Source organism: Coffea eugenioides, chromosome 3 (genome assembly GCF_003713205.1).
Source record: "Coffea eugenioides isolate CCC68of chromosome 3, Ceug_1.0, whole genome shotgun sequence".
Lineage (NCBI taxonomy): Eukaryota > Viridiplantae > Streptophyta > Magnoliopsida > Gentianales > Rubiaceae > Coffea > Coffea eugenioides.
In genome coordinates, this window is record NC_040037.1 from 18,775,971 (window position 1) to 18,829,122 (window position 53,152).

Sequence of the window (53,152 nt, forward strand, 5' to 3'; positions counted from 1 at the left end):
GAGCGAATTGCGCGAAATGTCACTAAACTATTTCAAAGTGCCGGTTTTGGTCACTAAACTTTTTTATTAGCGCGAAATGTCACTGAACTAGTAAATCTATACCGTTTTGGTCACTCCGTGTATTTGTGCCGTTAGGAGAGACGGAAATCAACTTTTTGAGGGGCAAATTTGTCTGCACAGCCTTTTCCTTGAAGCTTTTACATAATCAATGGTTCTGTATCCGGCAAAGACATAAAGGAGATGGCTGATCTGAATGGCGGCACCATCAAACTTCAACCAAAAAATGCAGGCACTATTTTTCAATTGGAAATTGATCTCTGACTCTCTGCCTCTTTTAGTTACCCACTACCCAGTCTTGATTTCTGTATTCTTTCACCATTTGTAACAAAACCACAGAGCACCAGCTCCAAACGGTAAAAATTGGAAATTGGGATCTAGGATGTGGGGACTGGCTTCTTTTAGATTTTAGATACTCTTGATGCCTTTTCATTTTTTTCCCCTTTTTAACGTTTCGGAAGGGGATTGCCTTCCTCTTGTCTTTATTTTCCCTTTTGTCATACACCAGAACTTATTCAACCTAATTGCTTCTTGGGAAATAATTTTTATCCCATTATGCAGAAAAGAAGAAAACCCTTTTTCTTATTTAAGGGTTTAACATGGTGGGTTTGAAGTTTAACTTTGGAATCTGCTTCTATGCGGAAGTACAAAAGCTCCCTAGATGCATTTGCTCAGATCTTGAAGAATGAGGGTGCAAGGTCTCTCTTCAAGGAAGCTGGTGCAAACATCTTACTGATTTTGAAGAATGAGGGTTCAAGAATTGGTTTTTTTCCTCAAGATTTCAAAGATTAGGCAATGAGAAAATCTCCCGTCTCAGAGAAGTTTCATCCACGTATACTCTCAGCTTTGGATTATCGGAATCCAAGTGTATACTCTCAGCTTTGGACCGTCCACGTGTCACGAAATTTACCCAAGGGCTTGTCCTGATTCAATTGCCCTCGTGGCTGATACTTAATCCTGAAACCATGCGCTCTCGGCCACAATTTAGATTTGCAGGCATGGCGTGCCAAGGAGATTGCCCGTGAGCAGCTTCAGGGATCTTATAAAGAGGCCTACTGCCAACTACCCTTCCTCTGTCAAAAGATAATGGAAACAAATCCAGGTAGTATTGCTACATTCGCGACAAAGGAGGACTCCAGCTTCCACAAGCTCTTTGTCTCGTTTCATGCATCAATATCTGGTTTTCAGCAAGGTTGTCGGCCTCTTATTTTTCTTGACAGCACTCTTCTGTACTCAAAGTATCAAGGCACATTGTTGGCTGCAACATTTGCAGATGAGAATAATAGTGTCTTTCTAGTAGCCTTTGCTGTTGTTGATGAAGAGACTGACGAAAATTGGCATTGGTTTCTGTCAGAACTCAAGTCTGCTGTCTCAACATCCAGGCAAATCACATTTATTGCTGATTCCCAGAAAGGAATAAGAGAGTCATTACGCGATATATTTGGTGAAGCCTGCTATCATGGTTATTGCCTATGCTATCTGGCTGAGAAACTGAATAGAGATTTGAAGGGGCAATTTTCACATAAAGCAAGACGACTCATGGTCTAGGATTTGTCTGCTACTGCCTATGCACCAAAACTTGAGGCATTGGAACGCTGTGCAGAAAACATAAAGGCCATCTACTTCTTGTATTCTTCATTTCACCTTCCTTTTCTGGTGACTCCTTTGGAGCCTCTTTAGCCACTTCTTTCTTATAGAGCTTGTTCCCCAAAATGGTTTCTTCCAGCTTCGATCTCAAATCATTCAAAGCCTTTTTCTCATAAATTTTTTAACTATTGTGTAGACGAAATTGCCCCTCAAAAAGTTGATTTCCGTCTCTCCTAACGGCACAAATACACGGAGTGACCAAAACGGTATACATTTACTAGTTCAGTGACATTTCGCGCTAATAAAAAAGTTTAATGACCAGAACCAGCACTTTGAAATAGTTTAGTGACATTTCGCGCAATTCGCTCTAAAAAGATTTAGGCTTTTCTTTGTTCATAGAGTTTCAAAACATAAAATTGTCTTAAAACATGATTCTGAAATAAAATCATAAATACCCCCAAGATCTAATTTAATCTGTAACAATATTAAGTAGCTGATACAAATTTCTCTTGATGAATTCTCAAATCCTTTCCTTTCTCCATTCCTCCTTATAAGACTTAAAATCTCACTTGAAACTTTTGGAAACATCTTTTTCATATCATAATGATATATTGTTGCATCACTTAAATTCGTATTCATAATTGGGTTCTTCTATTCTATACCCTTAAAGGTACATGATAAGATCAATGAATCTAGTGTTTTAGTTGTTTGTACAAGTTTAAATTTTGTAGGCAAAAATTTAAGCAAGAGGTGGATAATAATGTTTGAACTTTTTACTGAAATACACCTTATAGTTTGTGTGCTTATTTTGTGCCTCAAGGACACAAGTTAAGTTTTTTTTTGTCTAAACATGAGTGTATCAAACTAGATTTTCTCTACTAGTGTTTATATTCTGATGGAAATTTTTCTGGTTGTTTGGAAAAATAATCATAGTAAAGAAGAAAAATTCGAAAAAAAAGGAAAGCATAGTAAACAAATTTAATCACATACACAGTTCAACCCAAGAAAAGAAATAGGATTGAGGACTAGAGACCATGACTACTTGCCCATCAAAATCCAATTTGATATCTGAAGAACTAAGTAGCCACATTTAGAAATTTAAACGACTAAAGCAAACTGTTATTCAAAAGTTAAAAACTTCTAGTTCAATAAATCAAAGATTCATAGTTTTTTTTTTCCTTTTTTCCTTTTTGATGATATAATAATTCTTAAGTTCTGGCTAGATTTCGTAATCCTAAGGGGTCGTGTCATAGCAGATCAAAGGCATCACAACCATCACCGACTTTGACTTGTATCCTCTTCGATTCCCTTCTACACCAAGCAGTCAACAAATAGATCCCCATTGGTGTTTAAAGGGCATTGAGATATATGACCCCACAAAAAAAAGAATCCTTTGGGGAGACACTGAGGGCCCTTCATTGGGCGGACAGTGTCGTTTGTGGTGCATGCGTTAATCCTATCCTTACAGAGCCTGTCGTGGCGAGCTTCTCGCAAGAAGTTCGACTTGCGCGTTCATGGTTTACGGGTGCTTTCGGTGATGAGGAATTGGGGGCCTTCATCCCTCGGACCGGTAGGGGATTACGTTGGGTTGTTCAGAGGTTACCCTCGATGGTCCGATACCTCCCTCGTCAAGACAAAAAAAAAAAAAAAAGGGGAGACACTGAAGATTTTTTTAAAGAAAAGTTCATAATGTGGCCTAGGAGTCTAGGACATGGTTTGCAAGTCCAAAGAAGTTAAAGGATTCGGGTTTCGGGATGTAGAAATTGTTGGGGTGTTTTAATGATAAAAAATACAAATTTTTCATAATTATTTACTGATATTTCGGTCACAAGTTCTATGCATAAATGGAGCATTTTTGTAACGGCTATAAGGGCCATATTAATGGTAATTTGACAATTATAAAATTAATCTAAACCATTATATTTTGTAATTGAAATTGTCTAACGATTATTCTTACTTACCTATTTGTGATTCCTATAAAAATCTACCTATAAATAGAGCTTAAAGCAATATCTTTTTGAGGTTCTCTGTACTCGTCTTTCTAAATCTATATCCTTTGGTCGGATACTTGTAGTCTATTCTTTGCTACTAAAAAATAATGTTAGTAAAAAAAAAAATACTATCTTATATAGATCAAAGAATGGTGTTCAGTTAGGCTTTTGTCTAACTCGAATACTATAGATTGAAGCAGAAGATAATGAGAAAAGATTGAATTGTTATTGAGACCCCAAGAATTAGAGGTGAATTTTTATATGGTGTCTTATGTTTGTGACAGGCACGAGATTGCAAGTTTGGGGTTTACCAAATTCGTGAAAGGATCGTGGTGATATTCATGTGCTGTTCCTGCATCAAGATTTTTCATGAAGCTAGAAGACAAGCATTTTTTGAAGTGGAGGAGTCTGATGTGGAACGAAAAACTCCGAGTTGAAAACCCCATTGCCATCTCAATAAAGATACCCAATAAATCATCATAGGATTTCTAATTTAGGTCTTCGTCATAGTTTTATTCAGTACGTTTATTTACTTAGATGTATCATGTCATTAAAGAAAGATCGAAGAAAAGAGCTGTGGGGGAAGATTTCAATTGATCAAGCGCCAGATCCATGGCTCTCCAAGCCGGATCTACATCAGATAGTTGTGAGATTTCAGCAGTTTTGTCTTTTTTTTTTGTTTGCTTTCTATTTAAATGTTTTTAGTAGTTTCATGTTCGTTAATTAGTTTTCTTATTTTAATGTTTCATGTTCCTTATACATTTTTTTTTTACGTAAAAAGGGATTTTGTTGAATAGAACATAAATATACACAAGAGCAGAAGAATTTGCCACACAAAAGTACTGCTACAACCAATTAAGCTATACAGTAGTGCTGCTACAATCAACTAAACTATAGTTATGCTATCAACATTTAAGGAAAATGTCTTGGAGAAAATTCCAACTACGGCAAAGTAACCAGTTGTTTCTTGTACTCGATACATTCCTCCGTTCTACCACATAGCAGCGAACCGCCTTTAGCACTCTACGTACAATAGTTTCAGCATCAAAAGCTTTATATTGGAACACCCTATAATTTCTCCGCTTCCATATATAATATACGGTTGCTCCTAGTGCTAGCTTCTTTACTGTGTTTATCAACGACAACATGAATGTTCCTTGTACATTTTTACTAGCTTAGAGCCTATAAATAGCCCTAGTCTTAATAGCTTATTATTATATCTTTGACATATTTATGACATTCTTACTTTGTATTGGTTGATTTATTCAACATTTCTCAAATGCCCTCCTCAAGGTTTAATTAAGGTGACCAAGTATCTGTATCTTAATTACGCTTCCGTGTCAAGTTTGCCCCTCACGCATTGGTTCCACAAACACAACTGTGCAAGTCATTCAGGATTGTCCTTTTTTGGTAGTAGATTTGGGCTAAACTTATCAAACTGAGGCACTGCCAGCATGCTTTGGAATGGATAACCATAATGACTGGAATCTCACTTTTGTGCGGATATTTATCAGATGTGGTCTTGAAAAAATTATGGAAATAGCCCCAAGCCACAGGTTTGGGACAGATATTGCTGGCATTAATCGCTGTTGGTGCAGTTCCTACACTTTTTACATGATGATAAATTTCGTTCGTGCGCACTAAGTTAATGCATGTATACAATTGCTTCTGTAAATATACACCATATCATATAAAAAATACAACAAATGCACCAACAGCACCAAACCAGCTGCCCCCAATCCCCATGCAATTATATTGCCATGTTAGTCAAATTAGGTTATTGAGATACAGAAGAGCTGTGCTAAAGTCAATCCCATCGTCCAGAAAGAGGTCGTTTTCCAATGAAATTTCCCATGGAGAAGCTGGGTTAAATTGAATTTGGATGCTTCATCACTGGCAAATCCATGACTAGCTGGTAGAGGTGGCTTGGTCCAAAATGAGAATGGACATTGGGTTTTTCATTTTGCCGTGAATATAGGTTCTGCCACCAGCCTAATTGCTGAATTATGGGCTTTGTTAGTCCCCAAATTGCTTGGGATCTTGGAATGCTGGAGTTGGGTTCGAAACTCGGCATTTGCCTCTTTTAAGGGGCACCATTTGATCACATAACCTAAATTGGATTATTATTGGAGAACTAAATAACTAATGAAGCGAAATTGAGAATGTTGGTTAAGTCATTTTCGACATGAAGGAAATTCTTGTATAGATGCATTGGACAAGGTAACTCTAGATCGGTCTTTTCCCGACTCTTTAGATACTGTCAAATTTTGCCTCTTTTCCCTATGCATATATATATATATATATATCAAGTTGTCTCTATTTCACTGTTTTTATATTGAACTGCATGGACTTTAAACCAAGAATCCATCTACCAAATGAGTTAAGGCGATATCAATCATATTACATTCTGGCGCCACGTGGGTTTCACATGTCATTTCAATTCCTTCTCTTAAAGCAAGCTGAATCGAAAGGCACTTGCTTACCTAAAAAGGGATTAGTAGCTACTAACTAGTAACTTGAAAAGGTGGAAAAATCCATCATACGGATATTTATAGGGATAATTTCAGAAATATCCCTGTGGTTAATTTCTAATAGGCTAATAATAGCTGCTGCCACCTCTCTTGAGATCTGAATAATTACACTAACCTCCCCCAAAAAGTACGTATTGGTAACGGTTGCCGTTGTAAGAACCAAAAGTCTGACGAATATCCTATATTGTCCGTATTTGATTTCTAAAACAAGTTAACTGACAAAAGAAGTCAAATGTTATCTTGACCTTTTGTAGGAAAATTTTCATGTATATCAAGAACAAGTTTCCTTTTTCCTCTTTTAAACACATTTTTCACTAAAGAATTTGTAGATTTTTCTGTTATAGTCTTTTCTTGATATCAAGGGAGATTAGAGGTAAATAAGAATAAAATCCCTAATTACAACAGCCTGCTAAAGATGTTTAAAGAGATGACGATGATTTTCACTAACACAGATATCCCTTACTCATGGCCGGAATTTCAATAGCATTATCCATTTTTAGGAAAGCGAAATGTGCTTGTGACCTTGGACAAAAATGCTTGCCATATAACTACTCTTCCAATGACATGACCTAATGCAACAAACCTTGCTAATTAATACAAAATCGGTTTATATAACGAGTGTCATAGGTAAAAGTGTACGACAGACATTCATTAAGAAGTACTTCGTATTTAAAATTTTAAAAATCGTGAAATTACATCGAAAAAGTGTTTAAATGCGGAGATTAATAAATTTGATTGCACGCATTTAAATGCTAAATCAGAAATAAATTAAGTGCATTCACCAGTGCACTTGGATCATCAGAAAATCCGTGAAAGAGATGGCTAATGAACATGTATGTACACGAGCAGCAGTACAGACAGATTAAACTTCCTATCTGCATCCTTTAAAAGTGGTGTGACTTAATAAACAAGGGAGCCAAATAGTAACTTGGACCCCAGTGCATAGAACTAACGTAATTAAGCAGAGATTTAGCCAGAAATAGAAGCCACCCTTTGTGGGCTCAAACCTTAAATCTCAACTCAAATCTACTTAATAAAAGTGCAATCAGCGTAAACAGTAGGTTGAGTTGCACTGTTAAACCAACTAACTACTCCAACCCACTCCCCATGATAATATTCCCTCTTTTTCTTTCTATCTCACCAAACCTGAATTTTCTTTCTTCACATCTCCATACAAAAAAATCATTCTAGCTTCTTTACAAAGATACTAACACAATATAACAAACCTACTTTGAAGGTACAGGTGGCACCAAATTTTCTTTTGCAACTTCATCTTTCTTTTCATCTAGATCTTTTGTTCTTTTTGTGTTTTATTAAAACTCTTTCTGGGCTTTCTTTCTTTCTTCTTTTTTTTCATATATTAATCAGAGAGAATCATGAGAGATCATAAGGAAAGGTTTGTACTGCTTCCATTTCCAATGGGATGTGGTACTGAGTCAAGCGTTGCAGTAGGCAAGTGTAATCAGCCCAAGAAGCAGAAACACTCATCACAGAAGATTCTTCTTCCTCCAACAACAACAAGTATGATCACATCTCAATCTCTTTCAGTTTTGTTTTAGTGTGTATAAGTTTGTGTGCTTTCTCTGTGTTTTTTGTGTGTGCTGTGTGTGAAAGCTGTGTTTGATTTTATGTTGCTTCCGATGTTTTGTGGTTGTCTTTTCTTTCTTTTTTTTAAATGTTATATTGTTCTTTCTAAATATAGGAAGCAACGAAGAAAAAGAGATTCTCCAAAACAAAGAAGAAAAAGAGACCAAATCAAGAGGAAAAGGGAAAAAGTTAAGGGCTTTCTTAGCTCTTCCAAAATCTGGCCTCTCGAAAGGAGTCAATAAATTGATGAAGCGGTTGGAAAATATTTCTAGGTTGCTTGGTAAGTTTCTTATGTTTTAATCTTGTTTGGTTTAGAGTTTTGTTTTTGTTAACTAAAAACAAATATGAATATCCACCAAAATGCAAGGGGATGAATCTAGGAATTCGATCCTATTCCTATTCTTTTAATTCCAAAAAATAAAATTAAAGAATCTCTTGATACATGTTAAATAGCAAATATATGCTGATTTTTGGCATGTTATTTTAATTATGTTATCGATAAGAGCTATTTTTTTGACGGTTTGCTAAAAATCCATAAAAAAAAAATTGAATGTTCATATCCAAGAATTTAGTAAGCTATTTTTTCCACAACATTTCATTCAATTGCTTGTCAAACTGAATTCCTTCGTTTGTTGCATAAAATCTCTAGAATTACCAGTCAATTTGCTGACTTTTGCCGCATCAATTTGATATGTTACAATTGCATTTGATTTTTGGAGTATCGATAAAAAATATTTATTACACATCAAATTTAATTCTTTTGTTTGTTGCACAAAATCTCTAGAATTAAAGGTCAAAGTCTTCCTGTAAATATTAAATATCCTGATTTTCGCAGCATGATATTTGTAACATTACAAATTGCATTGGATTATTGAGTTCCAACCAACCAATAAAAAATTCAACCAGAAAATATCTAAGATCATATTTAAACAATAAATATGCTAATTTTTACCACATTCTTATTCTCCCTCATCCTTCCCCCCCCCCCCCAAAAAAATAAAAAAGTACAATTGTCAAACTCTACAAGTACCAATTTTTAAGAAGTAAACTATTTGCCTCATGTTATTCATATAGTTAACTTGAAGGATTTAAACCCACAATTCTTTTAAAGTACATTTTAACAAAAGTCAAAAAGTATTCAATAAAGTTTGTTAAACTATGTGGCTAGCAAATAAAAATACAGCTGGAGAGTATGTATATCATTACTCCAACAACAAATAATGGACCATCTCCATCAAATATAAGAAGTCGAAGCTTTTACTTCTCATGTACTTAGTTTTGGTGAACCAATTACTACAAAAGAAATATAAATATAGAGTATAAAAGCCAAGAAAATTACCAGAAAGGGGGAAAAAGGCCAAAAGCTTTGCAAATTAATCCGACATTTTTAAAATCAAATTATCCAATTTTCAAGATCATATTTTTTTCATTTTCAAGAATGGAAGCTTTAATATCTAACAATTGGCATCTAAAGTCTTAAAATGTTATTTGTGTTAAAGTTTCCATAAAAATTGATGAACTACGAAAAAAATGAAGAAAACTACCCATGTGCTGCTCACTTTTTCTATGATTTTTCAAAGCATGGATTAACTAATCTTCACATGAAAAAGTATGCATACGTGATCACGAGAATGAATTGCAACTTGAAAGCTCTTTAAACAAATTTTCTTGTTTTGTTTCTTTCGGGTTGGATGTTTCGTGTATTGGTTGATTGATTGCAATGAGAAAGACAACATATTGTTACTGCTTCAATTGGCAAAAATTTTTAATGGTTTTTAGTGTTTGGATTTCCAAATAACAAAAATGTCATGTACTTCTATCCAGATTAAGGATTCAATAAAACTTTAATCGAAAAGCACCAAAAATTAAAAAAAGAAATTCCATAAGTCGTGTGCTAGTCCAATGTTCCATATATAAAACCTACTGGTTTTGGAAAAAAAAGAATCCCACTTCAAGATATGGGAAAAATGCGAAAATTGCACTTTGAACACGTAAACTATAAATAAACTGTCACTTTGGTTCTTAAATTTTAATTTTTGACATTTTACTCTTAAAGTATGAAATTCGTCCCGCTTTAGTCCTTAAACGTAAGCTGTGGATACTTTACCTACTAAAGTATGAAATCATCCCACTTTAGTTCTTAAACTATGAGTATCACTTGTGTGTGAGTATTCCAATAATTTGATAAATCGATGGAATGGATTGGGGTAAATTGTTTAAAATTAAAATTTAAGGACTTAAGGGAGATAATTTCCTAAAGTGTCCAAATTTGAAATTTAAGGACTAAAGTAGGAACTTCAATAATTTATGGGTTCAAAGTGAAATTAGTCAAAGAAATATAGATTATCTTTTTGTAGCTAACTCTTTGTATGTCACTATTAAATTAAGAGTAAATCTTATATATATTGATCAATTTCTTTATTTGTGCAAACTAAACTAGCGCAATTTTTATTTTAAGGTTTTTTTGCTTCAAAGTTCATATTTTGTTCTCATGGGATGTCTTAATTCATTTCTGAAGAATGCGAAAACTATAGATGAACTGGAGATGGTAACACGTACACAGAATTTCTGAATGCATGAATGAATATCGTTAATGTCTTGCTTTAATGAGGGTTATTTTTGGGGGGGTTAATTAATTTCTATATTATTAGCAGCAGAGATGTCCTTTCAATTGATATAAAACCAATGTGATAGAGAAAAAGGAAGAGGCAAATGTGGGAGAATTCGGCATTAACCCTTGTAGGATCTTGATTCCTCAGTGTCTTGAATCGTGGGTTTTCCTCATGATGCGAGCCAACTATATTTTTGTAAGCAATTAAATGATTTCCAAGTCAAAATTTTTTGTTTAATTTTATAACCCAAACTTTTTTTAAGAAAAGAAAGGCAATTAGTTGAAACTTTTAACTTTTTTTTTTAATCTTTGGGCATCAAAATGTTGAGTTGATTAATGGACTCAATGGTAACTGAATTCCTAGATGACAAAATTTTTTTTTTCAAAATCCTTATTTCAAATTAGAAGAATATAACTTTTAGTTCGTTTTTATGAGACTGAAAACTTAAAACTACATCTTAAAAGTTAAATTGATGACATTCCAAAATTGATAAAAAAAAAAAAAATTATTTGTGGTTGCCACTTTTCCATTTCAAAGCTCTTGTTTACGGTGATGTATTTAATTTAGTTTGGCATTGTGTAAACTGTAAATAGTCTAAATCTTCAATTATTTGGTGAGGTTGGAAGAATTATTTATACAAAGCAGAAGTTGTTAAGGTTTAATTACAAATATCATGTACATTTGGTATCATTAGAATCTACTTTGGCCACTTATTGCCAATACCTTGTTTAATGATGATTGTATCTAATTTAGTTTGATGATGTGTGAATGGTCTAAATCTTCAATTATTTGGTGGGGTTGGAAGAACTATTGATACAAAACAGAAGTTACAAAAGTTTAATTACAGGAATCATGAACTTTTAGTATGATTAGGACACAAAAAACAATTACTTTTTTTTTAACAAATCAAGGTACAACATATTAAATTGTTACAATACAAAATGTCTTCTTCATTGCATAGAATACCTGTCGGCACTGAAAATGATTGAAATCAAAAACCAATTCAAAAGGACTAAAAAATTTTGTATCAGTTAAACATAATATAAGCCTTGTGGTGGAGTAACTCTGACTATATTTACCAGTGATGCAGAATCATCAAATATCTTTTCTAATTGACTACTCATTGAAAGATTAATCTTTTCATCCAAGCTAATAATGAGGTACAATATAATACTTGAGATATTAGCATAATTGATGGAATGTTGCTGAGGAGGTCATTGTCTAGCAGATAAGGTTAAGACTCCGAGAATTAGATATTCTTGATTCAGATTTTCATGTCCCCTCACTACATCTTTTTCATTTACATTTTTACTATTCACATCCTTTTCTCATGATTTATACTTGGACATTTACCAGTTGACAATGATGAAGATGAGGAAATTGAAAAAGAAATGGAGATAGGGTTGCCAACAGATGTGAAGCATGTTACACACATAGGGTGGGATGGATCCACCACAATCAACCCTATCAAAGGATGGGAAAACAATCAACCCTATCAAAGGATGGGAAAATCTGGAAGCTCCTGAAATTCTATCTCTACCTTCTATTTCTCTAAAACAGTTTGAACTTGCTATGGAAGCCCAAGCTGGTGCACCTATTAGTACTGTTGGTAGCACAAACATGAAATAGAATATTATCAATTGCAAAAGAGATGGAGAAGAAAGAAGGATCCATTATGGTTGTTTGCTTATATTAGTTAGTGTTTTCATTCATGATTGTATGAAAGTTGGAGAAGAAGCAAACTTTATCAGTGATAGGAGAAAATGATGCTAGTCATAATGATGATGGTAGTTGATTCATTTCAGAGATGCTCAGGTTTTAAAGAATTTCTCAAGGATTTCAAATATTATCTCTCTCTCTCTCTCTCTCCCTCTGGTGGTGGATATCCTTTCTTAGAAGAAATTAGCTTGGAATCATTTTACATAATTCTTTGTTTCTATTGTTGTTTTCTGGAATTGATATTTTTTGTTTGATTATGAGGTCTATCAATTCTTGTGGAAGAAAGCACAACACTTTTGTTTTGCTGGAGAAAAATGTGGTAGTGCTCAAGATAGTACCAGAATAGTATTTGTACTAGAATCAAATTTTGCAATGCCCTAGAATAAGTGAAATTGTAAACATGCAAGATTTTAATGAGAATTGTAACCACATCAGCAGTTTGTCCCCCATTGCCCTTTGTTGTGCATAGTCTCCACCTTCACTGGAATTCAGTTGCATATTGCATCTCTTCACAATTCACAAACACAATGATAGCCCCTCTGATGGAAGCAATCAAAATCTATCATTCTAATTCTTTTATTTCTTCATTTGACTTGTAAAACACTCATCTACCAGATAAAGGTTGAAATTCCAAATATTAGAAGTTTTGAGTTCAAATTCTTGTTCATCCTTCCGCTCCTTAAATCTCACCCCTGTCCCACTAAAAACTAATAAAAATACTCGTCCACCATATAATCTAAATTTTCGTTTTAGCTTCATGTACTTACAAAAGTATCAGAAAGCGGCCTCCATATGTAAAAGGATGAGATTTTCATGGTATTGGAAATTCTATTACAATTCTATCCAAAACAACAAGCAACAAGATGAAAATTAAGCACAAAACAAGATTGTTTGCTAGAACCAATACAAGATATAGAAAAACGTACATTTGGAGATGTACAACTGTCATAAAAGTTACAATTTGCTCTTCCTAAAACTGGAAGATAGATTTTAATAAAGGAAAGGGTAATGCTTTGATGCATTTGATGATTTGTATCATTAACACAAATACAAGGTATTGATCTACAATGTTGTGATGTAAGTTTAGCATGAAGGATGTGGATTTTGCCCTTGCTTTTTTTTTTTTTTTTGATTAATAATGATAAATGATAAGGGTAAAGTGTGACACTTGTTGGTGGTAAACTTTTTCAAAGTCTTATTTCACCCACTATACTAATATTTTTTTTTAAAAAAATTTGTTTCAAATGAGTTAGTAAGCTCCTAATGAAAGAATTAGAATTCACTGCATGTAAGCTTCACCCTACATTATGTAGGGGCATATTCATCAATTTGCTCTCAAACAATAAATTAAGTGGACAAAAGGAGAAGTTGAAAAGTTCAGTTAATTGTTGTACACCTTTTTGGAAATTTTTTTGGAAACTAAGGAAGATATTTTTTAGAAACAGAAAGATGCAATATAGATGATTTGTGCATTCTTAAGTTTTTTAAACAAATAGTAGGAATATTTTAGCAAGAAAATCATTGGATTTATAGTTTGAAGAAAAAAAAAATAAGAGAATGAAATACCACAAAAATACACAGCAAACCCTTTAGGGATCTATATTGATGAACTAGAAAAGAAGAATAAATAAGAATCAAGCGAAAGAAGCTTCAAAGAAATTTATTTTATAAATCTTCTTTACCCACTCACCAATGTAGTATACAAAGGTTGTGCTGTGACTACTTTGTTGTACTTCTTTCTCTCTTTTAATATTTTGTTTTTTTCTTTTGACACCTTTGAATACTAAACGATCTGAAAACCTTTCAACCGGCAATTACTGCATTCCCATCACACAACAAATCGCTGGTTGTGTGGTGCAAAGTCAATTTTCATGAGTTTCTCCATCAAAATTTGTATATTGATAAGAATCTTGTAATTGAAAAATGGATAAGTGCTCAATCAATTTGTGAGATATATAATTTTCAATAACTCCTGTATATATTAAAATATTACAGTTTAGTTGATACCAAATTAATAATTAATAATTAAAATTACAATTTCCATATTAATAATTAAAAAAGATGAACTACACTCCTCTCCATTGCATTGAAGAGAATGTCTCTCCATTGCATCTCAATAAACTTAATTTGGAAATTATTTTTAAAAATTAACACCGTCTTAATATATTTGATCACTTGTATTGATAAATCATTACAAATCTCATTACAACTTTGACCCTCTTTCACCGTTCAAATGTTTGTTCAAATGTTTCGTGTAAGTTGAATGTCAAAATATTCTCAAAAGAATATCATTTTTTAATATATTAATCTAGAGATCAAAAGAAAAAATAATGACACTATTGGGTGATTTTATAAAGTCACGATAACTTAGGTATAAACAAATAGAGAGGATCCTAAGCCCAAAAAGATACTCTTTTGTACAAAGATTAGCTTTGAATGAATATCAAGCTGACCTACTTCAGTTTGCCAACTGAGGAAGAAATTCAAACACCCCCCCTTGATGCATGTTACCATAGTAGTAATGCTGCCATTGTAGCTACCACATAATACATACAATACAAAAGACAAAATATTATAGCTATTCCTGCTATCATACATACAATACTTTGTCTTATACCAAAACTAACATGTAAATAATTTCCTCTTCATGGGCAATAAGTCAAACACTCCTTAATTTCTGTTGAATACTGGAGTATACATACCGACAAAATCTTCATCTTCCAAGAAGACAGAAAAATTACACATGTATAATGGTACAATTATCTTAAGTAAATTAGGGATAGACTTCAGACTATATTTTCTTTCGCATATGGACTTGAAGTTTGACAGTTTGTTCCCAAGAGAACGGACTCCTCAAATTAGGGAATCCATTATCCTACTCATACTCTTAAATTAGCCTAGTTGGTAAGCCAAAATCCTAAAAGGATTAGTCAAGTGTTCCAACAAAGCAACAAGCAAGTCCTTGGCAATCCTCCAAATGATGATTTCAGGACTAGATTACACAAAATCCTGTGGAGGGCTCGTTCTAGGGGACTAGGGAGTAGCAGGTCGATATACTTGGAGGTAATAGCATTTCTATGGAACTAGCTCAACTTTAGGGGCCTGCATGAAGAGATACTGCAGAAGACAAATATTTAAGATATTTTCCAACTGAGAGAACTAGTAGTATCAGAAAATTATAATTCGTTCTTCTTACCTCAAAAGACTTGCCCAATTTTTCAAACTCAAGCATGCTGAGAGCTACTTCACAGCTTTGTGAAACAATAGGCTCGGGATCCTTAGCAAACTCCTCAAGAAGTGAAAGGCATTCATCATCTGTAAAGAGCAATGGAAAGGAAAGCTGAAATTTATAGAAAAAGAGAATAATACAGGACAAAAGGCCTAGAGATCATAAGGAGGCAATCAGATTACACAAAACCATTTCAAGCTTTATGTGAAACTAAACATAGTTCCATTCATTCTATCTTTGGCGACCTATGTTACCTGGACTCGGGTATGGGAGTCCCTCAACATGGCTATTCTTGGTGCAAAATGAAGACTGGGTAGGGCAAGGCAATGTGAAGATTCCAGCTAACATAGTTGCTAACTACTTAGGGCCTGTAATCAAATGATTCTAAATACCAGATTTTAGCTTTTGATTCCAAAAGAGGTTCCCCTTTCATTGAATTTTTTTTCCCTTAGATTTTTCTGTAAAGGATATTGAGAGGTACTCAATCGAAATAATGGTGCATAGGTTAATTGCTTAAAAAGTTAAGTATGATACTATGGTGGTAATCATTCCTTTTTGTGCAGGGGGGAAAGTTCTTGATCACAAAATGGAGGAAAGAAAGTAAGGAAAATGCTTCAAAGGCAAAACTAATAATAAAACTGGAACAAAGAAAATAAACAAGAAGAAAAGGTGACAAGCAATGGTCAAAATGTGTCTAAGAATATTCAATATTTATGAGAATATCCACCTTAGCTTTCATATCACCCAGCTTTGTTCATTGCTTTGCATTGCTACGTAAGAAGGAAAAAAAAAAAGAAAAAGGAAAAAAAGGCATTGCCCATTGCTTATGCACAAAGATCTGGTAGACAGCTAACAAAGTAGTGCAGCTCTGATCTTGTCAAGTGAAAGACACACAGTATTGGAGAAAGAAAATATGCTGTGTAAATGTCGAGTTATTGTTGGTATTCTTTTTCCCCGTCAGTTGACAGCAGAGGAAAACTAGGTCCACATTATGTAGAGGACAATATTGTCCTTTAAGAGGTAAAAGAGATCAACAATCAGATCAACAAATTCCAAGACAAATGGGTCTCCATACAGTTTGTGGCTAGGTTAACCTTTTCCTCAGTCTCATGAACAACTAGGTAAAATTGATGGAATTTATCGTCATCTACATGTATAATTCTGAAGATATAACATAATTTCAGTGTAATTGGTGCACTAAACACAACTTCAATATATCAAATACAAAAGTTTGAAAAGCATAAATAAACTAACTCATCTTCAAACAGACATTTTCTTCTTTAGAATGAATATTATGGATTTCCACATCTTTAATTCCTTTTCTTCTAGCTTTTTCCTTTTCTTTTTCTTTTCCCTTTTTGTGGTCATGGGTATGTTTAGGGACATCCTCAGCAAATGCATGAAGTGAAGCATAGACAATGAAAAAGTTCAGCAACAGTCCAGTTTCTATCACTACAATGATCTCACTAGCTGATGGATTAATCATTATCAAGTACCATCAATGCAAATGCATTTACTAATTTGAGCTTAAATTTCATTAAAAAAAAAACACGCATCACAAAGCCAGCTTCACTGCATTGAGAAAGATCAGCATGATTCTAGCAAATTTGGCCAACTAAAGGCTTTAAAAGTTTCAGGTGTACAGAGGTGGCTAAACCTGCAATAGAACCAAGAGCTTCAGCAGCTTCATGTCTAACCATTGGATGTTCATTTGTATCTCTAAGTGTTCTCAACAGTGCATCTGAAGCCCTTTTATTTTGTAATTGGCCCAAAACATAAGCAACCTACAGAACAAATCAAATAAAATTGACAGCCGAAATAGATTGACAAGAGACAAGAAAGCCATTTAAACATGAATTAAAGCCCAAATCAGTTAGTTAGATTGCTGAGGGAAGGTTGGATGACTTCCTTCTACGTCTTTCTTCTTTTTTATTAGAGAAAAAAAAAAAGAAAGAAAACTCACATTGTTCCACTATAGCAACAGCATCAATAAAATTGCTCAGATATATAATCTCATTCATTCACATTGTACCAATTATAGCAGATCATATCCTAGGATTCAAAATTCTAGATCAGTATCAGATACAATGTTGAAGATGACAACGAAGAAAATAATAAGGAACCACTAAGAAATTTAATAAATATATACATATGAAGTGATATCCATTCTTTTATGTTCCTGGTGGTACCTGTGTCAGACAGAACCTTCACCAGTGAAATATTTGTGTCAAGCACAAGATTGGGTTTCTTTTTGGCACGCTGCATTGGGTTTCTTTTTGGCACACTGCACAATTCCCTAATTAGTTGAAGGTACAATTCCTCTAATTTAGAGTAAAAGGTAACTCCTCCAATTCAAAGCTAAAAAAAATGAAACTGCTAGTAACTATATCTCTTGAGTCAGCTGACACTTCCGGCTTGCACAATTTGATTGTAGCCACATGATGCTTAAAAAAGTTGCTAAATTATATTAGGGCATATTTGTTGTATCAATCTTAGACTCTACCCAAACCCAAGTCTGTAGCTAGTATCATGCCAATTTTCAAAAACCCTGATGTTTTTGCAAAACATGGTGAGCACAATTTCTCTTTTAAGTAACAATCAGATTGTTATTTTCTTTTCCTTTATATTTGTGTGTGTGTGTGTGTGTGTGTGAGAGAGAGAGAGAGAGAGAGGGAGGGAGAGGGAGAGACACACAAAGGACAGATCAACAGCAGCCACCACTCTCATTCAAAAGTTGGACCAAGTTCTCTCACTACAAATAACTGCTTCAGGATATAAATAAAGAACACACTTGTAGCCTAGGTTACATATGTTTTAAGACCATATTCTTGGATAAGGATAAATACAAAAGTTATTAATCTGATAGACACATCTGAAATGGAAGATGAAATGAGTTTACAAAGGAAAAAATCAAAAGCAACCAAGCACCTCTAGAACGGTTGATACCATTCTAAATTCAGTTAAGTTAAACAAGCTGCATATTATAGCATTTTTTTATTTCAGAACTAAATTTACAAAGGGTAAGTTGCAAAAAAAAAAATTAAAGAGGATCTCATACAGTAGGAAATTGACATTCAACATAATCAGGAGATCACATACAGATGGCTTGATTAGTCATAAAGCTATGGCTTTCTTTCTACCGGACAAGGTCTATTTACCCCTCTACCGAGTTAAACTTTGGGGAAAGTATCCAAACAGACAACAGGAAAAATAATTTTCAGCACTTCAACTGCAAAAATGAACTGCAACTTGAGAGTACATAAAATACAACTAAACAAGAAAGTAGATTGCAGACACTAAGCTAAATGTTGAAGTCCAAATTATCATGGAAGTATCACAAATGATAGTTACCTAGATAAGACCAGCTGTCCCTAATATATATGAAATTCAGGATTGGAGTAAACAAGAAAGCAGATAAGGCCATAGTCACGTACTACAATTTAATTCCAGTTGTGTCTAGCATTGGAGGTAGAAATGAACAGAAACAAATCTATAGTTGTAGATGTATCAAATTGGAAAAAAGTTACTATAGATATTAAAATCGACCTCATGTCGTAGGAGAGCACTCCTCGAACCTAAGGATTCAATAATTGCCGTGACAGCTTCCTCTCCGCCATTGTTACGAAGAGCAAAAAGTGCAGCATACCGCTCATACATGCCCTTTTTTTCATCTAACAATGTATCCCTGGAAGGCAATGACAAAAATATCAAGCAACAAACTTCAAGAAAGCTAGCATCTTGTCATATTGATAAATGGCAGACCTCAGCTCCTGTACAGAAGAACAAGAAGCAGGAGCAGCTGGGTCAACTGATAAAAATGGTGATGGTTCTGCTGAAGATGGATCAACACTTCCATGGTCCCGCAGCTCTTCAATGCGGCTAAGAGCCAGTTCACATGTTTCCCGGACCTCTTGAGCTGGATCTGAAATCAGACTTTTCTTCAAAAGTGGGATGTTCCTTTCTAAAGCAATTGCGCCAAGGGCTTCTGCAGCCTTCAAATACATATTGGACAAGAACAAGTAAGAGTCACCAGCAATAACATCATCAAATTAAAAAGGTCTCATAGCTCTATACCTCATGCCGAACAATGGGATGCAGCGAAAGATCACTCAAAACTAATTCCAGGGCAGGAATTGCTTCACCATCTTGCATTTGCCCCAATGCGAAAGCAGCCTCGTGTGCCAAAAGATTAGAAGAGTCCCTTGTTGCTAAACAACAGTGAACAAGAATAGTCTTATATCAGATATTGCTAAGTCTAGTAACTCAAAAGATATCAGAACGAAATCCCCTAACTGAAATATGATACAAGGGAAAGCTACAGTCTTTTAGCACATTTTGGCCCAGAAAGAGGAAAAAAATCAAAGCAAAATGGAAGCGTAAATTCGGCATGGATATCAATTAAGACCTTGTCCGAAAAAAAAAGAAGTTTCTAAGCACAAGACTGCAAAATACCATGCAAAATGAAGAACTTAGACATGTAAATTCAAGGATAATTAAACCTGTATTCAGACCTTTAACATTCCAAATAAATTTTTAAAAAATTCAAATTTTACACCAAAATTGACCAAGCAGACAGGAAATTTAGGCAAGTACATGTCTTAAGAACCTGTCCCCCAAAAAAACAAATTAACTAACTTTTACCACTCAACAACCAAACTGAAGAAATAGCTATGTAAAGTCAAGGACAATTCAACTTTATTCAAACCCTTAATAGTATTTCACATCAAATTGAAAACAATTATGAAATTTACACCAAAATTCAGCAAGCAGCCAAGAAGTATAAAGACAGGGTACCAAGTATAAGAGCGTCGCGCGGTGTCGGGCCGCGGAGGTTGCGAAGAGAGAAGAGAGCTCTAAACCGCTCTGAAATGGGTTTGTTATGATCTAACAACAGGTCACATAGGAACTTCTCCATCTCGACAGAAACTTCCATGGATGGAGGGATTTGGGTGGAATTGGTATTCAAAAATCCTCAATCCAAACCCCCCCGGTGGTTGTTTGGGAAATTAAGGGGAGATTTGGATTTTCCGATTGAGATGTTGGCCACGGCCAGTACCTTCGCCGGAGAAAAGAAGAAGACAGAGACGGCGATATTAAACTATAGGGCTCTCCGAGGGATGAAGCTCGGAAAATTAAATGTCCAATTGTTGACCTCTAAACTTTGAGGTATTTAAATTTTTACCCCAGGAATTTGTTTTAATTGGTAATTACTACTTCATCTTAAGATAATTCTAAACTAAACATGTATTTGAAAAACAACCAATTTCAATTCTATTCATTCCAAGCGATGTGGCATGTATAGAGCGATGTAGTATGTATATAATAAATAGTTGTGATATTATTTGTGTCCAATATTTGTTTGTCATTTTAACATTTTTTTATTTGAAATAAAGAATTTTCATGTCGGATTGAGTTGTTTTTAAGCTACTGAAAATTTTCTAAGGATCTTATTGGATGCAGGACATTGGATTCTAGGAAAGATTCTAAATCAATGGATTTTAAAATGAGCTGATATGGAATCCACAATAAATCAAATAACTTATTTGATGACAACTTAGGCAAATAGAATTTGTAATTAGTCAAAAGTTTGAGGTAAAAAATTAAAAACACTAGCTTAATGACAACTTAGGGCCTTAGGCAAATAGAATTTGTAACTATCCAATTTTTTAGATTTTCCTTCTTTGTTATGTGTAAAGATTTTCCTTCTTAATTATGTGTAAACGATAATTTTGAGGTTTTATTTGATTAGTGGGAAAGTTACTTGCCCGAAGTAAACGAAAGCGAACTAAATGAAAAAAAAAAATTACTCACTTACGTGTGCTTCACTTTTTTTTGTTTTTTTAAAACAGGGGGTAGTAAGTGGTAGTCATTGAAAACTAGTAGGTGAGACACATTCTATGTATGTGCATATTTTTGAGAAAAAATAAATGATGCAAAAAAATATACAAATAGCAAATTAGTTGCACCAAAGAAATTAATTATGTGATTTTCTTTTTTTTTTTTTTTGGTCAAAGTTGGTAGGAAGATTTTGGATAAATATAATAATGGTAGACAAGTATAGTAGTATCAGTAATGTAAACATGTGAGCGTAGGGTATGAGATGATTGTATATTATTTTATCATTTAAGGATAAAATTGAAAAAAATAAATAATGACATTTTTTTTTTAACACTAAAGCTATTACTAATGCATTATATATAGAAAGATATTGCATGTAACTAACACTTTCCCTCCTGAATATAGAAAAGTGGAGTTTTGGATTAGCTGTAGAGAAAAAGGCTTCCTCCTCTTTCATTTTAAGTTCATCTAAAAAAAATGTATCTTCATTTTCAGAATCTGAATCTAAGCTCACTACACTAGTTGCATAGAATCCTAGGTCTAAATCAATGCTTCCATCATTAGAGTCTTTTATGTTTACAATATAATAGTTATATGTTTAGAATATCTCTTCATGTTGAATATTTATTGCATTCGCTAATGTCATTTTCTTCCTTGTATCTAGATCTCCAGTGTTCAATTATGTCCTTATATATTTGGTAATCTTTTATTCTTTTATCATCTTGAAGATCTATAGTTAGGACTTTATCATAACTTCTTCTAGCTCCTTTGAATAATTTCAGAATTTCTTCTTTTTATGTCATTCTATTATAGGCTTAAAATTGATATGACGGTACATAAAACCGTCAGTGTATACAATGATAATTTCTTCTTCTTCTAGCATTTTAAAATGATATGGCGGTACATAAAACCGTCAGTGTATACAATGATAATGTAGAAAAGATTAATCTTTCTTTTTTATGTTATAATTTTTTATTTTTTCTTTTTAGGTTCATTAAATTTCACATGAATATCAAGTTGAGTTAATCAAGTGATCTTCCAATTACACCCCCAAAATTTGTAATCAGGTTGATTGGTGGTGGTTTGATTCAGATTGAAATTTAGATTTAGGGATGTAATAATTTCAGTTTTTAAATGTCAAGGATGAAATTGCTTCATTTCAAAAGTGAGGGACGAAAAGAATATTTTTGTGAAATGTGAAGGATGAAACCGATCATTTACCCAATATTTAATCTTATTTGTTTGAATCAAAGTAAGAAAAGAATATGGAAGTTACTTTATATTGCAACAAAGAAGATTATTCACCCTAAAAACTCCTTTTTTTATGAGTAAAAAAGCTCACATGCAAAAAAAAAAAAAAAAAAAAAAAAAAAAACGTATCACTTATATGATATTTTCGAAAAAAATAAATATATTATATTTTTGAAACTCTAATACATTTAAATTTCATTTTATCTTTAAAAACTTTAATTTTTTTTCTAAAATTCTAAAAATCAAATACGGATTGGATATCCAATTGATCCGAGATCCAAATACAGATCACGAAATGATTGACCCGATTTTTGCAAGTCGGATCAATATTTTGGATCACAGGCACCCCTACTAGCAGTAGTCTATTGAGTTGTTTGATTCAAGAACGGAGAAAGAACCAAAAAAAAAAAAAAAGGAGTTTCCACCCGAGCGGAGCGGTGTGGGGCGGGGTTAGAGGAATTATTTGAAGGCAGGGTCCAAAACTGCCCACTGCCATCCCTAATGCCGTCCAACCTCATTCCCATTTACAGTAGTATGTTTCTTTAGACTACAATTCCTCCAGAGTAAAGCTTCCGTGAGAGAACCTGTTTAATAAGGAGATCAAGACATGATATCCTTTTATGATTGAACCTTAATCTTAACAACTGAAACTTATATGAGCATGAATATTCAATTCTCAAAAGAATGTAAAAGATACAGAAGCATTAGTCTGTTCGAATGGGGAGTTTTTAGAAAACAAATCTAAAACCAGCAGACTATTTTATTTTTTGAGTTTCTTGGGATGTTTTCAAAGATCACCTCCTTCCCTCTTCCCCTCCGCCTTCGCCATCCGGGAGGCCACCCACACCCCACTTTTCAGTCCGTTACCTCCACCCCCCCCCCCAACCCCCCACCCCCGGGGGGCAGCTCTTCGCCGCATTGCAGCAACTTACAGCCCCATCACTGTGTTTTTTGAGTGGTGTAGGCACCATAGCGAGCCAAGAGCTGATGGAGAAGAACAACAATTGGCTTTCTGAGATGCCCTTTTTGAGATTTGATTTCAGAGCCTCTGTGAATTTGACAGCTTTTCTGAGACCTTAGCAATCAAGAAAAATGGATAGACTACCAAGTAATAGTACTGATGGCACATCTTTCCCCTGCTGAGGTCTCGGCTGATTGTGCCGTCATTGGAGGATCTGTGGTTTAGGGATTTGTCCTGGATCTCTTTTACATTTATATAGACCTCTTCAAAAAACAAATAAATGGTTAATTGCTATATGCACCTTTTGCCTATCAACAATTTGTACTTTACACCTGTAATTACTTACTTAGTAGTTAGTACAATTACCTCTGCTTAATTTTTCTATCTTCGTTCAGATCATTTGAACAAGCACTATAATTTCTCTACTATCTGTATCTTTTAATGACAAGACAAGATGTCCATGGTTTGGATATGGTTAATAAATTTTTTTTTTAATCTGTTTATGCATATGAAAACTTGTTCATTGAAAAAATTGCAATCACAATTTGTTGGAATCTAAATGATTTAAACTATTTGTTACTATTATGTTTTGGCTGAAATGGAGTTTAAACTATCTATTGTTGAATTAAATTGTAAGGTGTTTAGTGACTCAATTGACAGTTTCGAATTAAAATTGTTAATCAATGAAAGTTTAGATATCCAAATTATAATTAGGAATAAGAAGCAATTTGTCCCACTACGAATACATTTCATGCACTTGAAAATTGCACAATTTTCTACCCTCGAAGTCAAGCTAGTAAAGTACTAATGGTGATTCAGGACACCAACTCTTAAAGAGTTTAACCCACAAAATGAAGCTAACAAGGTATTAGTAGTGATGCATGATACCAACTAAAAAAAAATATCTAATTATTTTACAAATTACGAGACTCGCAAGTTTCAATTCAAACCAATTGAGAATAAAATGGTCATTTTATATTTTTTTAATTCCACGATCTTACTTGTTTACTCCATGTCTAGATTCACTCCCTGGCCCCTATTTTACATGCACTCAAAATACAGGCAGTAAACTGACATCCTCGACTTGTATGCCTGCAAGTCTTCCGATAGTCTCCATTATTCGTGCGGGACAGATGAACTCTAACACTAAGCTGGCGTTGTGCTGTGGACCAAAAAAGGCAAAATATAGAACAACAGTTTCAGGGGTTAAGCTCGATATATATAGTAGGTGCTTTAATAATGAATCTTGTTTCTACCAACAACATACAAGCGTATCTAATCCCATCTTAGGGAAGAAAAAGTTACAAAATTGATCATCGCTATTGACTGTTATATCTCAAAAATCTTCAATACACTAACAGCTATCCTACAATCTCGAGAAATCCATGGCCAACCAATATTCCATTTAGTCTCCAAGCCTATGGCTGATAACAAGGATTTTACACTCACGGGTGAACTCACGAGCTAAACCTCTTCGCCCTCAAGACACTGCAAAACTCCCACAGATGACGGTCTCAGTGAAACTCACTCACTTGAAACTCACAGTGAACTGGCAACGCAGAATCATGATCCTGAGTTTCTCCGGATTTTCTTGTTTAATTTATCTTGTACCCGGTATCTGTCCCTCCGCTCTTCTCTCGTGCGCTTTTTTGACAGCTGCTCTTCTTTTGCCTTCTCAGCTTCATGTGCTTTTTTCTTTTCCTCTTCCTTAAGTTTTCGCTTTTTCATCTGTAAACAGTCATTGGCAGTTAGGGACTTTAAAATGCCAAGGACAATAGGTGACTTCCTCCATATAAGACAATTTGGCTGAGTAAAGATAATTTGCTGTAGTCATACAGCAATTATTGAGAAACCAACTTCACTCAAAATGATACGAAGAAAGGCGATAACTCATAACTTGTCCTTTTCTGAATCAAATTCAAAATCGAGCTATGAATTGTCAAGAATTTTCAAGGCCTAGAGTCCAAAATTTTGATCAGAAATGCCAGTTACGGAAAGTTTGATCAAGGAGAACATACATACCTTCTCATTCCTAATAAGCTGAAGGTGTTGAACAAGAGCATGCACTTTGCGCTCATGAGGCTCCATGACAACAGCTCTACGATTTTCGAGAAGTAACCGTCTTCGAGCAGGAATGTCCTTTGGCTTCGACGCAAAGGGTAGAGCAGCCTGTAGTGACTTTGGGATAACTAATGGATTGAATTTTCGCTGTTTCCTTTCAATTGGCTGTTATACACATCAAGAAAAGGAAATAAGAAACAGTAGCCCATTAATATAAGCTGATTCCATTTCTGGCTTATCTTCCAGTTACCTTGTATAAGGAATCCTTGTTTACAGGAACTGGAATATTTAGTTCTGTTCTTAACTCGGCAACCGTTTTCATTCCTTGCCATGTCTGATTTCGTGGCTGCAGGGCTGTAGTCAGGGGGTTGTAAAAGCAAGGAACCTCCACTTGAGTCCAAGCACGCAAGAAAACTATGTCACTCATGAGAATTCTATCTTCAAATGTGCACCGTGCAATCCCTTCTTTGGCAAATCCACCCATCTTTTTGGGTTGGTTGCCAATCTCCTCTTTTGCAGCCTAAAATACATAAGAAACAATTAATAAGAAGACTACATGGCCAATCTCTCCCCTCATACACTGACACATACATAAAGACATAAGAGGAAGAAACACCAGTTCATACAAACATAAATGGCCATAAACAACCAATTTACTATACTTTCAAAAATGAAAATCTGTATGCAAGAGAATGTCAATTATAGTGGAAAGTAATGCATAAAAATGCTAAAAGAACAAAGGTCATCTATACTAACACTGATCAATCAAGTCCCCCAGGTCAAACTTGAAGGATAAGCTAAACAACTAGTCATGAAACTTGGATTCTATTAAGAAATTCTGGATTAATAGCATCATCCCAATCAGACAGACAGATACTGCAATTCATGATGCAGCATCAAAATGCATGAGAATAAGTAGTCAAACAGGAAACATTGACCTAAAGTCAAGAGTCAAGGAATTACAGCCATAGCAATTCCTTCTCGTCATGTTGTAGTCATGAACAAGAAAATTACCTTCTTAACCTGACCGCGAATTCCACTCACGGTTTGGACAGCAGCACCTTCAAACCTGGCAATTTCAAGATCCGAAGTAAACATGTCCTTGATAAGTGCGGTCTTCTTGAAAATTTTACACGGGTGACCAACAAGCTTAATTTTCTTCACTATTCGTGAAGCATGGTTGAATTCTAGAACAGTAGCAGTGGCCGTAATCCTAAATGATGCCTGACAACCAATGTTAAGCAGTCAAAGTGTAGAACCATAGCTAAGCATCTGAAATACAAATTCTAAGCACAATCACAAGCTTAAACTTCAGCAGGAGAAAGAAGAAAACCAAGTGCATTTCTTTTATTCTTGAAACTGCATATATGTGCAGATCCAGAACACAATTGTGTGAACTCTAGAGCTTCTGAGAACCATGAGATGAAAGCTAACTAGTTGAGAAGCAAAATTTAGAAGACCTCATTTCTCCAGATCAATTTGTATGATCCATTAAAAAGCAAGTAATCGGTTGGCTTAAGAAACTGTACACTTGCATTAGATAGATGGCTTGAATATCCCACAATCCAAATTGAAAGTCACCGATAATATCAACTGTTTTCGAATGAAACTATAAAGCACAGAATATTTCTTCTTGTTCAACATCTTATGCAGAGAGTGCAGTAGCCCTGCATACTACCCACTATCTTCTGAAACTTAAATTAGCTAATTTGAAACTATTTCTTTTCCCTCAATACAAAGAAAAGTTTGATTTCCTTCACAAATACCAAGGTGTGTAAAGTGTGAAATAGCACTTGACGAGTAGTCTCATTCACTAACCCATAAAAAGCAGAAGTTTTCTTTCCAGACACAGATAAGAAAACTCCTTAACTTCTAACTGGATCATGATCTCACCAATGGCAACAAATGTAAAGGTCATTAACTGCGTGATGGCAGATATTGTAGTTTAATCAGTTAAAAGAAACTAAGTACAAGAAACGCATTGATACAAAGCAATGGATGAAATCTGCAAACATGCCCTCACATGTCTAACCATCCATTAAAAAAAATTAATTTTCTTGTCATAGTGGATTTTGCCATTAATTAATCAACTTCCCCCAAAGCTAAATCCGTTCACTGTATCAAATTTAGAGAATGTATTCCATAGTTCCATTAAGTAATGTCAAGTCATATCCTTCAAAATATACTCTTTCCATAACTAACCCTTAACATTGAACTCGAGATGGAGCTAACATACCTGATTGTTTGATAAGTTCTGGACAGCTACCACACCAGTATGTGGTGGTGCAAGAGGGCCCCAAAACATGGCAATGCAGTGCATGTGCTCTGGAGTGTACTTCAGCATACGATAGCGACCATTACTGTCCTCGATGACATATACTGGTGTAGTTTGGTAACGTCGCCATCCAATGGAGACAATTATGGGGTCTCTAGTCTTCAACACTTTCTTGTGCCATCTATGGCGCTTTAAGCGAACCTAGAAAATTACAAGCATGTCATGATTAAATAGATTGAGATAAAGGCAAAATAAAGGAATAGTATGCAACAACCAATTTACTGTTTCTCATGAAGGGGGTTACAACAGTGTTAGAGACTGCAGCATTAACAATTTTAACCATTGAAACAGGTATGAGGTACAAGGAAAAATGACCCAAGTCAACTATAACGGGTCAAAATGGGTATCTACTTTCCTTGAGCTTGTCAATAACTAGTTTTACCCAGCATCATCCGGAAATTCCCATTACACATTTAAGTACCCTGACCCTTTTCCTCTTTTCTACACCAAGAATTCCCTTGTTTAAAACTCGACAGATGCGGCAGAACCATGTTAGTTCATCTTCATCTAAGTGAACCCTCCTTCCCCTTCCCAAAAGAAAAGGTCTTTTGCTTGTCCATAAGGCCAAAGTTTCTTTGATTCTTACGTGATGCTACAACAAGAAGGCACAAAACAGACGAGAGGGAACACAGAAGAAAAACCAAAAATCATCTAAAGGGGAAGAAGAGGATCTCTGCTCTAGAACAACTGCATTGGCACTCAAAACTCATTTCATCTTATTTTACTGCAGATCCCTTACTGCCCTCTATAAACTTTCTGCACCAACAACCATGAGCAAGGCATCCTACAGCTGGCTTTCAAGCTCATGTATCTACCTCGTATCTGAGGCACAATTGTAGGCAACAGAGACAATATTGCAAAAGCAGCAACCCATCAGAGATAAGAAAGCAACACAGGAAAAATGAACATCAGTATTAACACAGTAACGATTTTTTTCCTTCTTTCTGCTAAACATCTAAGTGGCCTGCTGAAATCTAGAACCGAGGAATTCTATTTTGTTGAAAGGAGGGGGGGGGGGGGAAGGCATCATAGCTTGCCCAAATTATAAAGGGGCTTGGATATAGGACTTTTTTGGAAGGAACGGGGAATTATGCCCGATACCAAAATGATAAAAGTCAAACATGTGACTAACATGAGGCTTGCAGGAGCAGTAAAGGGGGTTGAAGAGGTAATGCACCCCAGGCCAACCATAAGGAGATGGCATAACAGTACAGCAGAGTCGAAATCATGCCCAATCTAGAATCAATAGTAAGAGGATTGAATTGAACGAATAGTAAAGCCATGTATTATCTTCCTACACTTGAGTTTGGATTTAACCTGGGTCAATATTAAATGTCTCTAAAAATGTTATTGAGAGTCGAAATCATGCACAATCTAGAATCAACAGTAAGAGGATTCAATTGAACGAATAATAAAGCCTTGTATTATCTTCCTACACTTAAGTTTGGATTTAACCTGGGTCACTATTAAATGTCTCTAAAAATGTTATTGAGATGTAATACCTTTTGTGGAGCAGCCAGAAGGACCCCTTTGAAAGTGATTTGAATCAACAATAAAACAAAAGACACTTGCTAAGGGCAGAACTTCCGCTTGTAGTGTTAAAATGTTAAATTAAAACACCAGTAAGAAAATGTGCAGGGTTGGCTCTGATCTTTTATCCAAACTTCTCACAGACCTACTTAGAGTATAAAGCAAGAAACAAGCATGATATCCAAATAAAAAACCAAAAAAGCAGCCTAATATCGCTTTTTGAGTTTCCTGAGAGATGGAGCTGGTAACGAGGGTATTCTAGTGCAAAATATGTTACCAAGATAACTGACCTGCATGTATCCAACACTGTCCTCCCCATGTCCAAGTCCTCCAACAATAATAGGATGCGTAGGATCAAAATATTCAACCATTTCACAGGGCACATCATGAACTTCCAGCCTGAGATAAGTCCCAGTTCTATAACCTTCGATCTCCACCCGGGTGTCATCATCAAGTTCATTGAGCTCAGCCATGTTTAGCTGTTTCCGAAGTTCAATCTCTTCCTTCAACTACAAGAACAGCAAGAGCAAGTTGTGGTTCCCTGTTTTTGAAGCCAAATTGAATGATAACAAATAACAAAAGTGGAAAATAGCCCACCTTATCGAAGAAACCAGAGCCATTAGCTTGATTATGACTCAACTTGGAGCCCTTCGTATCATCATTCTCTTCATCAAGAGAATCAGATCCATTATATGTACACTGGAGTGAAGGTAAACACTTTTATGTATGAATGTCCCAAGTACCATGAAAGAAACAAATCATAGAGCAAGACATGACCACAAAAATAAAATTTTCTGTGCAAGAGGAAATCAATTCTAAGATGCTGCAAGTCAACACGAACATGCATGACTTTAACTGAGTTCATAGTTTGTGCATGTGTTGGGTGGGTGTGTGGGTGAGAGGAAAGCCCCACCCCGGGGGAAGGGCTGGGGGGGAGGAGAGGGAAATGAAAAAAGTTTATAACTTCACATAAAAGGATATTCAGCATCAAACTTTGCACGAAGTGCCAACTTTTTGAGCCTCCGCTCCTCATTTGCTAAATCCTCATTCTTCTTGTTTATATCACGTTCAGTGATGTCAGCTCCTTGACCATTCTCATACTTTTGACCTGTTTCCAAGTCCTCAAATTCACCAAAGACATCACCATCCTCATCATCGTCGATAGCTTCTGAGACTTGACCTCTACGAGCTCCCTTTGACCAATCTCCTGTAACAAAACGGTCACGAATGTTTACTATCACTTCTTCATCCTTCCAGTTCCTCCCACTCGATATTGTGAACTTGGAGCAATCTTCAGCATTTAGATTATCAACATCTGATCCTTCTTGTGATTTCTACATACAGCAAGCAACCAAAACTATTAGCATGGCCAAGTATGCTATTAACATCTTTATAACCTATGTTCCAAATACTGCTGGTCCACAATCCTACAAAATATGGACAACTAGCCATGTAGAAAAAATTCAATATCAGCAACTGACAAACCTTCTTTCCCTCCCCCTTTGGCTTGAAGAATTCATCATCACTTTCTTCATCTACAGTGCTATTTACTGAAGCAGTTGAAGTCTTATCAGCTTTCCCATACACAAGTTGCATGAGATTAACATTCTGTCTCGAAGCAGTCCTCTCCACCAAGGATTCTTTCCATTTAGAAGCATTTCCCATCTCAAGATCTACAATATGTCAAAGACCACAATTCTCATTCTCATCCATTGTCACCCAAATTCATGAATAGCAAAAGGCAAAACAGGAATGCATGCCTAAAAGGAAACGGCAAAAACCACTGGCACAAGATTAGACAATACTATAGGAGGATAGAAATCATACTGGCTCTAGTAGGATCACTAGCGTCATCCTCCGAGGACTCTGAATAAGATGATGCACTTCCATCTCGACCATCATCATCATCATCAGAATCCTGCACTAGAGTCAAAATAGAGCATAAGCACAAAAACAGCATCAGGGGTAGACATACAATCCTGATAAGAATTTCAGGCATAAGGTCAGAAATCAAAAAAAGTAGAGTGCGCTAAAGCCAGTAGCTGAACGTTCATAATTCAACAATAAACTATAGTAATCTATCATGACTAAAAGAGATTTCAACAGAGTTACCTTTGGATCATCAGCGTCACTAACATCTCCAAAAACAGCTTTTCTCCTCATCCTTCCTTCGTGAAAATCAATCTGTTCAGTATAATTATCTCTGGAAGAGGGCTGCTTGTCTGATGCAAGATTATCTTCTTCCCCAGAACTATCCTCTGGCATTTTTGTTGTCAAATCCATTTGAAGAGTTTTCTCATCATCTGAAAAATCTGAAATGTCATTGTCATCAGCATCATTGTCTTCATCAGAGGCATTATCCATAGCTTCTGCTGCAGACTGATCCTGCTCCATGAGTTCCATATTCCCATTATTCTCCATGGAGCCATGAATATCTCTTACATCACTTTGTTTATCTGATACACTGTTAGGTTTCTTCCCAAAAAGTGAGATAAAACTCTTTTCTAGCTTCTCATCAATTGAATATTTAGTATTCTGAAGTGATTTCACCAAAACTTCACCAACATCGCGGTCCATTCCTGACATCCAAAAGACTGACATTCAGGTGCAACAAAACAAATCTGTTATAAGAAAAAGTGTTCAAGTGTGCTTGCATTTGCATTTTAATGCCAGCTCAAGTGTTCAAGTATTTTAATGCATATGTAGTACCCAGCTGTACATTTTGAAGCCAAATGACCAATAGATCCGCTTACACCCATATACAGATAAACCCACCCCTTCATTGTTATTATACAAACAAAACACCACAGGTGGGGAAAACAAACTGAATAGATAAGTTAAGATCATTTTAAATACTCAAAGAAGATTGAAGCCTCACAACAAAAGAACTTGTTGTACTACTTGAAAAAATGAAAAATCGATATAACATCTCTAGTGTGACAGAAGAAAAAAAGGAAACGAAAGAAAGGAAAATAGAACTGAGAACCTTTTCGGCCTACTCCATCATCTGCATTATCATCCTTAGAAAACTGCACCAAGTGATCATTTATATTTATGTAGACAGCATCCTTATCATAAAGGAGATCTCCCAGGCCAGACATAGGAGCATAAAACAACTTCTCCTTGTCACGCAGTCCCTTCTTCTTAGCTGCTGATGGTAGGGGGCAAGGATCAGCTAAGGCCGTAATACCGGCCAAGTTGCAATCACCCACACCAGCAATATGTACCTGGTAATGTAACACGTTACTAGATTAGGCAGCCAACTAATACCCCTTCTATCCCTGTTCGTCCACATTCACTTTTCAGTTTTCCGTAATCCGCAAACAAAGTGGTGAACACCGTTAATTGTCAAACAACACAATATACAGCACAGAAAAATGCAAACTTTAAAGGAATCTCTATCAGCAACTTAAAATGATGGTTAATTTCGATAAATTTTGGCAAAACTTGGCAAAATTAGAAAAATGAGGATACTTTGGTTATCTGACAAAAGACAAATACGGATATAACAAAATGTACTCTTCTAAACTCATGCATCCAGTCAAAGTGGCCAACAAGAATGGGAAGAAGGCCTTTTAAAAGAGAAAATGGAAATTGATAATTGGCAGAATATCAAACAAGAAATCAAAATATCAGGTAGGCAATATACTAATCCAAACTGCAATTTGCTAAGGCAAAAGGTGCAAAAGTATATACAATAGGAAGTAACAAGTGAAGTAATATTCTGTCAATAGTTTGAAAGAAATAGATTCCACCTTTGACCGACCTTTGTCGCGAATATTAAACAAAAAATTTCCAAAGCACAAAAACACCCTCCCTATTGGTGTGTCATTCCTCTCTTTCCCCTTAAGACGCTAATGTATCTAAAAAACTTCAAAGGTGTTCTCATAGTTGACTTTTTCAAATATGAATCCTCCTACACTTCATTTTGTAGCTCCAACAGAAGAGGTCAAAAACCATAGTCCTTTAAAACTTCCCCCGTAAGCAAAAATCTTTGCCCCAGGTAAGGACTTTTACTGGATTTTTTTTATATCAATTAGCAAAAAGGATCTCCCACAAGTTATTCCTTTCCAATCTTCCATTCTTCTTTTATATAGGACCATTCCTAATTTCCAAAAAGTAGTCAAATTTTACCATCAAAATACAATTGGACCACTCTCTTTGTCAAAAGGCGCCCATATGAGATCTTGCAGCTGTTACTAAACAATGAAAGTAAAACTAGAAAAAGTTGAAATATCCTTTACTAATGGCAAATGGATTAGTAGTATTAACTCAACAAAAGTTAAGCATCACACCAGAATCCAGTGGTTAAAGGTCTCTCTTCCTTGTCTTGCACAAGGGACCAATGTTTTTGATTCTCACCCCTGGGCCCCGCTAAAATACTGTGCATCTACAGGCTAATAATCTCAATAGTAATTGTAAATGCATTAGTATCATACTATTCAATACCCCAGGAGAAGAAAATTGAACAAGGTAATTGAATAAAGGTCTTCGTTCCTTGCCTTTAACCAATGTTTCATCCCTTCACCTTCCCAACTTCAGCCTTCCCAAGATTTTACAAAACAAAGGGCATAGGGTACTAATTGCATACCTTGGTTCCCTTTTTCAAATTACATCCTCGTAGATAACCATATAGTGTGACATTTCTGTCGCACTTATTATCCATGTGCACTTTTTCTGGAGCAGTAACATCTTCAAATCGATCTACCAAGATGTATGGATGAGAAAGTCGCCAAGACAATGGTGGAAACTTCATAACAGAAATAAACCGTGCAAGATTGTGAATCTCACGCTTGGAGTACCTGTTATCAGAAGGGCAAATATAAAAGTGATTCAGTAAGCCAGAGACACTCTGACAAGGAAAAATAAAAATATAGATTCAGCACTTACTTTCCATGAATAAGACCAGATAAATAGAATAGCTTAGCTCCATCATATATCTCTGTCCAGAACCGATGCTTGAGCCGTTGCTTTGTCTTTTTAAGTTTCTTTACATCCTTGAACTTGTCCAAGTGCGTGAGAACACCCATAACTTTAGGGAACCCATGATTTTGCAATATATTAAGGAATTCAAAGGTTTCCTACATCCACAAAAGGAAGTCAAACATGATTAGAACCAAAAACAGGCATGAAAACGGAGACTACACAAAACCCCTACCCCAGCTTCAAAGAGTAAAAGATGAATTCATTTTCCAGTAGAGACATGGAATTAGTGTGGCAATCTGTACATATGGAAATGAGTCCACATCTATACTAATATAAAAGATTAGAAATTGAAATAACTCTGAGATTACCCCATCTCTATGTACAAACACCTAATATCCCTTGAAAAAAATGTCAGAAAAACAATTATCCAATATAGATAATAAAATGTCACCATTTCGAAACCATAGCTTCCATCAATGAGAAGCAATGCCAGATCAGCAATCTTTGCAGCATCAATCATGCCATTAATATCATTAGGACATTCCACAAATTGCAGTCGCCTTTGCTTACCTGTCCCAATAGAAATCATAAAACATTGATCACTCAACAGGATATGCTGAAGCAGAGAAACATTTCATACCATAGACATCTACCACGGCAATAATAAGGCTTCCTTAGTCCATGTAAGGAGTGAATGAAGTGGAAGAAACAGAAAGTATCAGCTTCAAACCCATTTTCACTTTAAATGGAAATAAAAATCACACTTGAATCAGAATGAAACAAAATAAATGCCTTTTAAATATGTATTCCACTTGTTTCGCTCATATTCTCACCTCCTCCTCCTTTCTCATAAGAAAAGAAACATAGTCCAATAAAACAACATTACTGATGTACCCATTACTTAATCTTTGTTTACTAGACTTGTACCAAACCATACTGAACTCTACGCGAATTGATCAAGTATTTACCTATACTGAAACAACTTAAGGTCACTTTGGCAGTAAGTTTCAATCTATCTATCTAACCTAGCAGAAAAGCTACAACAAATAGAATTTTTTGACAGTTTCCAGAATTGTTTAAACAAATTACAAGATATAAACTGAAGGCTATAAAGGCAAAAAGCATGCTAGACCAAACGCTGAGATTCCACTTTGCACAGTTCAAATCCCAATGCCCCTGAGCTTGCAAAGGATATAACAAACCTGAGACAATTGTAATGGGCCCTCTAACGTCAGGCAAATTATGCTTGGTATAATGCTTTACAAGCGATTTTATCACCAGTGACTTTCCCACCTATTAAGATACAAAAGAACCACAAATTTAAAAGAATCCCACATATTGACAATGTAAAGGAAAAAAAATACAAGGTGCCAACTCAAAAAGAACCCAAACTCATAAATCAGTCCAATCCATTAAAGAATAAATGGATATACTAATGAATTGCATAGACAGCATAAACAGATTTTCTCAAAAAAATTTTAACTTGCAACTAATAAAATCAAATTGAAACAAGCAGTGAAAAACAATATGGAAACCATAGGTATGACCTTAGGGGGTCCCTGCACAACAATGACAAAGGGAGCTGGCTCTCCAGTGGACCGGTCAACAGTCGGCACGTGAAGCCGTTTCTGCTCCTTCTCCGTCGCCCTCGCTTGCAGCCGCTTAGCTTTCACAGTTGAATTAAAAGCAAATGCCTATTATCAACACAAAATTAATTAAGCTTCCATTGAACACGAAATTTACCAAGAAATGCTTTTCAAGTACAGCAGTCCCTTAATTTTTCCGAAACAAAAGAAGCAAATGCCCATTATGAACACAAAATTAAGCTTCCATAGACAATAAACATTGTTGATTATAGACAAATACTACCTTGGGATTATGTTGGCGTTGATTTTGCTTATTATCGTCTGTATTGGCAGCGGCGGCGGCGGCGGCGTCCCGGTTGTTTGACTTCTTATTGGATTTGGACTTCTTTTTGGCGGAGGGACCAGCCTGGCGAGAGCGGTGAGACTTATGGGATTGGGATTGATTTCCACCATCAATGGCCATGGTTAGGGTTTACTAGCAGAATAATATTGAGTGGAAATTAGAAAGATGTTCAGGGAAATTCTAGGGTTTCTCTTTGGGATTCTTCCCCGGATTGGAGAGAGGCGGTGGAAGTGCCTCTGGGAAGGGGCTGTGGAATGGAGGTTTAACTGCAATGTTTTAAAACCCGGACCGTCAATTGAACCAGTGAAGTGAAAGGGTCAAGGTTCAACCAGTCGGATCGGTTTAACCCCAGTTCAATAAATAAATAAATAATTATATATATATATATATAGACACACACACACACCTATGCACAGAATAAGATATAAATGCTAAACCACAATTAACATAAGAGCAATATCCAACAATTAACACACACACAATTAACATAGTTATCCAACTTACATGTCCAATTGTCTAAATATTAGAATTAACAAAAAAACAATACAAGTCTAGAAAACAATCAAAAGGTCCAAACAAGTCCAATTTCTGAGGCTTCTATAATCTTCTTCATCATTCTAGGACAACAAAGCGGTTCCTTTCACAAAAAAATGCAAATTAGCATTCCGGCAAAGCATATGATACACAAGAAGTTGCTCTCATTGTCCCAAGATGGTTGCTATAGCTAGTTCCTTTCATCCTGGTACTAAAGGTAAGCACGGGACTCAGCAAACAGAACGGCCAGCCACAGAAAGACAAACATACACAACAAAAATGAATTAGGTGGAATAGATACATTCTTGCAGCTTAAACAAATTCCATCCAGATTCACGAATCCATTTGGATGTGTGAGAACCCGTAAAAACCCTAATATTTTTCCTAGGGTTTATTTTCCCTTAATTGCATGTTTTCCGCATTTTCTGGCTTAGAAATATTTTCTTAGTGGATTTTATGAGCGATTATAGTTTTAAGATGATTTTTCTAGCATTGGTGAATTTTTAGAAAATTAAGAGTAAATAGTGGACGTGGGACCCACTAGTGCGAAAAGTTCGGAAAAAAATTCGGCCAATAAGGTTAAGTTTCGGATACTGTGAAAATTTTATCGGGTGTTAAGTGATAAGTAGAATGGGTGATGTGATTGATGTGAGAGAGAAAGGAAAGATAAGAATGCATTTATGGAGGTGACAAGTGTCACCTCCTCATTGGATGAACTTTAAGAGCACTATTCACAATTTTGACTTTTTTTGACCAAAGGATTAAATATCCCAAAATTCACCAAAAATCACCATTTTTCTTCCTTGTGTTGGCCGGCCCTCTCTCTCTCAAAGAAGAAGAAGATTTTCCAACTTCCAAGCTTCCATAAGCTTCAATCTTCCATCACCAAAGGCTTAGACTAGATTCTAATCCATAAAAACTTTGCTTCTAGTGATAGTAAGTGTGTTGGTGAACTTTGTTTGAAGAGCAAAGGTGTGCAACAACCTCCTCTCTCTTGTTTCTTGGTAAGTGAAGCTTGAACACCCTCTTACACCTTATGAAGCTTAAATTATGCTTATTAGTGAGTGAAGTGCTGAAATTTCTGGTTTTATCTTGGTTTGAAGTGATTTGGTGAAGTTTTCTATTTTCTTGGGAATTTTTCTGGTTTCATATGAATTGAGTGTTGTGGCCATCTTGGATGATTGGCAATGGACTATAATGGCTCTAGTGGATGTGAAATGTGGACAAATGCAACTAATTTTGGATTTGGATGGAAAATTGGAAAGTTAGGGTTTGAAAATCCCCAATTCTGTCCGGTTTTAGATCACTAGGTTAGAGGCCGAATTAGACTTTTCTCAAAACATGAAAGTTGTAGGTATTGATGTGATGGAGATGCCTGTAAAATTTCAGGTCATTTGGATTAATGTAGAATGAGTTATGACGAAATTACTGTAGCTGTTCTGCTTTGAGCAGAATGCGAAAACTGCGATAGTAATTGGCTATTTTGACTGGAATTGGTTTGGATTTTTGAGTTAGTGTCTTCTGATGAAATGTAGCTGGATGACTTAGCTAACTTATGCCTTTGGAATTTCGGCAATTGGACTTGTATGGACAGAGATATACTGATTACAGTGTTTGGTGATTTGCAAACCTGTTTTGGTAATTCTGGTATAGTATTTGGCACTTTCGACCTAGTTAAGCTAGGAACTGGATTGAGTGACCTTCTACATTGTTGTAGCCCTGTTTCATAGCTTCGAAACGGTGGGTCTTACACCCCCAACCGATAACCGTAGTGAAATTGACGCCATTACCGCATTCTAAGCTCAAACACGGTTTTTCTATCGAGGCTTAAGTTAAGGCCATATATAAATTTCTGGTTTGCTATCATGCCTACTTATGCATGTGAAACCCTATTGGGGGTTGTGTTTAGCATTGTTTGATGACTCGTTCTCGAGTTTCATTGCATTTGTTGTGTGATTCTAGGGCGTGACGGTAGCTCACGGCGTCTTGGTGATCACGGTGTATGAAACACCATTTTCTCACTTGGTGAGTATACTACTCACTAAATGGTTACTATGTGGCTTTGCTTAATGTTTATGTGATGCCTTGAAGGCTTACTTGCATATTGAAATTGATTAAGGTGAGGGTGTACTTGACCGCCCTCACCTCTTTTGATATTGTCACTGAATGGCTACCGTTTTATTGCATTACTGAACTGGATATACTGGTTGGTGAATTCCATTTTATGGAAACTGATTTGGTGTTGTTTGGACGATGTCCAACGACCTTATTGTATTACTGAGCTCAACCCCGTTTGGTAGTCAATTGGATCGAGCCGGCAAGGGCTTGGTCGTGAAGATTGAATTGCCACGGGGACTGTACTGGGGAACCTTGTGGTAATGAGACCCTTGGTTCCGGTAAACTCGAGTATTACCAAAAGCTACTGAAATGGAGTGCGGGCCCGGTTGGGGTATGTTGGGTGGAAGGAATGGAAGTAAAGAGTTGTCTACGGTTTGGTATTTTAACATTGACGGAGAGTCAATGAGATTGGTTCAAGATTGCAAGCGTGGAAATGGGCTCTTGAGAGCCGACCGTATCCTTTTACCATTTTGCTTCATTGCTTATTTGTACACTTTAAGTGAAGGTTCATTCTTATATGACTTTGGTTGCTTATTGGGTGGCATACCACTGGGCTTTGGCTCATACCGTGTTATTTGTTTTCCTTACAGGCAAATGAATTCTTTTGGAAAAGGTTGTGACAAGTTGAGCTCATGTATATGTATTTTGATTAGCTCCTTGAGGGTGAAAACCCTAAGTGCTTTGATTGCACCAATGTTTGGGGTAAATGGCTATTGTATATGTATGAACGAAATGGATACTGTGGTAGGCCGTTGGGCTTGTAAATGTTGGTTTCCATTGTATATATATGTTTGGTAAATGTTTGGATGGATTTCGGATCACCACGGCTTTCAAACGGAAAAGGGAAAAAATTTGACCGAAGGTCACTGGCCTGAATCCGGCCAGGAATCCGGCCAGAAACTGGCCGGATTGAAGGCCGGATTGCCTGTGAAAATTTGAAAATCCGGCCAGTTGCTCACTGGCCGGTATCCGGCCAGACAATCCGGCCGGAATCTTGGCCGGATTGCCGGCCGGATTGAGTGGAACTTTTGAAAAAAAATTCGAGATGCTCACTGGACAGTATCCGGCCAAGAATCCGGCCGCTAATCCGGCCAGATTCCGGCCGGATTTTGACGTGGCCTGCACTATTCATCTTCGGCGCAAATTTTCTTTTTTTTTATTTTGTGTTTTCTGACTTGTTTGCGTGCATTGGTGTGTTCCGGAACGTTATAGAACGACGTTAACTGTACCGTAGTCCTGGCGAGAGCTGGGCAGGCAGTCCGCTAACCCCTTTGGTTCGCCTTAGGGGAAGGTGGGGCTGTCACAGGTGGTATCAGAGCCTAGGTTTGAATTAGCCTGGGTGTTATCGGACTGTTTGACTTACGGATTGTTGCTTTTGGCTTTAAGCTTATTTTGATAACTACATGTTCTTGTGATGTAGGATGGCCGAACAGGGTGACACTAGTGCTAGTCCTTCGGGGGCTAGACCTCGTAAAGTACACCCCGTGATTCCCTATCAGATACGGCCGGGAGGGGCCGTCATTCGTTGGAGCCCGTCGAACCGTCTTCGACGGTGCCCGTGTAAAGAGAGATATGCTTATCCGAACACTCTCGTGTTTGCGCTGGATAAAGAGCGCAAGGGGTTGGCAAGAGAGAATGCTCGACTGGAGGTCGATGCTATTCAAGATAGGGCGACTAAGGATAAGCAAGCGGCGCGTATAAAAGAGTTAGAATATGACGTGCTTGAGGCTGAGGATCGAGTGGACGACCTTTGTGCTCAATTAAAGGAGGCACGAGAGCGAGAGCTGAAGCGAGCTCGCAAGGTCAGGGGTCGCGCTGAGGCGATCCTTAATTTGTGTGACGACGGCCTGGAAGAGTGTAGTGATGAGGCTTCGTGTGCGGAGGCCGACCCTGGGGAGGAGTCTACCCCATCGCCTGGGTCCCAGACCCCAGCGACTGATTAGGCCTTGATCTTAGGGCACCTTTTGGATAGTGGTGGTTTTGAATGTACATAGGGATAGGGATAGAGCCTTAGCTAACCGTTTTGGATGTAGAGTTGGCTACGTGTAAATCTCTTTTGATAGGCCTATCCTCAGGTGGATCTTTGTGTACGTACGTGCTTTGGCCGTACTTGACTGACTGCTTGTATATATGTTTGGCTTGTATATATGTGTGCTTGTGATCTTGTTTGAAATGCATTGCTATGTGTTAAGTGAAAGTTTATTTGTTACTTACATGCTTTGTTACTGCTTTGGTTTAGTAATCTTGCCTAGACCAAGTATACCTTATGGAAGGAACACGAAGTGGTCGGGGACGTGGGCGCGGTAGGCAACCCACACCGGTTAGGGAAACTGGGGAAGCTTCTACTGGCCCAATTCCTGAACCCCAAATAGACCCCAATGCTCAAATAGCTGCTGCTATGCAGCAAATGACCAACCTACTTGCACAAGTAGTGCAACAACAAGGCCAGAACCCAAACCCTAACCCTGGAAACCCCGGAAACCCTGGCCATTATAATGAGAGCGAAGATAGAGCTCTGGAACGTTTCCAAAAGTTTTCCCCGCCAAAGTTTATTGGGGGACCCGACCCTGACATCGCCGAGAAGTGGCTGGAGAAAATGGTTGATATATTCGCGGCCCTACACTATCCGGACGAGCGGCAGGTCACTTTTGCCGTGTTTCAACTAGAGGGTGCGGCCCGTTCCTGGTGGAACGTCATTAGGCAAAAATGGGAACGGGAGCAGACACCGAGGACTTGGGTGAACTTCATCCGAGAATTTAATGCCAAGTTTTTCCCTCCTCTAGTCCAGGAGAGGAAGGAGGACGAGTTTATCCGGCTCCGGCAAGGGGCTCAGACAGTGGCGGAGTACGAGAGCCAGTTTACCCGCCTGTCCAAATTCGCGCCTGAGCTAATCATAACTGAGCAACGACGGGTTAGGCGCTTCATTCAGGGTTTGAACGTCGAGATCCAGAAAGACCTCGCGGCGGCTCAAATCGCTACGTTTAGCGAGGCTATGGAAAAAGCTCAACGGGTTGAGAGTGCACGGCTTCAGGTCCGAAACTTCCAGGCTAAGAAGCGTGGTTTTCCTGGGAGTACGTCCGGACAAGGTGAGAAGAGCACTCCGTCTAAGTTTGGACGAGGCACGGGAGGTGGTCGACAATCTGGATCAGGCAGAGGGACTCCGTTTAGGGGTGGCCAAGCTGGGCGAGGACAAAGGGGAAATACTCAGGGTGGCTCGGCTTCGGCACCTCGTGGTCCCTGTGGGCACTGTGGAAAGACAAACCACACCGAGGACAATTGCTGGAGGAAACTGGGGAAATGTCTGCGGTGTGGAAGTGCGGACCATCAGCTGGCTACATGTCCGGTCCTGAAACAAGATGGAAAGGGGAGTCAGCTACCGCCGAGGACTAATACTGGACCAGCCAAAGGAGACGGATCCAAACCTAAGGTGCCGGCTAGGGTTTATTCCTTAGAGCCCCATCAGGTCCCAGATTCTTCCGAGGTGGTGGAAGGTACGATCCCTATTTTCCACCGCTTTGCCAAAGTTTTAATTGATCCTGGTGCCACTCATTCGTTTGTTAACCCTGATTTCATGTGTGGCATCGATATAAAACCTGCTAGCTTACCATATGCCTTAGAGGTTAGTACACCTACGGGGAATCAACGTTTGGTGACTAGTATGATCTATAGGGATTGCGACGTATGGGTAGGTGAAAGGAGGTTTTTCGGGGACTTGATTAGCTTATCCATTAAGGGGTACGATGTGATTTTGGGTATGGACTGGTTAGCCAAATATAACGCCCAACTGGATTGTAAAACGAAAATAGTAGAATTTCACATTCCTGGCGAGGCAACCTTAAGGTTAGATATAAGGGGTAGGTTAGCCTCATCTGCTCTCATTTCGGGCATTCGAGCTAGGAAATTGATAAGTAGAGGGGCACAGGGATATTTGGCCTTTCTAATTAATACCCCTACGGATAAGTTAAAGGTAGAAGATGTAGCCATAGTGAGGGACTTTCCGGATGTTTTCCCTGATGAGTTAGTGGCTTTACCTCCGGAAAGAGAGATAGAATTCCGAATAGATCTTTTACCTGGAACCGCACCTATCTCAAAAACCCCTTACCGAATGGCGCCGGCAGAACTTAAGGAGCTTAAGTTGCAACTGCAAGACCTTTTGGAGCGGGGATTCATTCACGAGAGTGAGTCTCCTTGGGGAGCTCCGGTTTTATTTGTGAAGAAGAAGGACGGTACGTTGAGGATGTGTATTGACTATAGGGGGCTGAACAACGTTACGATCAAGAATAAGTATCCATTGCCCCACATCGACGAGTTGTTTGACCAACTGCAAGGAGCAGTGGTCTTCTCGAAGTTGGACCTCCGACAGGGGTACTACCAGTTGTTGATCAGGAAGGAGGACATTCCGAAAACTGCTTTCAACTCGAGATACGGGCATTACGAGTTTGCCGTTATGCCCTTTGGACTGACTAATGCTCCCGCCGCCTTCATGGACTTAATGCATAGGGTTTTCAAACCCTATCTAGACCGATTTGTCGTTGTGTTCATTGATGATATTTTGGTCTACTCTAAGACACGCGAGGAGCATGAGGAGCATTTGAGAATGGTATTGCAGACATTGAGGGAACATCAGCTGTATGCCAAGTTTAGTAAGTGCGAGTTCTGGTTGGAGAGAGTAGCGTTTCTAGGGCACGTGATCTCCCACGAGGGTATTTCGGTGGATCCAGCGAAGGTTGAGGCCGTGACAAATTGGAAAAGGCCAGAAACTCCCACGGAGATTCGCAGCTTTCTAGGGCTAGCTGGGTACTACCGACGGTTTATTAAAGATTTTTCCAAACTGGCAGGACCTTTAACTGACTTGACAAAGAAGCATGGCCAGTTTATCTGGAACGGCCGATGCGAAACAAGTTTTCAAGAATTAAAGAAAAGATTGACCATGGCTCCAGTACTGGTCTTGCCCAATGGAGTGGACGGGTTTGTTGTATATGCGGATGCGTCGCGAGAAGGACTGGGATGCGTTTTGATGCAGAACCGGAATGTGATTGCTTTCGCCTCTAGAAAATTGAAGCTTCACGAGCAGAACTACCCGACTCATGATCTAGAATTAGCCGCAGTGGTGTTTGCTCTGAAAAAGTGGAGGCATTACCTATACGGGGTGACCTTCGAAGTGTTTTCGGATCACAAAAGTCTTAGATATCTTTTCTCCCAGAAGGAATTAAACATGAGGCAACGAAGGTGGATGGAGTTCCTGGAAGATTACGACTGTACGATTAATTACCATCCGGGAAAGGCAAATGTGGTAGCAGATGCCTTGAGTCGTAAGGTGCAAGTAGCAGGGCTAATGATTAAGGAGTGGGGTTTGCTAGAATCCGTTTGCGAGTGGAAACCCTGTCTAGGGAGCCATAAGGTGATCTTTGGCAATATTAGAGTTACCTCCACTCTACTGGAACGTATTAAAGAGGCACAAAAAGAAGATTTCATGGTACAGAAATGGAGAGAGAAGGTGGAAAAAGGAGAAACAACGGACTTCAATTTGAGTCCTGAGGGTATTTTGAAGTATCGGAACCGAATAGTGGAACCGAAAGTGGAGTCGATGAAAATGGAGATTTTGGAGGAAGCTCATAGATCTAAGTACACAATCCATCCGGGTAGCAGCAAGATGTATCAAGACCTGAAAGGAACCTATTGGTGGGACAATATGAAGAAGGAAATCGCGCAATATGTACAAAAATGTCTCATTTGCCAGCAAGTGAAGGCAGAGCATCAAAAACCATCAGGTCTGTTACAACCCTTGGAGATACCCGAGTGGAAGTGGGAAAACATCACCATGGACTTCGTTTCAGGTTTACCGAGGACGCAAAGAGGACACGATGCCGTTTGGGTGATCGTTGATCGATTAACCAAGTCGGCCCATTTCTTGCCGGTGAACATGAAGTATTCAATGGACCAGTTGGCTCGACTATACATGGATGAGGTAGTAAGACTACACGGTGTACCTGTGAGTATTGTTTCCGATCGAGATCCACGATTTGTATCACGGTTTTGGCAGAAATTTCACGAAACCCTGGGGACGAAACTCAATTTGAGCACGACCTATCATCCTCAGACGGATGGCCAGTCAGAACGGACGATTCAGACTCTCGAGGACATGCTACGAACGTGCATTCTGGACTTTGGAGGCAATTGGGGTCAGCACATGACCTTAGTCGAATTTGCATATAACAATAGCTTCCATTCGTCAATTCAAATGGCTCCGTATGAAGCTCTCTACGGACGCAAATGCCGCTCACCGATTTACTGGGATGAAGTTGGTGAGAAGAAGGCACTAGACCCGGCAACCATTCCATGGATGGAAGAGGCTCAAGAGAAGGTCAAATTGATAAGGCAACGAATCCAAACCGCTCAAAGTCGCCAAAAGAGCTACGCGGATAACCGAAAAAAAGACTTGGAGTTTGAAGTTGGGGACTACGTATTTCTCAAGATTACACCCTTACGAAGTCTTACAACGGGTAAAGGAAAGAAACTTCAACCGCGGTACGTCGGACCCTACAAGATCCTGCAGAGGGTTGGAGCGGTCGCGTATCGATTGGAACTACCGTCTAGTCTTTCTCGAATCCACGACGTATTTCACGTCTCGATGCTAAAGAAGTACCATCCTGATTCATCCCATGTATTGCAACCGGAGGATATCGAAGTAGATGAATCACTGGCCTATGAAGAGAAACCGGTTCAAATACTCGATCGAAAAGTCAAAGAGCTCCGAAACAAACGGATTCCACTAGTGAAGGTGCTATGGAGAAACCACGGAGTTGAGGAAGCCACCTGGGAGATGGAAGAGGAAATGCGAAAGAAATACCCAAACCTTTTCGGGAAGTAAGGTGAGAAATTTCGAGGACGAAATTCTTTTAAGGGGGGGAGAGTGTGAGAACCCGTAAAACCCTAATATTTTTCCTAGGGTTTATTTTCCCTTAATTGCATGTTTTCCGCATTTTCTGGCTTAGAAATATTTTCTTAGTGGATTTTATGAGCGATTATAGTTTTAAGATGATTTTTCTAGCATTGGTGAATTTTTAGAAAATTAAGAGTAAATAGTGGACGTGGGACCCACTAGTGCGAAAAGTTCGGAAAAAAATTCGGCCAATAAGGTTAAGTTTCGGATACTGTGAAAATTTTATCGGGTGTTAAGTGATAAGTAGAATGGGTGATGTGATTGATGTGAGAGAGAAAGGAAAGATAAGAATGCATTTATGGAGGTGACAAGTGTCACCTCCTCATTGGATGAACTTTAAGAGCACTATTCACAATTTTGACTTTTTTTTGACCAAAGGATTAAATATCCCAAAATTCACCAAAAATCACCATTTTTCTTCCTTGTGTTGGCCGGCCCTCTCTCTCTCAAAGAAGAAGAAGATTTTCCAAGCTTCCATAAGCTTCAATCTTCCATCACCAAAGGCTTAGACTAGATTCTAATCCATAAAAACTTTGCTTCTAGTGATAGTAAGTGTGTTGGTGAACTTTGTTTGAAGAGCAAAGGTGTGCAACAACCTCCTCTCTCTTGTTTCTTGGTAAGTGAAGCTTGAACACCCTCTTACACCTTATGAAGCTTAAATTATGCTTATTAGTGAGTGAAGTGCTGAAATTTCTGGTTTTATCTTGGTTTGAAGTGATTTGGTGAAGTTTTCTATTTTCTTGGGAATTTTTTCTGGTTTCATATGAATTGAATGTTGTGGCCATCTTGGATGATTGGCAATGGACTATAATGGCTCTAGTGGATGTGAAATGTGGACAAATGCAACTAATTTTGGATTTGGATGGAAAATTGGAAAGTTAGGGTTTGAAAATCCCCAATTCTGTCCGGTTTTAGATCACTAGGTTAGAGGCCGAATTAGACTTTTCTCAAAACATGAAAGTTGTAGGTATTGATGTGATGGAGAAGCCTGTAAAATTTCAGGTCATTTGGATTAATGTAGAATGAGTTATGACGAAATTACTGTAGCTGTTCTGCTTTGAGCAGAATGCGAAAACTGCGATAGTAATTGGCTATTTTGACTGGAATTGGTTTGGATTTTTGAGTTAGTGTCTTCTGATGAAATGTAGCTGGATGACTTAGCTAACTTATGCCTTTGGAATTTCGGCAATTGGACTTGTATGGACAGAGATATACTGATTACAGTGTTTGGTGATTTGCAAACCTGTTTTGGTAATTCTGGTATAGTATTTGGCACTTTCGACCTAGTTAAGCTAGGAACTGGATTGAGTGACCTTCTACATTGTTGTAGCCCTGTTTCATAGCTTCGAAACGGTGGGTCTTACACCCCCAACCGATAACCGTAGTGAAATTGACGCCATTACCGCATTCTAAGCTCAAACACGGTTTTTCTATCGAGGCTTAAGTTAAGGCCATATATAAATTTCTGGTTTGCTATCATGCCTACTTATGCATGTGAAACCCTATTGGGGGTTGTGTTTAGCATTGTTTGATGACTCGTTCTCGAGTTTCATTGCATTTGTTGTGTGATTCTAGGGCGTGACGGTAGCTCACGGCGTCTTGGTGATCACGGTGTATGAAACACCATTTTCTCACTTGGTGAGTATACTACTCACTAAATGGTTACTATGTGGCTTTGCTAAATGTTTATGTGATGCCTTGAAGGCTTACTTGCATATTGGAATTGATTAAGGTGAGGGTGTACTTGACCGCCCTCACCTCTTTTGATATTGTCACTGAATGGCTACCGTTTTATTGCATTACTGAACTGGATATACTGGTTGGTGAATTCCATTTTATGGAAACTGATTTGGTGTTGTTTGGACGATGTCCAACGACCTTATTGTATTACTGAGCTCAACCCCGTTTGGTAGTCAATTGGATCGAGCCGGCGAGGGCTTGGTCGTGAAGATTGAATTGCCACGGGGACTGTACTGGGGAATCTTGTGGTAATGAGACCCTTGGTTCCGGTAAACTCGAGTATTACCAAAAGCTACTGAAATGGAGTGCGGGCCCGGTTGGGGTATGTTGGGTGGAAGGAATGGAAGTAAAGAGTTGTCTACGGTTTGGTATTTTAACATTGACGGAGAGTCAATGAGATTGGTTCAAGATTGCAAGCGTGGAAATGGGCTCTTGAGAGCCGACCGTATCCTTTTACCATTTTGCTTCATTGCTTATTTGTACACTTTAAGTGAAGGTTCATTCTTATATGACTTTGGTTGCTTATTGGGTGGCATACCACTGGGCTTTGGCTCATACCGTGTTATTTGTTTTCCTTACAGGCAAATGAATTCTTTTGGAAAAGGTTGTGACAAGTTGAGCTCATGTATATGTATTTTGATTAGCTCCTTGAGGGTGAAAACCCTAAGTGCTTTGATTGCACCAATGTTTGGGGTAAATGGTAAATGGCTATTGTATATGTATGAACGAAATGGATACTTTGGTAGGCCGTTGGGCTTGTAAATGTTGGTTTCCATTGTATATATATGTTTGGTAAATGTTTGGATGGATTTCGGATCACCACGGCTTTCAAACGGAAAAGGGAAAAAAATTTTGACCGAAGGTCACTGGCCTGAATCCGGCCAGGAATCCGGCCAGAAACTGGCCGGATTGAAGGCCGGATTGCCTGTGAAAATTTGAAAATCCGGCCAGTTGCTCACTGGCCGGTATCCGGCCAGACAATCCGGCCGGAATCTTGGCCGGATTGCCGGCCGGATTGAGTGGAACTTTTGAAAAAATTCGAGATGCTCACTGGACAGTATCCGGCCAAGAATCCGGCCGCTAATCCGGCCAGATTCCGGCCGGATTTTGACGTGGCCTGCACTATTCATCTTCGGCGCAAATTTTCTTTTTTTTTTATTTTGTGTTTTCTGACTTGTTTGCGTGCATTGGTGTGTTCCGGAACGTTATAGAACGACGTTAACTGTACCGTAGTCCTGGCGAGAGCTGGGCAGGCAGTCCGCTAACCCCTTTGGTTCGCCTTAGGGGAAGGTGGGGCTGTCACACATGTTGTAAGCTCTAAGATGAACTTGGGCCCTGCCCTTGGTTACTGACCTACTCGAGCCAGGACTGGGCTCGGTCGGGTAGGTTGGAACCCTGGGCCACCGTTTCGGTATACTCGAGTATTACCACTGGAGGGATAAGGTGATGGCCAGACAAACAGAGGGGTTCCGGAAGTCATAAGGTGCAGATGACCGAAATGGTTCCACTGGAACACCGTATCCTTCAATGTGTGTTTAATTTTGCATAGTGATAACCATTTTATGCAAATGTGCCAACGTGCAAATCTTGAGTCATACCTGTGATATGTTCAAAGTACTCGTATAATGATATTTGTCTCATGTTCATGTACCAACGTGGAACCCCGAACCATACATGTGGTATGCTCCCTTTACTTGATTTATTAGAACTGCTAGAGTGTTTTGGAACCTTACTGGGCTGTGTAGCTCATACCACGTCGTGGATTTCTTTTACAGGGTCCGAGACCAAGAGTGCCCGAGAATAGTACTAGATTGTTTTCTTTTGAAGACCTTAAGTTGTATTATAACGGATGGTTGTAGTACATATTCTTTTGGATTGTATTAAGCTTGAAAGCTGATTAATTGTAAGTGTGAGATATTTTGGAGTACTTTAATTATGTATTGAAGTCATTTGAAATATTTTGAGTTTTTGAATTGTGGATTGTAGTGAGTCCTGGCGAGAGCTGGCAGGCGTCCCGCGGATACCCTTTGATTCGCCTTAGGGAGAAGTGGGGGCGTCACATATTTTAGTGTTGATTTTGCTGAAATAAAAGCAAGAAAATTAAGGTAATAAAGTAGTGTTTAAGTGGTGTACTCAATCGGTAGCAAACGGTGCACGTCGATTCAAACCTATTTTCCTTAACTCTCTCGTACCTGCGTTTTAACTTATGATTCACTAACTTATTATTAACACTTCCAATCACACACTTTTTCTTATCTAATACTCACTCTTATCCACCAAATTTAGTACACACACCTCACAAAGTGATCACACGGCCAAAGTGCACAAAAACCCTAATTTACTCTAACTATAAACGTAAAGGTAAACTCTCGATTCTAGTATATATTTCACCTATTGAGAGAGTAAATTGGTAGTAAAAGGAATTTATAAATTAACTTATTCAAAATAAGAGAATTATAAGAAAAATATAGGTGAATTTTCAAGTCCTCACAATAATAAAACTTCCTAACTTGACCGAGTGTAGCTTGGGGCAAGGAGGAAGTGATCCTTCCTTTGTACACAAAGATTGGTTGTATTTCATCAATTTGAAGAAACTTGTTCTAAAGTGATATTCAAGCTCAAGAGAAGCTTGGAAGTCAAATTGGTTTGCTATTTTTCCCTTATTATTTACTATCTTGTGAACCTAAATTGCTTATCTCTTCTACTCTCAAGCAATCTTGCTCTCTTACTAATTGTTTCATTGAACGGTCACCTAAAAAAGAGGGTAAATTTTATATTGAACAAAAAAGTGTCTTATAACCTGATTAGATTTTAAATATCCTAATTCATCCCCCTCTTAGGTTGTCTTCGATCCTTACATCATATGCTAAGTTTCTAAAGGAGATTATGACACGAAAGAGGAGATTGGATGATCAGGAAACGATAGCATTAACAGAGGAGTGCAGTGCCATTTGTGAGAACCCTAAAATTTTCACATATTCTTAGCATTTTTGTTTAATTTCACTAGCCCTCTTAAAATGAAAACATTTTTACTATCTATTTCTACGGAGGGTTTTCATGGCCACATACGGAGGGTTTTCATGGCATATATATGGACGTGTGATTGTGTATATCAAGTGTAATTGTGTGAGATTATATATATCTATATATTTATGTGTTGGAAGTACGGATGAGCGTGGCATTTAAACTAGGAAAAGAAGAAAACTTTTGGTGGAAAGGGTTAGGACCGAATCCGGCCAGTTATTGGCCGGATTGCTGGCCGGATTGTTGTTGGTTTTGAAAAAAACTTAATTTCTCTTCTGCCCTAAATCCGGCCTACAATCCGGCCGAAAATAGATTCCGACCGGACTGTGACGTGTCACAGGCAGCCATCAACTTTGACCGGCTATTTCTTTCATTCTTATTCTGCTTTTTGGCCAAAATATCTTCATTTCTTCACCTTGCTTGACCGAGCTTCATAGAGAGAAAAGGGAGAAAGTTTCTCATTTTCCTAACTTCAATCTTTGCTCAAATCTTGAGATTTCACCGTTCATTTTGCAAATTGCTCCGATTAACTTCATATCTAAGGTGATTGCTAGCTGTTGATGGAGTGGTTTTTCAAAGGAAGGCTTTAAGTTACTACCTTTCTTGAGCTCTTAAGGTGAGTGTTAAGAAATTCCCTTTTTGTTCTAATAATGGTAAATTAGTGATTTATAGTAGCTTCATATGTGGTTTTGTGGAAGATTTGTGGTTGAAAGTAGAGTTTTGCTAAACTTTAGATTTATTGGTGACTTTTCTGATTTCCTATGATAATCATGGGTTGGCCATGGATTGATGGATTGAGATGGTGTAGAAATGGAGCTTGTATACGTTGGATATGATTGTTTGCGGAAAATTTCTGGGTTGTACAGAAATTCCGATTTAGGGTTTAATTTGGGGCTTTCTTATGGTTGGTTCTTAAGCTCCCAATTGGCCTTGATTGAAGGGTATTGTGGTCCTAATTGGATGTATTTTATTGCTTACGAACAGTATGTGTAATTGTGGTTAATTGCTATGAGAATGGGTATTTGATTGTAGGGTGAAAGTGAAGAATTTAGGGGGGGGGGGGGGAATGCTGCCCGTTTATTTTCTTGTCATATGAGTGAGTTAAAGTGGATTTGGAAATGTGATTTTGTGTCAAGTTGGACGTATTTCATTGAAAACTACGTCAGTTCTCTCGAAGGGTGTTCGAGGAGCTACATTTCTATTCGAACTTATATATTTTCGCTTGGCGAATATCGTGACCGTTTTACCATTTTAACACATGATACCTCTTCAGTTTGAAACTTCAAATGTTTACTTCTTACCAAAATAAAGAGGTATGAATTAGGGTTTTCTCGGCCACGAGAGAACTACTTTCAAGTGAGGTTTTTTAAGTGTGAAATTAAGGTATTTTGTCCTCCTTTTCACATGATTTACATCAATACATTTATTATACAATATCTACTTGAATATATGTTGATTTTGAGCCACACAAACGATTCAGAAAATATTTCTTTAACCTATCTAGCTGGATTCTAATTTGTCTTCAGTCCAAGTGTTTTCCGTTGGAATTTTCTATAACTCTTTTTAGTTTAGTTTTGTGTTTGATTTGAGAAACCCTTAATTATTCCCATCCTCAGGTCCAAATTCCCTCTTTTCACTTTTAAAGTCATCTTTATACGTTCTTCGCGTCGTTAGTCGGATTTCTTTGATTTCACCTAATTGTTTTTACTAGATGAATTGTAATATTCTCTTCCCTTAATCTTAGGTTTCATCGGTGATTGAGGGTATTATCCGGAGGGATATTTTGGACGTTATTTTGCGTAAATAGGTGAGTGTTCCTTGTTTGTTATGTTTCTCTTGACTATGTGGCTTGTTATGGATGTTTGATAACATGTTAAATGCCTTCAATGATTGCTTAAACGAGTTTTCCAGGCGAGTGTGTACTTTATCGCAATCGACCTAAATGAATGTGAAATTGACAATGATTCAATGATTATATGTGCATGAATGTAAGTCTTTTGGCTGAACTGGGCCGTGCTCTTCGTTACTGATCGACTCGAGCCAGAAGCGGACTCCGTCGGGCAATTTGGTGACCCTGGGTGAATGTTTGGTATACTCGAGTATTATCTTGTTGTCGGGTGGAGTCCGGCCAACGTCCGGAAGGGGGTGAAATGAAATGAATGAACGAGTGGTAATATAAATGAAGGGTTTTACTTACAAAAATGCATTTTCAAATGATTGGAGGAATAAGGAAATAAAAGGAGAATGAATGAATGAATGGCTCCATGTGAACGCGTATCCTTTTAATGAATGTGTTATTACTACTTTATATTGTAAATGTTTCTTGAGTTATTGGTTATCTATGGTTAATGCATTGAACTTCTTGTTTACTTATGTGTTCGGAGCCTCATTGAGCTTTTAGCTCATCCCTTTAGTTTTGTTTTCCTTAGCAGGGGAAGGCGAGCAAGGACGAGAGCTCTATATACACTAGCCTAGTATAGTTATTTGAATCTTGTAATAGGTCTCGCCCTAACGCTTGGCAAGGGTTAGATGTATGAAGAATGTAGACACCAAATTTTTAAATAATTTTTATTCTATTTTATTTTTTATTTTTAGTGATAATTCTTATCTATTTTTATTTGTTAATTTCATGTTTTTGGTTTTAGACTT

General features: G+C 37.5%; 4 protein-coding genes across 4 annotated transcripts; 2 read left to right on the plus strand and 2 right to left on the minus strand.

The window, feature by feature from the left end:
* Nucleotides 1-693: 693 nt before the first annotated feature.
* LOC113766245 lies at nt 694-1,605 on the plus strand. Its single transcript, XM_027310456.1, has 2 exons — nt 694-820; nt 1,046-1,605. The coding sequence occupies exons 1-2, from the start codon at nt 694-696 to the stop codon at nt 1,603-1,605; spliced, it is 687 nt and encodes a 228-aa protein (XP_027166257.1).
* A 5,909-nt stretch (nt 1,606-7,514) lies between these two features.
* LOC113766246 (CRIB domain-containing protein RIC4-like) lies at nt 7,515-11,891 on the plus strand. Its single transcript, XM_027310457.1, has 3 exons — nt 7,515-7,687; nt 7,869-8,033; nt 11,722-11,891. The coding sequence occupies exons 1-3, from the start codon at nt 7,543-7,545 to the stop codon at nt 11,889-11,891; spliced, it is 480 nt and encodes a 159-aa protein (XP_027166258.1). The 5' UTR covers nt 7,515-7,542.
* A 2,843-nt stretch (nt 11,892-14,734) lies between these two features.
* Nucleotides 14,735-20,424, minus strand: LOC113765212 (deoxyhypusine hydroxylase). The gene is made up of 7 exons (XM_027309305.1): nt 20,108-20,424; nt 19,388-19,521; nt 19,076-19,305; nt 18,860-18,998; nt 16,971-17,097; nt 15,281-15,399; nt 14,735-15,201 (listed from the first exon to the last, which is right to left on the minus strand). The coding sequence occupies exons 1-7, from the start codon at nt 20,244-20,246 to the stop codon at nt 15,160-15,162; spliced, it is 930 nt and encodes a 309-aa protein (XP_027165106.1). The 5' UTR covers nt 20,247-20,424; the 3' UTR covers nt 14,735-15,159.
* Nucleotides 20,425-24,527: 4,103 nt separating this feature from the next.
* On the minus strand, nt 24,528-36,363 carry LOC113765423 (ribosome biogenesis protein BMS1 homolog). Its single transcript, XM_027309593.1, has 18 exons — nt 36,085-36,363; nt 35,763-35,909; nt 35,418-35,508; nt 34,667-34,785; nt 34,180-34,370; nt 33,881-34,091; nt 32,276-32,516; nt 31,402-31,868; nt 31,117-31,207; nt 30,775-30,962; nt 30,271-30,623; nt 29,887-29,983; nt 29,580-29,798; nt 27,661-27,900; nt 26,439-26,648; nt 25,675-25,944; nt 25,386-25,589; nt 24,528-25,091 (listed from the first exon to the last, which is right to left on the minus strand). The coding sequence occupies exons 1-18, from the start codon at nt 36,262-36,264 to the stop codon at nt 24,927-24,929; spliced, it is 3,684 nt and encodes a 1,227-aa protein (XP_027165394.1). The 5' UTR covers nt 36,265-36,363; the 3' UTR covers nt 24,528-24,926.
* Nucleotides 36,364-53,152: the final 16,789 nt, after the last annotated feature.

Coding starts and splice junctions, on each gene's coding strand:
- LOC113765212 (XM_027309305.1), bottom strand. CDS start 20,246: ATGGAAGTTTCTGTCGAGATGGAGAAGTTCCTATGTGACCTGTTGTTA. Junction 19,522..20,107: donor GCGCGACGCTCTTATACTTG/GTACCCTGTCTT, acceptor ACTGTTGTTTAG/CAACAAGGGACTCTTCTAAT. Junction 19,306..19,387: donor ATCCCATTGTTCGGCATGAG/GTATAGAGCTAT, acceptor ATGTATTTGAAG/GCTGCAGAAGCCCTTGGCGC.
- LOC113766245 (XM_027310456.1), top strand. CDS start 694: ATGCGGAAGTACAAAAGCTCCCTAGATGCATTTGCTCAGATCTTGAAG. Junction 821..1,045: donor GAATGAGGGTTCAAGAATTG/GTTTTTTTCCTC, acceptor GCCACAATTTAG/ATTTGCAGGCATGGCGTGCC.
- LOC113766246 (XM_027310457.1), top strand. CDS start 7,543: ATGAGAGATCATAAGGAAAGGTTTGTACTGCTTCCATTTCCAATGGGA. Junction 7,688..7,868: donor TCTTCCTCCAACAACAACAA/GTATGATCACAT, acceptor TTCTAAATATAG/GAAGCAACGAAGAAAAAGAG. Junction 8,034..11,721: donor AAATATTTCTAGGTTGCTTG/GTAAGTTTCTTA, acceptor GACATTTACCAG/TTGACAATGATGAAGATGAG.
- LOC113765423 (XM_027309593.1), bottom strand. CDS start 36,264: ATGGCCATTGATGGTGGAAATCAATCCCAATCCCATAAGTCTCACCGC. Junction 34,786..35,417: donor GCCCATTACAATTGTCTCAG/GTTTGTTATATC, acceptor CTATTGGGACAG/GTAAGCAAAGGCGACTGCAA. Junction 32,517..33,880: donor ATTTGAAAAAGGGAACCAAG/GTATGCAATTAG, acceptor TTACATTACCAG/GTACATATTGCTGGTGTGGG.